General features: G+C 36.0%; 1 long non-coding RNA gene across 1 annotated transcript; it reads left to right on the top strand.

Annotated features, from left to right (window-relative positions):
• Positions 1-11,777: 11,777 nt before the first annotated feature.
• Positions 11,778-62,324, top strand: LOC107311446 (uncharacterized). The gene is made up of 6 exons (XR_014942980.1): positions 11,778-11,891; positions 51,320-51,496; positions 56,197-56,315; positions 58,776-58,919; positions 61,357-61,551; positions 61,874-62,324. It is a non-coding gene; the product is annotated as an uncharacterized LOC107311446 (long non-coding RNA).
• Positions 62,325-72,089: the final 9,765 nt, after the last annotated feature.

Raw genomic sequence — 72,089 nt, 5'->3', positions numbered from 1 at the left:
TAGCCAATCACAGAAGGAAATATTTAGAACTATTTTGACTCAGGCAAAAATGGGAAATTTACTTTGAATTCCAGACAGTCTGGAGCCTGGGCCAACCCTACCTGAAGTCAGTCAGGAATGGATCTGGGTGTAAATTCTTGCGTAGTAGCATTAGAAATGCACAACAGTTGAAGATAAAATGGCCTCCAAAGTCAACCATAAATATTTTCTGGATGATTGGCATTCATTTTCTCCTCAGAAGGCAGTAGAGGAGCTGAAGGCTTACTACTTACTTCCATGTGGCTAAGATCTTATTTATTGTCTCTGTCATCAGTCTAGTATTCGATACTGCCACATTCGAACTGTAAAATTGGAGTCATGTAGTGACTGAGCAATCCTTTAAACTTTCTTCCCATTTCAGGGATGTCTTTGCTTTTGTTGAAAACAACCAATCATTTTTAACAACCAAGATTAGTACAACACTTTGAGAATGCTTTTTAATCACTGTACCGTGAAATCTGTGAGTTCATTTGTTTGTACAAGCCAAATTCCAGCTAAGTTTGTGAAGGGATGTAATTACATTTTAAACTGCCAGTCTGGTTTTCTGTGAAGTTCAGCCAGCCAATAATGTCTAAGGTAATCAGAAAGGCTGCACTTGATCAGTATCAACAGAACTTGAAGCATGTTGTTATATGAAGCTGAAAGCTCTCTGAACTTGTTTTTTTAGCCTATGCTCATTAACTTTTCTAGCATCACAATTTAGAATACACTAAGCAAGGTAAAGAGAATGAAATCCCACTTTCTTTATATAGAATCTGCTATAAGAGAGATTAATATAACAATTATTTCCCCACAATTTTTTGAAGCTGTATTTTTTTATAACTACTTGAAAACTGAAGAACCATTTTCCTCTGACCTTCTAAACAAGCCTTAGGAAAATCTCTTTTCTCATTTCCTGTCAGAGAACTGCAAATTTGAGCATTGCATTTTAACTGGTCATTCTTGATTTGTTTTTGAGACAGTTGATCAGCATTCTCTGTGCTACCATTGTTTCAACCATGAGAATCTCTTGCCTAGACAAGAGGCACTGACTGAATTGGTGCTGATGGTGACTGTGAAGTAGTGTGCCATTGTGTGCAAGCCATGAAATCATAACACAGGTGCATGGCTCAAACTGGACACTAGTCTGCACTCAGGCCCTCTGTTCAGACAGAACTTTGAGGAAGATCAGCACTGCAACAAATCCAGCAAGTCTTTCACTGGTAATGATGTTCTTCTGATCCTCTCCATCTTTTCCAGACAGATTGACCCAAAACTCCCACGTGCAGTTGTTAATTGCTACCCCACCATCACCACCATTTGTATGTTCAAATGATACGGTGATCCCCAGATTAATCCTCTGAACTCTGCAGAACAGTGAGTGACTCCTGAAAATAGCTTCATCTTGTGAAGGATATAATTTGTTCTTTAACAGTCAATGTAATAAAGTATTTGACTGATAGTGGAGTATCTGATTACATGGCAGCAGAAGCTGCTCCCTGAGTAAAGGATATATTGCTACCTTTACCTTCACTGTCTTTGATGAATTAAATGTCTCTGTATCTCCGTAGTTTGCTTTGATTTATGCAGCCACTACAAGGTGTTTACCTTTTGTCATGCTTTTATGATTCTTGTTATCGATATTCCACATCATAACATCATGTAAAGCAGGAGTAATTAAAGCATAAATACTCCAGTTCCATGGACTGAAAACTTTCCAGAAACCTGGTTCTCAGAAGAGGAGAAAAACTACATATCCCAGAGAACTTTATGTTCAGAGGGGATGATAAGTCACAGGAGGAAGTCACGGGATCACTCTCTCACTCACTGCCTCACTCTCTCACTCACCCCCTTCCCCCATCTCCCTCCCCCACACACACTCACACACTTTCCCCTTTCCTTTTTTGGGGGGCTGGCAGGCCTGCCGGCCTGTTGCCCCCTGTCACGGACACAGATTGATCTACATAATTTCACTTTTCTGTGACTGTGATTGAGACATTTGCATCATAACTTATTGGCAGGCAAAACTGGTAACCTAAGGTTCTGACTATACCCATGGGTAGGTGAACTTTGCAAAGCTTCCCTGTAATACATATATCTCTGTATTGCCCAGAGAGCACTACTGTTTTCTTTCCTCCATCTTCTGACTTCTTTTATTTCAAAATAAATCATTTTTTTCCAGTTGATCACATACATGTAGTACTCACCTTCACAAGAAATTGGCATGCAGCTGGGGTGTGTGCTGCTTAAGGGCTGTGGGGACCACTCTGCAGCATATCTACACACCATAGTATTACTTCCAAAGATATCTTTTCTGGTTCATATAATTTAATTATAAACATATTTGTTGCCTTTTGCAGATGGACGTGTAATGGCTACATCATCTGATTTTCTGAGAGCAGCACATCACATGTCTTGCTAGTGTAAATTTTCTACAGAAGTATAGAAGATAACACTTGTTAATAAATCCTCCTCTTCAATTTGTGTCCCAGGCCCCCCTAAGTCAGACAAAGAGCAGTGATCTAAGTACACGGAGAAAAGTTCACCTAAGCTGACTGAAATTACTGGTGATATCAGGTCTTACACAGTACTTCTCAGTTTGCCTCATTTTCTGCTCTGAGGAATGCCAGAAGTAACACCAGTGCACTCTTACGATGGTCTCAGCTAGCTGACTTTTCAGCAGGCCATATATGCCTTGCCATGAGTTTTGACATATAGATGAGCAAAATTATTTATCCTTCCTCTTGCATATGCCACACACAATCAGGCCCTCTTACAATTCACTTGTCATAAGTAATTCCGTTTAGGCTGCACATACCAAGGTTTGCCACTCAGGGTTATGTGTTGCCTTTACCTTCTTCACTTGTTTAGAGCAAACTTCAGGTATACTTGCCAATTTTTACATTGGCATTTTTATCCCTACATAGGCAAGAAATGATTGATGCAGGTATAATGCTACCATATCACTGACAGGAGTCCCTGGTCATCATTGGTCTACCAGGTTTCCCTGTTATGCTTGCAGCTGTACAAAGCAGTCTTAAGCTTGTGTGTGCTGACAGAAATGACCAGAGGATCACTGAATGGTTCAGGTGGGAAGGGCCCTCTGGATCCATCTGGCCCAACTCCTGATCAAGCAGGGACACCTACAGAATCTTGCCCAGGATCACATCCAGACAATTCTTGAAGGTCTGCAAGGAGTGTGACTCCACATTGGTGTGCAACCTGTGCCAGTGCTTAGTCGTTTGAACAGTACAGAAGTACTTCTTGGAGTTCAGGAGAAACCTCCTGTGTTTCAGTTCATATCCATAGTCCTTTGTCCTGGCAGTGGGTACCACTGATCGTGCTGATTAGAGTGTTAGTGATCAAAGCAAGCTCAGGACCGAAACCTAATTCTGCAATAGTTAAGGGTGCAAAAGCTGTTAGGGAAAACACAAATTTGATGTTTCTTTTAGATCTTTCTGCCAAACCTCCTATAGGAGTTAGACCTGGCACTGGGCTGCAAGCAGTTCAGAAAGCTAAGGCTAACTTTCATGTGATTTAGCTGAGACAGATATGTATAATTCAGAACCTTTCATGCCGTACTTCTTGTACTTTGCCTAACTTTTAGTAAGCATACTGTCTCAGCCTCTTAATTAAATGTAAATTAAAACATCTATCTCTGGAGAAGCATAATTTTCTCCCCAGTTTTCATCTATTAAAAACAATTGTTAATGCTAACCTTAGTTTTCAACAGCATTAGTGAGAGACTTTGTTAGTGGAGGCTAAGGTATTTATCTGAGATATTAAGCACTGAGAAGGTGCTTTGCAGTGGGAGCAATGTAATTCATTGAACATCTGCAATGCCAGCTGTGTCAGGACACTACCTCTCCCTGTGCACCTCTTTGAATCTCCTGGTGTTCTCCCCAGAAGCTCTTTATTGGCACCCAAAACCTTCTGTTAGCTTCACCTGATGAATTCTCACAAGAAAAGTCACAGAAACAAATCTCACTGTGAAATGGCTATGTTATAAATAGCCCAAGGATTATCTTTGGTGAAATTTTATTCTATCACTGAAGATAAGGCAGGCATTCTTGACACATATAACTCAGCTGTTATCACCGAGCTGAGAATGTGGTGATTAGCAGATTGGAACTACCAAATGTCATTTATTATCACTAGTGGTTTTATTTGATTCTCATTCAGAACAAAATGACAGATATGCACATATTTTTCTTAGTCATATAGTCAAGGAACTGCAAGAGGATTAATCAAAGTTCAGGAAGAAATATGACTTGAAAAATTCTGAGGGTTGTGTAACTTGCAGTGCTTCAGTGAAATGCAAAATAAAAGAAAATGTTTGGCATTATGAATTATTAACATGTACAAGTTCTGAATGAGCAATATTAGAAGAAAACAAATAAAATTTCTGTATAAAAGTGAACTTTTCTCAGCTGTCAATCTGTGTTATTCATTATTTAATGTTCTCTCTCCTTACTCCTTTTGTGAGGATGCTTCTCTTTCCTCTCTGTCTGCTAGAGCAATTTTGTGTATAATAGATTTCATATTTAACCCAGCTTCTAAGACTGTTGTTTAAGGGAATTTGACTAAGTATTTCCACTACAGAAATAGAATAAAATTAAATTGCTCATTATTGATCTTTGCGTTCCTACTAAGAGAAATACTGTGAATGTACTCTGTAGCATTAAGTCATGATCTAAGGCATTCTTTCAAAATGGAAATTGAATGTATCTGGCAGATAGTGCATTCACGAGAGCATTGCAGGCTCTGCTGTTGTGGAGATTTTATAGTCTATATCATGACAGTTTGATATTGCTCATAACCTCTATTTCAGCTTGTCTAACCGTCCCCTGTTAATTCTGCTCCCACAGTAAAGAAGGAACAGATTATTGGCACATGGAATAAAGAAAACTGAATAAGAATCACCTTTCTAGAGATCCAAATACCCCTGCACTCCATCCTTAACCCTGACATCTGCTACTGGCTTGGCAAAACTAGGGAGACATAAACCAAGCCCGTGTACATCTTGTCACAGCAGGTGGCATAGAGAGCTGAAAGAAAAAATAACAGTTTTTCCTTTTTTGTACTAATGCTTTTAGCAGAATTAATCTCTGGAGCTCTATCAGGAGCCCACACACACAGACAGAGCTGACATGCTGACAGGGACATTGATTAGAGTCTAATTGTGTCCATTTTACTGGAAAATTGCTAAATTCTTTAATAATTATGAAGAGAAAAAAAAAAATCTCAACCTATCTATCTTCTCTCTTCTTTTGAAGAGATGGAAAATAGTCTATGAGTACACTGGAAAGAGCAGCAGCAACCATTGTAATGGATTGCCATTTATCCCAGTGCCTGGAGCTGCTTTGCTGAACGTGCTTATGTACACTGTGGATTCCAGGTGTGTTTTTTGGGTGACATACAGGAATAATTGCAGCAGTTATAACATTCTCAAGTTACCTTGGATTTATTTAGAAGTTTCCATGTAGCAAAACACTGGAAAAGTGGCATGGTTCATGGTGACATTGAGTCTGGAATGTGCCATTCCACCTTTTAAAAGTTTTTATTCTCTAGAATAGAACAACATGCTGTGGTAACTGACTCATTTTATTTTAAGATATAGTCAAAAAAAAAAAAAAAAAAAAGTTCAAATATACTATGTATTAATGTTAATTAATTCAATATGTTTCAATTTAGGCATTTGTTTAGATGTACTAGGAGCCCTACGCGTGGTGTAATTTATCATTGATTAATATGTACTCAATTAAAAAAAAAAACAAACAAATCTACAAATAATGATATGCGCTTGGAAAAGTCCTTATTTCTTGTATCCAGACACTTCCAACCAAATAAAAGTATTTAACTTAATTATTGTGTAACTCTAATTAAAGCATTTATTTTTTCTTGCATATTCTTTGTAAGACATTAATAAAATATGGCACAGAAACATGGCATCAGGAAACTGTTATGTAAAAATATCAAATAATCATACAACTAGGTACGTGTTTAAATCATAGATCCTGATCCAGTTACCACTACTGGTAATTAGAGTGATTAGATCACTTGATCTAACACTTGGGGTTTTTTAGGTGTTTTTTTGTTTTGTTTTCCAAACTAAAGTCAATATGACTAGCAGAGTGTATCATAGTACTGCTAGATTTAGAATTATATTTTGGCTGTCCCAAGGCTCTTTGATGGTTGAAGTCAGGCTATCCATGCAGACTAACCACCTGGAAATTTGGAACACCTAAGTGTGGGTGTCACAGACACAAATACAGACAGGGGATGACTAAATGATTCACTGCAGTGACTCCTTAGAAACCATTTCAGAAAGTGATGCATTGTTGTAAGCATGCTATTAATCAGTATGATGTGAATGTGTAGAAAACATTCTCAAAAAAAATCTGATAATTGATAGCTATTCCCATTCATTTCTAAGAGGACCATTGACTTCTGTACCATGAAAAAAATACAGATAGAGAAGTGTGATAGACAGTGTGAAGACTGCATTTGGAGCTTACCTGGCTGATTTTACCAAAGCATAATTTTACTACATAATTCACACTGCAGAATTTGAAAGCTCAAATTTGGAGATCTATGTGGGAAAAACAGTCTTGTGGACACTGTGTCTGAGACAAATCAGCACTGTAAGTAAAATATTCCACAGGCAGCATAATAGTTGACAGTCATAAAATAAGATCCACCTGTTGCACTTGCATCTAATTAGGTTGGTCATCTATTTTGCCCAATCCCTGGAAGTGTTCAAGATCAGGCTGTATGGGGCTCTGGGCAATCTGGTCTAGTACCAGATCTGGAGTATCTGGAGGTTGGTGGCCCTGCTGTGGCAGTGGGGTTGGAACTTGATGATCCTTAGGATCCCTTCCAACCCAAGCCATTCTATGATCTAGCCACTTGTAAAATCTCCTCTTTTCTCTATCATATCTACATTTCCTGCCTTATTGAAAAATACTTCTTTTCCATAATAGGGTGCTGGAGTCATGACAAATTAAGGACACAAACATAAATACAGTTGTATCTTCTGCTATACAAACTTAAAAAAATCAGTCAGGCTTTCAGAGCAAGAACCTTTAATCAGATTCTCTGTGCACAAATGTTTATCAAATTTTCCAGCTTCTCTCTCTACCTCCATGGTTACCTTTATATATTGTGATATCTGCTTAAAATATTGGGATATTATTCTCGCTAAAGAACTGCATAGGAAACTGGTACAGCCTGAACCTATGATTAATCAGCTGAGGCAAGTGTCAGATCAGCTGTGGGAGCACAGGTGAAGGTAATTCAGCTGTGTTCCCGGAAGTGATGGAGCTTGACTCCGCCTCTCCTAGACTTCATTTAAGGGCTGACCACCACTAAGGCAGTGTCTCTTTGAGATTGTTTCTCTGTGGAGACTGGATAGCCAGCCTCAGCATTTTTCAGCCAGGCTGAAGGCATCTATTTTGGTGAGTTTTTCCTTTATATAACCTTTTGGGTATCTATCACCATCCTTCTTGTGTTTTTACCATCTTTAGTATTATTCCACCTTTCAAGAACTCACTGAAGCTTGTGCCTTCTGTCATACAGATTAAAAAACATCCACACAACTTCAATTGGCTGTTTGGTTTCATCTTCTGCTTCAACATCACCATTTGAGAGGAAGAAAAATAAAGTTTTGCATAGTTCCGTGAAACCACAAAAAAAGAAAAAAAAATGTATTTCACAATGTATTTGTACCACTGTTCTTCTCTGCCTGTAAAAAATTACCACCTTCACTACAAGTGCTAAGAATTATGCCTTTGTTTGGACAGCCATTACATGTAAGGCTGTGACTCAGAGACATTCCAAAACTAGCAGCACATAAGAATGAGTTCTGTGAAGTCTTCCAGAGGTAAACACTTTTTTTGTTGTTGTCACTGTTAAGAAAAAACATGTTAAGAAATTATAAGATGTGTTTTCCAAAAATATTGGTAAGTATAGAGTTGAAATTCCCCTGAATTTTGAAGAAAAAATGGTAAAAATGAATAACAGTCATAATTCCTGGACATTTGGGGAATTATTATTTTCAGATATTCTTAAAAATGCTAAACTCAATACAAGCAGTAGGGAAAAACAAGCAGCCCTTAAGTGCTATGTATATAAAAGCAAACAAACAAAAAAAAAGAAAGGTTTTAAAACAAAGAGCTGACTGCAGTTTAGTAGATACAAGACCCTCAGATTTAAATAAGGAACAGAAACTCAAGGGCAGGAGCTCACTGTAAAAGAGAACACTTCAGTGAATAATTTGAATGAGCTATTCCTGAAGGGGCTATAAAAGTAACTGAAAACACAGGCATATTCAATTTGCTTCCGAAGGGAGGGAAAAAAAAAACAACAACAACAACAACAAAAACTGATTATCTACTGAAATATTCATTGGGGTCCATACATTATAAAAGCTTAACATCAGCTGCTTCCGAGGCAGAATTCTTTGGGGTTGTTACCTTAAAACTCAGCTGCAAAAGATGCCAACGTAACCCTGAACAACTGCTGGAGGAAATAATTGATTTTATAACTTTGTTTGCTCTTTCTTATTTATTTTTTTTCAAATACTATTCTTTCACAGTGTTTTCTTCTTTCTAAGCCCAGAATGGTTACCTTATTATTTGATAAGGATAAAACTTGCTGTTCACTTTTTAAGCGTGGCTATTACTTAAAATGAACTCATGTATAATAGAATCTCCTTTTTTCTCTTTCAGAGCCAACACATACAAAGAAGCCTCAGCTACCGAAAAGAATTTCAAGAGTCCAAAGAGCTGTGGTGATTTTGGTCAGTACAAGTACAACTGTGTCAATCTCATGAAAAGCAAAAAATTGCCCTGTTGAAGTATTCTCTGATGCAGCCCTGAATAGGGCCACACCATGGAAAAAGAAGGGCTATAAGTAAGCCTGTTAAATTTTGTTAGTGTCTGTCCAAAAACCTGGATGATTGCTTTAAGAAAACACCCAAAGTCTGACATGTTTCTGAGCCAGATTCCTTGTGCTGTTTTTTTTTTTTCTTGTTTTTTCCTCCACCAAATAAATATTTTACATTTATTATGCTGATGAAGATTTTCTCTATTTACATTTTACAAAATAAGCATCCATTAATACCAATAATTAAAACATTTGCCTATCTTATTTCAAAGTAAAGTTTTCTTTGGCTTAAATTGTTCCTGTGTCTGCTTTATGCCCTGTATGGTACCGTTTGTCCTTTTGATAAGGCTGAGGTAATGTTGAACACTCTCTAAAATGAGTTATCTTCATTTGAATTCACTGAAATCAAAACAATAAATGCCTTTCATCATGAAGCCATTAATTACTAATTCAAAGGAGTCTAACGCAAAAGTGCACACCACCTCCTAGCAATTAAAATAATAGGTTTTCCATTAAGATAGATTTTTGCCAATTTATGTATTTACTCAGAAAATTTCCTACAGTTTGCAAATAGAGAATGCATTGCACTCCTGCAGTGCTTTCGAGAACAAATATAGATAAAGCGTTGACATTCAGTTTAAAGTGAAAGGCTTGGCAGGCTGGGAAACTTGCTGCTGGAGATTATAAATGGCTGTGACTGGCATTCTAAATTCATTATGATATTTACCAGTTTAATTTCTGCATCTTATGGTTTGACTATAGCTGCACATTGTACCATTAAATATACCAAAAGCATATACAAGCTGTTCAAGCAATAGGCTGGAGTGTTGTACAAGGCTTTCATCTGTAAATCTAGGTAGCTCACTTCATCAAAATACAAAGTCTGCTTCCCTTTCCATCTTTTCAAAAGTATGCTGTAATTTGCCATCATATAATTTGTCTGGAAAATTAAAGTCAAAAAACCTCAGTTTGATGCTTGTCTAAATGGTAGCTGTGGCTGTCTCAGTAGGGTGCTGTGCATGCTGGGGAAAATATATGTGTATGTATTTTTAGATTTTTTTTTTTTTTTTTTCTTGTATGAATATAGTCTCCTTTTGGCTGCAACAGTCAAAACTTAAAAGTTAGTGAATGCCATTTTAAATTATGTAATATGAAAAATAATTGTGGCATCTTGTACACAGTGATGTGTTAAATGCAAGTTTGTGGCGGCTGCCTCTATTATCTATGAGATATACCAGCTTATATGAGCTTCTAAAATCTCCCTTGAGTGAGGCAAAGCTACTGGATGCAGATTTAGCATATCACACACCTAAACCATCCATAGAATTATAGGAAAATAAAAAACAACTGAGTTTGAAGGCATCCACAAGGATCATCCAGTCTGGCTCCCACCTCTATACGGAAACACCCAGAAACAAAACCAGATTTCCAAAAGTGTTGTCCAGTCACTTTATTCGATGTCCTGAGGAACCTGTGCAAGCTCCTGACCCTGCTCCCCTCCCCCTACTACTACTTCTTACTACTAGAAACTACGCTCTTCAGTAGTTTCCTGTCCTTATATTGTGTCACCCAAATTTGCACCCAGCGCTCAAGGTGGGTCTGCACAGTACAGAACTGAGTGGGACAACCCCTTCCCTCAACAGTTGGTAGTGTTGGGCCTGATACACACAGGACATGGTTTGCCCCTCTGGCTACCAGGACACACCGCTGGCTCATATTGAACTTATGGTCAACCAGAACCCTCAGATCCTTTTCACACAAGTGTTTTCCAGCCTGTGTATTTATTATGTGCTGCTCCATCCCAAGGGGCAGAATATTACAATTAAAAAGAGACAGAAATGTTTTGCTGGTTGTTTTGTTCTTTTTGTTGTTGTTTTGTTTTTAGGTGAATTTCTGTATTTGCAGCATAATAACCCTAAAGAAGGTAAGTGCTAATATGAAGTCATAGCTAAAAACTGGGGCAAAGAACAGTTTCCCTCTGACAATCCACACACTGTCATGAGTAGAGTGCCTACAGACTCACTGTGATCAGAGAAGGGATCTAGTCTGGATCTCTTCCTTCTTATGTGCCTGGCCCAGGACATAACCTCACTGCAGCAAAAGAGAAGAGACTATACTAAGAAAATAAATGCAGGTTGAGAACAGTTCATATGTTATTTGGGACAAATAACCCCACAAATCACAACTGTCCAGCCTACATTCTCTTCTTTTACAGATCTATTGCTCTAATGAGTCCTATTAATATAAGGCTTTGCAGCCTAATTAATTTTCCTCCAGGTCACAAGCAGGATAATATTGGGAGCAGAAGCCTCATTGTTCCCTTTGCACTTTACAATTCTTAGATACCTAGTTGATGGGATTTTAATGAGAAGAAATAATCCTTGTCTTTCAAAATGCTATAGGATATACACATATAGGTTTTTGGGTTTTTTTTAATGACTTTTTATTTATTTATCTATTTAAGACAGATGATGTTTATTTCTCCTCCTTAAGATGTTAATGAGATGCTGACAAGTATTTGGTATTTTTAGCACAATTAACTCTAGGGCTATGTTTGCTCTTTTCAAGCTATTTTTCAATGTGCTTTATTTCTTAAGTAGCTCATGATATAATTAGGAATAGTTATACAGTTCAGGCAAAAACCACAGAAACAACGAAGCCCAGCCCTTCTGGATTCTACTGAAAGAAAAAAAAAAAAAAAGAAAGAAAGAAAAAAAAAAGAAAAAAGGGGGAAAAAAAAAAGAGAGAAGATTTTTGAGTAAGGTTTTAATAAATGTTACACAGATTACATCCAGGCAATTAAAGTCGAACCCATCCTGGTGTATGATATTAAGGATTCTGTTTTGAAAAAATGAGCTTTTCTCTACTTATTCCTTGAAGTGAACAGCCACTCAGTGAAAACAAAAGCTCGTGCTGAAGACTGGAGAAGATAGAGGATGGAGTAACCTATCCAGAAAGAAGAACTGCAGAAACTTGCTGTTTTCAAGGTTAGCAAATGGTAAATAAATACATTATTTGGGAATAGTGAAATGTAGTTGGAGTCGGTTTATATTTAATTTCAGCAATGGATAAGAAATGGGAGGCAGGGTGGGGGAATGACTGTGTATTTGATTCTGGAAATAATATTTGCTTAGAAGAGACTGCAAGAGGCTGGGAATCACTGCCCTTGTTCTGCTGCTGGTTATCTCTGGAATGTGTTGGGTCACCTGTGATGTTGTCATGGTTTTATGGCAGATGATGTCCATTCTTCTTCATGGCAAACCTTTTACCTAGCTGTCCTTTTTACATCTTAATAAATGCTTTCAGTCCTGACCAGGTGTCCAACTCCCTGCATCTTGTATAACTTGGGCTCATTCTGAATAATTCAGGGGACCATATCTTAAGAAAACAAATAGTCATCTAGCTCTGTATAACTGCAGAGCAACTGGCACAGAAAGCAGCTGAACTTAAGCCTCAGTTAAAATGTTGCAGCTTTCTCTAGCAATGAAGACGGTAAATTCAACTGCAATTCAGAAATATTGTTATCAAAGGCATTTCAAAGCCCTCTAGTCATAATTAAAAACTCAAAAGTATGTTTTCTCAAAAACACATGAAAAAGAGGATATTTACCTCTTCACATGGCTTTCTTCCATATCATTGGTTAGTACAGAAAGGATTCAAACAGTACATACAAATCTGCACCTGCACTTAATCAAAACAAACTACTTCTCAGCAGCCTGCTTATCAGGCAATGAGGAAATTGCTTATGTATGTTCACAAATATAGTGAAAAAAAATTAAATCATTAAACCAGCCTGACTGGAGCATGTAGCAATAACCTCCATTCTTTTAGAGCCACATGATAACTACTACTAAGAATCATATTATCTATAAAAATAAATCAGCAATAATAATAACATGGTATGGGAAAATAGAGGAATTATAAACTTACTTCCCTCTTCATATGTATGTGTGCTCATTTTGTGTTTTTATATTAACTCATCTGGTATCACACTGCTGTGAATAAAATGTTCTGTGACAAGTGTATTCAAAAAAAAATTAACTAAACTATGATGGAAAACTTTCCTGGATAATATATGAAGCTGTGATTTTAGGTACATTAACTTTCTCAAATAGATATTTTCATTCTAATTTTAACATAAAATTCCTATTTTGATTGTTATTTTTCGTTTGTGAAAGCTTTGGCAAAGCTATATCTGAGTATTTATTGATTCTTGTAAAAACATTACACAGTACAGACATATTTCTGTGCATCTATTTTTTTAAAGTTTGTTTTTTCTTATCACATTCAAGATCAGTTCTTTAAAGTTAGATACAGGCATGCTGGTGCAGAGATACATGGAAAAACTGTTAAAAGTATCGAGGCAACTATTTTTTATATCGGTGTGCATGGAATATATAACTACATCAGAATAAAAACTTACAGGCACGTGGTTATATGTGCTTACTAAGTCATATATCTTTAATTTTGTTAAATGTTCTTAATTTTTGTGTGTCATGATCAAAGGATGAGATTTTGAACTAAACTGTGTCAAACTAACTGTCAGGTGCTCTGAAGTAAATTGATAATCTTGCTCTGTCTTCACTGAGTCTTGGTATGAACAGATCCTCAGAGACTATATGAGTAATCATATCTAATCTCTAGACAATACTGTACAACTTTAAATTACTTCTTGAGCCAGATGGATAGATGTGCTGTTAGTACTTGTGTAAGGCTACTGAAATTTAGGGGGAAAAAAAAAATTAAATTTGATTATGAACATTTATTTGCATTCCCTTTATTGCCAGCAGATTGTTAAAATTTTGGAATTTTGAGGAACTGAGAAAACATTTCCTCAAAAAAGAATATACAACATTATGCCATAGCTAAGAAAGATTCATCTTCCTGACTTTAAATTTCTGTCTTAATTGTGTTCATTACTAAATAGCAGTAATGCCTGGAAAAGTGTTATTGCTCTGCAGACTGAATGACACCCACCATTAATGTATTGGCTGATGTTTTCTTTCCTGCCATTTAAAGTAGTTCTCTGTCCCTGAAACTGATTAAATAAGTGGTTATGATATTTATCAAATGATACAAAAATCAATTGGATGTCAAATAAATTATTCCCTGTTGATATATTTTACTGTTCAGAGCACTCCAGTCATAGCTGAAGTTCTTCATGGAGTGTTTATCATTAATTACTTCCTACAAGCATAGAAAAGCATAATATCTCCTTTCTCTTGCTCAGTGTACTGCATACATTCTCACACACAGGCATATACACACTATGATTTCTTTTTTACTTTATATAAATATATTTAAGTTCTGAGAAATGGAAAAGATATTCAGTGTTTCTCAGCAGATGGTACTTCATGGTGGGAGTTGCTTAATAGCAGAAAAAGAAAAAAAGCCATTTTAGCATTGCAGTAAAAATTGTTGAAATGCTAAAATAGGGTCTTAAAAAAATGGTTGCCTTGGTAAAGACAAGACATCTGGTATCTCTAGCCTAATAATTTTAAAGCAAAGTTCCATATAAAAGAAACAAATTGTGAGACAGCATCATGCTTGCTTTCATTCTATTTGCTCCAAAATAAATTATGTGGCTTGAGCTGTAACATATCCCTGTGATCATGTGCCTCTTTGCCACAGAGGAAACACTTATATATGAAATAACTCCTCAGTGACAGAAAAACATCCCCCAGACTTAAATCACTGATTAAAAGGAAACAACCCACCCACAGCCATTCATCACTTATCTTGGACACCATTTCTTAAGCAGCATAGGCATCTGTCTATGCTCCAGAACTTACGCCTAAGGGTGCTGAGTCTTGGAGGCAGGAATCCTCCTGAGGGCAGGACCTCACCATAAGGCTAGAAAGGACATCTTCAGCCTCACCAGTGCTGAGAAGATCATATTTTATATATCTTTGGCAGGATTTTAACGTATGCCATTCTCCTATCATATGTCCAGAGACACAAGGCAGGGGGTAGGAAGCACCCCTTACAAATAAGATGGAATAGTAAAAGGGCTTTCTCCTTCCTTATCTCAGTGGTGTTCAGACATATGGAAATCTGTATGTCTTTCATACAGGAAATTTGTATAAATCTTCTCACCTGTTAGGAGGTTACTTAACCGCTGCGTTTAAGTGATCCTAGAATTTAGCTTTTGGAACATTTTGGAGATAATTTTCTTTGTGGGAACCCTTAAATGTTCCTTAAATGTGGAAGAACTCTGTATAACTGACTATCAAAATCTGTTTCACCAAAGAGACCTGGTTCTAATTCTTGCTGTTGTTGGTAGCACTCAGTTATCTTGTGTTGTGTGAAACATCTTCAGTGAAACTTTTCTGAGCTTTTTTTCTGAACTGAAAGCTGAAACTCTACTGTGCAGCTCTCAGAGTTCCATGGAGCCCTCATGGACTTGAAAAGTAGAATACATATTGAATGTGAGCACCTTATTCAGTCAGCAAGCTTGTGAACCCACAACACAAGGAGAGTTCCCTTCTCATTATCTTTGCTGTAGCCACACATAAGCTGCTCCATGTAGTAGCACCCCGTTTATACAACAATCACACCTATGTTTTATAGTACCAATTTCACCCTATAGCACCACATTATACAATGGACACTGAAAGTTAAATGAAAGTTTATGAGGAAAAGGCATGAAAGATTAATATTGATGTGCTATATCAATGTTTTAAATCTGAATCTAACTCCTCTTGAATTTGTTTTATGCAGTTACATGCTTTGTAGAAGAACTTTGACAAATTTATGGATTTTTTTGTCTAATTTCATTTTCTTGGAAAGAATGTTTGGATAAGGTGTTTCACTTAAAAAAGTGATTCAGCCAGATCCTTCAAATGCAAAACAGCTGAAAGTCACAATTCACCATGACATATTTATAACAGGAAACATCAATAGCACCATTAATTTGAATTAGGCATAAATCATATGAAAGAAATGTGAGGAATAAAGATGTGCAATTTTTACAGATAAGCTTTATTTGTGATTTTCAATGTATTTGGTAATTTATAGGCCTAATAAAAAAACAAAAAAGGTTTAGAAAATATTAATTAATCCCACTCGTACATCTTGAAAAATACTGATCATAATTGTTCTAGATGGATTTGATATTTTTCATCATTTCTTTGTTTAAAGGTAAACATTTACATTGCTCTTTTCCATTGGAATGTTCTTATCTGAATAATTTGGATGTCTAGCAAATATTGTGGTGTTAATTTCTGCAAATATGGTAAAGAAGATGAAGTATTCTGAAAAGCAAATAGAAGCATGATGGATTAATAGATTGTGTTTCTTAATGCACAGTAAACATTCATTTTGCAATCTCATGTGCTTTTTCTTTGCCTTCTTAAGGAAATTATTGTGAACGTGTGTATATTCATACAACTACCTACAACCTTCTATTATGTATGCTGTGGTGATCTTATAATAAAAATAAACATAATTATGCATTCAAATCAGTTGAATCATTTTTTAAATGCTACCTAAACATTTTATGGAAACTAAGTTTGACATTAAATATTGGATTTCCTTGTTTTAATCTTGTTTTGACATTCACTTCAGTGACACAAGACATTCTCTTGCAGGGCAAGGTCATATGCAAAACCTAACCTAAATAACTGCAGGTGATTGCTTTGGAAAGAAGAAGGAGAAGTTCAATCTTGTTAAAAATAATGAAAGCATTTTGTAGGGATTTCATTAATAATCATTGTCAAAATACTTGCTCACTTTCTGCCAATAGAATGATCCTTTCCTCTAATAATTTTTCATCACAAACTTTACTGCCAAACACATCTCAAATATTTTCTAATTGACAACAGCTTTACACACAAACACAAAGGTGAACAGCAACCTGGCATGTTAAAATAGAATGAGTGTAAAGCATCCTGCAAGTAGGTGGAAGTGCACCCCCTTTCTCCACTGTTTGATTGCACTGCACATTATTGCAGCTCAATAGGTAGCCCAAACCTGTCTTCAATCACAAAACAAAGTGAGAACTCTGAAGTCACCTTAAAAAGTGACTCCAACTTTTATTCTAAATCCAGCATTTTGCAAGATTTTTGCTACAACATTCACTCTGCCTCTGCAAGAGATATGTATTGCTTACTTCTCTCTTCTACCCCCCTCCAGTGTTTCTAGCTGTTGGACTGAAACAGTCAGAGAGCAAGAAATGACAGGAAGACAATTTCATTCCTGAGCTCTTGGGGAAAGCCACTTGTTTTCTTGATGAGAAGGTCTCAGTGACAGTTGCCTGGTGCTCACTGGTGAATAGGAATCATGTTCCTATGGACTGCTGCACCCACCATACAAACTGCATGACAGCTACAAAACCTTATTGCTCCAACACCACTTAAGGGGCTCTGAATGTGACTACTGACTTTACTATCTTTCCATCATTCTTCTCCATAGAACCAAAATTTTTCACCTGTGTTGTTTCTAAGGTATCTTTACTGTCACTTGAAAGTACATTTAACACCTTTCAGTCTCACTGAAATGTTTTCATTTCATGCAGAAGAAAGATCATCTCAAGTCAGTTGAGCTACCAGAGTGAGGTTTGCATAGCAAGGCTGGCATTGTTCTGGAAGTACGTGTAGATGTTTTCCATTAAGCCAGAGCTTTAACACCAAGCTGCAGTGCACATGCTAATAGAAACATGTTCTCATTTTACACAGCTTCTGAACAGATTTGAGAGACTGTTTAAAGAACTTTATGCATGAGTGACTGGGAGATCCCAAATTCCTAGTCAGCCATCAAACCCTTCTGAAGTGACCTAGCAAACTGGCTTATCTTTGCAGCTATGACTCTCACAAGACAAATCATTCAGCTTTCATTAATAAAATGCTTCAAAGTTAACATCAAATAAGTATGCTGTGATTGGGTCACAATTTTAATGTACCTCTTGGTAGACTGCAAAAAAATTAAAACCTATCTAAAGGAAAAACAGAATGAGACTTCACAGATACTCATAACATGAACATATATAGTAGCTGTACCACATAATATCTTTTGGTATCCCTTATTGCAGGATCCTGGAGACCCTTTATATTGCATATTGTATTAAATATGCATGAACACTTGTGCATGAGGATAGACAGAGTCAGTTAGGGGTAAATGATCCACTTAATGTTTGGAAATCCCAGGTGTGAGTCCTCAACCTGAGTCAGGAAGAATGCCTTTAAGGCTGGATTACAGCCATTCTCTGTGGAAAGATTCATCAGCTAGCCAGCTGGTTCATAGTACAGTTAAATTTCAGGAGTCCCAATTATATGTTTGCACTGTGACTAATTTGGTGGCACAATAAAAAATGTATTAAAGTGAATACACTCCCTGGACTTATTTTAAAGTGTCCTCGAGTTGGCCTAAACTGCATAGAAAGAATCCCAAATGCGGTTCTGGCAAGAAGACAGTTATTTCTAGATGGATCGCTCACACCATTTTAATTTCTCTAGTTAATCTCATTCCTGCTAAAATAGTATGCTGTGGTTATATACAAGAGATCAATATGCCATTTAATAGCTGAAGAGTGGAAAGATACCTCAGAATATATGTCAGGTTTGAAGTTCATTAAAGTATAGAAAATGCAAATACCTTTCTCTGATTTACTCATATAAATAAATAAATAAAAAGAAAAGGAAGAGGTTTCATGAGGTAAATAAATCATAGAACCACTTGAGACAGAAGGGACCTTTAACAGTCATCTAGTCCAACTCCTCCTGTAATAAGTGGAGATGCTTGCAGACAAATCAGGCTGCTAAGAACCTTGAATGTCTTCAGGGACAGGGCACTCACCACCTCTGTGGACAATCTGTTCCAGTGCCTCACTACCCTCACTGTAAAAAACTTCTTCCTTATATCCATTCTAAATTTCCCCTCTTTTAGATTGAAACCATTTTCCCTTGTCTTATCATTACAGGCCCTGCTAAAGAGTCTGTCCCCTTCTTTCTAATAAGCCTTCTTTAGATACTGAAAGGCCATTAACATCTTCCCACAGACTTCTCCATAAAAATATTAAAAATTACTTAGGAACCCATATATGCTCTGATTTAGATATTTTTATAGTATATCCAGAAAAGTTTACATTAATAAAAACACTGTGAAGAACATTCATTTTGTGTAGCATTTTAAAGTTCCTATAATCTCATCTTTCTCCTTAACTGCAACAGTTACAGCTACTCTTCATCTTCTTGATGCCTGAAGAAAGCTGTTACTCACAAAGTAATTTTGTTGGTTACCAGTTTCATTAACTTAAATGTTTAGGTTAATTAAGTAATCTTCTAAGCAGTCATTCATTATAAATGGCAGATGTGAGGGGTGACAGGAAGAATGTTTATGCCTTAGTTACATCTCTTCACTAATCCTGAGGATCTGTTTGCAAAGAAAGAAAAATAAGACTTTTAACATTTCCATTTTATTTTAATTGGGTATGAAGCTCAATTGTATGCTTTATTAATTTTAACTACAGTAATGTTTTTCTGCAGCTATTGCTAGAGTCAATAGTAGACACAGGCACCTAGAAGCTATATAACTCAGTTTAAGTTGTTGGTTTTTTACCTGAACCTATGTGGAGGTCTCTGTGTCAGTTCTAGAAAGAGCAGAGGGGAACTGCAAAGTCTCGTGTGATGAATATGCAGACAGACATAAAACATGCTAGAGGGCATTGGTCCTCAGTGCAGCCCCTTTTCTGGAGAGCACCCTCGCCTTGAGTCAAATGATTAAATGGCTTTATTGCAGCCAATGACTAGACATACATGAGAGTTCTTTCAGCTTGTTGAGAGCATGATAGATGAGAGGAAGAAATAAGCTCAGAGCACGCAGGAAGGGATAGACAAGCCTAAGTCTAGGTGAGGTTGAATTGTCTCAAACATCCTGATTTTCAGCTCTGTACCATATGAAGATTCTTCATGCTTCTGATCTCTCTTATTTTCTTTTTTTTCCCTCACAGTAGAGATTGAGGTATTTTTGTACTTGGGATGTATTTTTACTGAGTTTTTTCAGGATTATTTATTTTGATTGATTGAAAAACTGTAGAGCTCTTCAGTAGGAATGCTTGGTATTTGGCTGAGCACTTCTCATGTTTTCCTTAGAGTGACTGTTCAAAATGAGTCACATAATTCACTTGCTCACTCTTACTCTTGTAACAGGGAAATATATCACCACTTTCTGCGCTAAAATGCAATTGTGTCCAGATTATCTGAAATGTCTGACAACCTCTCTAATATCCAATAACCTCTTAAAGCTGGGAGTGGAACCATAATGTTGCATTTTATATTAGTGACAAAGTGAAATATTTTAATTGTTTTAGTGTTAGTCTAACAGAAATTTAAGTCACAGGTAAAATGTAAAGAATGCAAAGCAGAGGGGTAGGTCGGCAGGTCTTGATAGACTTGGCAGATTAGGAAAGTATGGACATCTAAGATGGGCCTGCTTTTTCTGGCTTGTGCTGTTTTAGCTATGATGGTAAAATAAGCAAAAACAGCTTGAAGAGTGAACTCTTATTAAACCATTTACTATGGATAAGCTTGTCAACGTATAAGAATAATTATTTTGGGGCTTGAAATAAAGGAACAAGCATCAAGAAAAGCATGACCAGCATACTGAGGGAGGTGATTCTGCCCTTCTGCTCTACTCTTGTGAGATCCCACCTGGAGGACTGCTTCCAGTTCTGGGTCCCCAGCACAAGAAGGACATGGAATTGTTGGAGCAAGTCCAGAGAAGGACCATGAAGGTGATCAGAGGGCTGGAGCACCTCCCCTATGGGGACAGGCTGACAGTGAAGGCTGACTCTTCTTCCATCTGGAGAAGGCTCCAGAACAACCATATAGAGGCCTTCCAGTACCTGAAGGGACGCTACATGAAAGCTGTGGAGCCACTTTTTATAAAGGCATGTAGTGGCAGGATGAGAGGAAATGGCATTAAACTGGAAAAGGGTGGAACTAGGCTAGATAATAGGAAGAAGTTCTTTACTGTGAGTGTGGTGAGACACTGGAACAGGTTGCCCAGAGAGCTGTCCCCCCTCCCTGGAAGCATACAGTGCAAGTCTGGATGGGGGGTTGGAACTACATGATCTTAAATGTCCTTTCCAACCCAAACCATTCTATGATATGATTCTGTTAAATTGTTCTCAGATGGAGGACAACCTACTCTGCCACTGTGACAGTTACTTGGGTGTACAGATTCCTTCCCAGGCAGTAGAAGTGGCACCCCTGAGCCTTATCCTCAGTAACCAGGTCTTGTATCACACAGGTTAGAGAAAATGATTTCAACCATCTGTAAGTCCTTCTGTGTCTATGACATCAATGGATTTGTGGGATGAAGTGTCCTTTGACAAGTTTTGATTTATCACTGAGCAAAACAGTGATTTAAAAAATACATTTGCAGGTAAGTCAAATAGGAAAATATGTTTTAATATGAACCAAAATGAGTTTGCTCCCAGTTTTGTAGAAAGATGCCAAGCAAACAAAAAATAAATAAAATAAAATAAAATAAAATAAAATAAAATAAAATAAAATAAAATAAAATAAAATAAAATAAAATAAAATTACTTTGGGTCAAACAAAACATGCTGATTTTTTTATTTTTTATCATTTTTTATTATTTTTTAACTTTAGAGAAAAAAGAAAAAAAAATCTGTAATACATTGAAATACAAACTGTTGACAGAAATGTCAAGCTTGCTATTTGCTTTTCTCTTTAGTGGACTATAATCTTTTAATGGAAAGTACAATAAAACAAGTTTGAACAGGAAAATAAAAATGCTTTATTAGAAGTATTCTAGCCACAGGACACACTGGCAGTACATAAGATAACTTAGGTTGGCAACATCCATATAGTGAATCTTTGCATTACTGCAGGGGATTCTTTGGTCCAACTTAAAAAAGTCACTTTTTGTATGAATACGAAGAGCCAGAGCTGACATGAGTGGTTTTGCATGTATTTATCAATATTTTATTAACATTGTCAACATATTAAATAAACATCTAAGCTTTGCCATCTGACTGCAGATTTTGGCATGTCTTTACTCTTGTATAAAGACAGAACCACTGGCTGCAGAATGCAAATTGCAACTCCCAGTTAATTGTGCTCCCAATTTTGTTCACTGCTCAAATGAATGAGCCATATATCTTTAGCCATTTTCAGTGAACTATTTACACTCGATATCTTTCTGATATGCTTCATTTGTATTGAAGTATTCAGTTTCAAATACTCTTCAAGGAGTTCTTCAAGGGGGAGATGCCCAAGAAATATTCCACACAGTACATCTCCTGCCACATGCTTTTTCCTACAGGGAAAATTTCAGCCTGTGCCTTGGAGATGACTCCTTCTCTTGGGACCCTAAGAGACTTCTGCTCTAAAGGAAATTCTCATCATCCTTCTAGCTTCACTGTTTCTTACTCCTGGTCTCTGCTTGCTACTTCTGAAACATAATTAACTGTTCACTCTGCAGTCCCTCTCTGCCACCCCAACTTCATTAGCACTCTATACCTTTCCCCTTCTTGGCCCTTTGCCACCTCTTGGCCATCTGGGACTCCTGTTCATCCCAGCAACCCAAAAGAAAGTTTCCAGCCACTGCAGAAATACTTGGCTATATCTAATGTTTGAGTTTTACCTTCATTCTGGCGCTAATCTGAATTTCACTCTTTCATTCGTTCAGCTGTGACTTTTCACAACATTTTCAGGAACTTTACACATTTTAGAGGAATATCTTGCCACATAAAATAGGCCAGTTGTTCAGAAATTATAGGCTGAGATTGACAGCCAGCCAGCCAGCCATTTTGGCTGAAAAAGTTTATTTCCTCAAGCATTTAGCTTTAAATCAAGATTAGAGAACCTCAAGAGATCACATAGCTCATACTACATCTGTTCTTGCTGTTATAATAAATTTACTTGGACAAGGTGAAGTTCAGCTATCTCTGCCTTTCCAAGTGCATCAATGTTCAAAAAGTTATGAACTCCAGAATGCCTGGAACATTGCCATTAACTTTCTCATTCTACATATAAAATCTGGTAATTTCTTTTTATAAATGTAGAAATCTGGTATTCTGCATTTCCCACACCAATTCAGAATGTAATGAAAGTTTAAAATGTATATTGCACCCTGGTAAATTGGACTCCACAAAGAATTTTCTTGGGAAACACTACATCAGCAAATTTACTGGTATGTTGCTTTCTCCGTACCTTCTCAGCATACAGTCATTAGTTTGATTCCTTTGGCTGATGGGAATTTCATAAAGAAGAAGGAAAGAAAAAAATACATTTTTACATAGGAACATTCTTGATAAAATTTTCCTCTGTTATATTAGCTGTGAACAACAGAACCACGTTATCTACCCATATCAAAAATTTCCACCAGGTTTCCCAGAAACAACTCCAAAAGCTCTGAGGTTTCTGTCATGCTTTCTTTCATCTTTGACTGTCCCAGCAAAAGCATCCTACATTTTCCTTTTATTTCTCCATAGATTTGCAAATTAATGTTATCAGTGTGAAAGAGTGAAGAATAAGTTCTCATTTTCCAATTTTTATCCATGCTGTATCAGGCCTAAAATTTCACTTCTATCATTTAATTCTTGTCTTAGAACAGTATAATTTGAATTGGTGTTTTTGTTTATGTATCATTATGTTTTTAAATATTATCATTCATCTATAATTTTCACTCAAAACTCTCCTAAATTTTAAGATGGGAAATGTTTCTGAAGAGAAAATCAAAGATTCCCAACTAACTTACATTGTTAAAGGTTTGAATTTCACCAAATTGATATGTATTTTGATTTTGTCAAGGAAGAATTTTCAAAATTTAACTAATTACATCTGTAAAGAAGAAAGAGAATTCATTTAAGTAATATGTTGATCTAAATTTACTTGCTAAAGTACTTATACCCCTAAGTGCATTCTAATATTTGCTGTGATTAATTATGCAGCTCCACATCTTCCAGGGGGAGAACAGGATGTGTTATGAAATTTGGAATAATTTTCAAGTGCTGGTAATTGTATGACATTAATTGTCCATGAGGAATTGCTAAGCCATGTAATTATTTTTAAATCTATTATTTTTCACTTTAATTCCTAGTAATAAAAGATTGAATGATATTGCATATTCATCCTAACAAGCTCAAACTTCAATTTAGGTAAACTTTTCATCTGTACTGACTTCAGTGGGATTTAAGCAGAATGGTAACTGCTATCTAAAACTGTCCTGCATGATTCTGAGCAATGAACAACAGCCAGAGGCAAAGACTACTCAAGTCTTCCATGCAGGAATGTAGGCAACACTGAACGCTGCTGTCCTGAAGATATGGATAAAATTAGTCAGCCCTGGGGAAACAAGCTAACTGGGTTTGATTCTCTATGGGATGGAGCCAGAGACTGCTGCTTCTGTTTAGTCACCTGCTCTGCTTAGAGATGGCCACTTTCCTGTAGAGTGACCCAACCATCACTGATGGTAATAAAAAACACACTCTAGAGATCTGGAGCTGGTAAAGCCGGCAGTAGGCAGCCCCTGAACGGCTTTAACTTCCAGCCTCACCTAAATGTAAAGCTTACAATTCCATAATGTGTGGAATGGTGAAGAAAAAAAATAAAGAAAATAAAAAGAATAAGATGCAAGTGGTGGTGGTAGCTATCATTTGCTTTTGGAATGTAGGAGACTTAAACTGACTGAAAAATTAGTCAGAGCTTTGGCAGTGAGCTCAAATGGAGACAAAATTTAACATCTGAGCTTATAAACACATGCAGCCTGTTTCAGCCTTTGGGTGGAACACTGAACAAGAGGATAGGCGAGTAAGCATTTTCTTTTTCTGTTTATTATCACTTTGGAAAAGTGATGCAGAAAGAGGTTAAAGCCTGTGGTTTGACCCGTGGCAGTTAACTGACAGAACAAAGATTAAAATGAGGTAACCTTTGAGTGAAACCCCTGCTTTAGCATAGGGTCACATTTGTCAATTTTCATGTTTATCATTTTTACTTTTGCTTTTTTGCTTTGTACATGCAAATCTTGAAGTGATCCTTATTAGTGTGACTTGAGCTATTAATCTTCACTTCCACATTCTTCACATTTTTATTAATTCTTCTACAGAAATATATATTTAAATATGGAACAATTTCTAGTTCTTTGCAACTCTTAGGAAGTTTTAAAAAGTTATCTGGAATGCATTTGTCTGGAAAATATTATATTAGATATATGTCATGCTTCTCTACCCTTCAGTTTCAAGAAGTCAGTATCTGAAGTTGAAAGAACTTACTTACAATGTAAGTACCTTATGCACACTACCTCTCCCCTCAGTGGAATACAATGAAATCTTATGAGTCTGCTAAGCCAACTTGGATTGTGTCCAAAGATGCAAACCAATCACAGTCCTTTACAGTCTTCTCCTCTTCCCTTAGTTCAGAAAAGGAATGGGGACAATATTTCTTTGCACCAGGCTACTGAGGGAAATCTTTGACCAGTAGCAGAGGCTTAGAATAAACTCATCTATAAATGTGGCTGACATTTGCTGAAAAAGTAAACAAAGATTACCATCTCATAGAGGCAGGAGATTGAGAAAGAGTTGAAATACATTTTTTTTTTTCCACCAAAAACTGTTTTTCTCTTCCAGTAAGTTTTGGCAATCATGATTTTTGTGTTTAAATGTAATAACTTTTTTGGCTTTGTTTTTGTTGTTTTGGTTCGTGAACAAACAAAGCTAGCTGGACTGAAGCATTTAGAAAGATATTAGAATCTTCTGCTATTCTCATCTAAGAGGACAGAAATTTAAAATATTATCTTTATTGGCATCACATTTATTAACTTTTCATGTTCAGAGTTGGTGATTCTTAAAAATAGCTTCAGAACCCCTGATTGTTCTTGAGAAATAAATCTGCTGTATCTAGAATGTGTAAATTGAATTTCAATAATGTAAATCTCCAAGGCCAGTGCACACAACTACCAATTTTCTACATTCCCCTTGTCCATTCACAGAGTCAGAATGACTTACAGTCTAATCATCTCTCAGCAGTGGGCCAGTAATTATAGCCATGGGGACCAGCTTCTTCTCTTTTAAGCAGAGCCATAAAAACAGAACGAAATGGCATGAAGGAAAAATGGCACTTCTTTGTACAACTTACTCTGTTTTGGACTGAAGCCTGCTTCTGGGTAAACTTGCTATTCTTTGCTTCCCTTCCTAACCCCTCTCCCCACCAAAAAAAAAAGACTTTGTGAAGCACAGAATAGTTTCTTCTCTGCATGAGAAAGCACTAAGCATTTGAAGGATCCCACCTCAAAAGGACTTTATGATTACAGTTTCTAATTGCATTTGTAAAAAAAATCTGGAAGACCTGTTTCCCAGCTTAGCAGCCTATTTTGTAGAGAGACTATCATTGTGTTTGAAACATTTAATATAATTATTGGTATTTTCTGCAGACAATGACGTTAAAAGCTTCTGGTTCCCAGCTAACAAGAACAAAAGCTATCACCTTTGTGTTGCTTAAAAGATCAATACAGTTACCAGGTTGCAACACACTGAAGCTTTGTTGTTCTCACTAGAGTAAAAAACCACCAGATAAGATTGATGTCTGTTATTATTTTGTTGGGATAACATGAAAAATTTAAACATTCACTGCATTTATTTTGAACTAGGTTAAAAAAAAAAAAAAAAAAGAAAGAGATGTTTCTTACAATATCTGCTTAAACTGAGTGGGATTTTCCTCTCTTGACCTCTCAGGACACAGAAAAATTTAGGACTATAATTTAGAGAAGCAAATTGTTTTCTTACATCATAAATACCAAAACTCTTTTAGAAACCAGAGTTATATACATTTAACATGCCAGTCCATGGTAATGTGAACTTGCACAAAAATTTGACTGCCTGGATACTCCAGGGTAAGTTAATGTAATCCTTGTAAACTTGCTTTCCAGAGTAGAGAGAAAGACTACATGAAGGAGAGAAAAATGTCAGAATTCAAGTATCTTCAAGAGCCTAGTGTTTGTCAGCGTAATGTGTAATTAAGTTACGGCCTTATTCCCTGATTTCCCTTACTCATGCAACATTGACCTCAGTGACGAAATTGCTTGTTTGTACTAAAACAGGGGAAGAAAACTTTGTCAATATTGATCTACAAGAGAGCAATATTTTTTATTATGTTACTTCTTTCCAAGGAAGTCAATTCCATATCAACTGTTGTAAGCTAAGAAATAGCTATAAGGGCCAGAGGACAGTCACTTCCCACAGCTCATATCTTACCCAAACCAGAATAATTCTTACTGTTTATAAAGTCATTATGAACTTAAAACAAACTTTAAGAAGGCAAATGAGACGTTTATGCCAGCTCTGAAATATTTGCAAGACCAAAAAAGATATCTTTGCTAGTAAAAATAAATGAAAAATGTGGTTAAAATCTTCATCTGTATTATTAAATGTAAGGAACAAGAAACAAGAAACACGCAGCGATAAGGCAGTGTGTGGGTTCACTTAGAAACACTGAGTTATATCTCACAGATATTCTCATACAGCATGTTTGTTCTCCTCTTATATTTTGACAGATGTTTGCTATTTCCAGGCTGTATGTCTTGGATAACTGTCCAAATCATTTTACTTTTCACAGTTCATTGCTGAGTGCCTAAAACAACAGTCAGCTTCTTGCAGTGAATGGAGTGGAACAGGGCTATGTGCGTATCAATCATAGTTTGTTTCAGGCTTTGTTAGCTTCTCTAAGATCACATCTCAGTTTGATTGTAAGCTTTGTTAGTTTCACTAAGATTATATCTTAGATTCATTGTGCACATACAATCCTGTAGACATAAAATATTGACCAGTCCTGGGGCTAGGGGTGGATTCAGCTGCACGTAGTCTCCTTATCTCTATGCTTCAAGGAGTTAGAAAGCAAAAGAGTCAATTCTGAATCTGTGACTCAACAGGATGACCTTCTGTATGCATGTGTTCAACCCTACTCTCAATGCATTAAATAATCAAGTATATCCAGACATCTCAAATCTTGTTAAGTAGCTGCCCTAGTTACAATTAAGTTTAATTAAATCACTACATTGTATCTACATTATGTCAGTAAATATATTCTAACTAACCTCTCTCCTCTGAGTGCTGTGTAGCGAAGTTTCCCATTCACAAAGCTGGGATGTTACTCTAATCTTCAGCTCCTGGCTTCCTCCCAAGGGGTAATTATCCATTGCAGCACCCTGGTGTCTGCGGAGGTGCCTTGACACAGCACTTTGTGATACCAGGGTTCATTTCACTCTTCTGTCATTGGAGTACTTTGCACTTTTGTGAAGAAGAAATGTAAGCTTGATAAGAGGAATTAGAGAGCTCGATTCTCTACTTCTCTCTCTACGTCTCTCTACCTCTCTCTACTACTCTCTACTATCTCTATTGTGATAACCTCTGTATTAGGAAATAAATCATATTTCCAGTACTGCAGGGCATGCCAATGCAAAGCATAAGCAGGGAAATGATTTGTGAGATTACCTAGTCTGTTTCCCTACCACTGTGAAATCATTCCCATGAACATGTTTTAATCACTCTGTCTCCATATCCAGACAATAACCTATATTTACATATACTGATATTTTAAACAATGGGAGTTTTGCACCTGCAGGGAATAATTGAGCTTAAATAGCCTTCTATATGAATTTTGAACTACTAAACTAAGTTTTATTTTACCCACACTACTATTAAAAATGAAAAAGGCCATTTTGTATGGAAAAACATTTTAAAGGAGCTATAAAAGTGCTTGGCTTTTATTTCTGCAATTTTTGGGCAAAATTCTGAAGAGAAAAAAACTGAAGATTTCAATATTAGAAAGATCTTGGAATGGTTTTTATGACCAGTCTTGTTTATCCGAAATTCAATACACAATTGCCATGTACAATTTTTCAGGTATATTTTTTCAAAACATTTACTTCTATATTCCAGTGCCAAAACTTTTTTGGTGCTTTAAGTGGTGAAGTCTGTAAGTCTGCAAGGGTATCGTTGAGCCAAAGAGAGACAGGTTAATATTTATTTTTGCAGCTCATTAGAAGAAATAAAAATTGAGTTCTAATGTACACATGGAGTTTGTTATTGTGCTAAAAATCTATTAGGAAAAAAAGGCTTTTTACTTCTAACTCAAGAAAATTTAATATGGCATCACTGAAGTACAGTAAAAAACTCAGTGCACTGTAAAGTCACTTTTTTAGAACAGAACCACATGTTAAGCATTTACATGACAGTATGCAACAGTTCCTGGATTGAATGTGTTTATTAGGTACAACTGGCTTGATTCTGCTCTCCTTGCATCTTGTGTAGTCATTTACACCTGACGCATTTCACTTCACATTACGTGCTTCTTTACGAGATTTTAGCAGCATAAAAGGGTCAGAAAGTCAGTATTATGACTAAGGAATAATTCCATTCTTTTCATGGAGAGGTCTTTTATCTTTCCTCTTCATAAACATGTAAAGACAGACCATACAAGCTATAATTACAGAAAGGAGTGCTCAACTGCAGTACTGAAGTATATGAGGCAAGTGAAAACTAGATCCATTGAATTATGTGACAGATCTAGCATAGATCTTCTGATTGTATTTTCCTACTGCTTTCACGTCCTGCAAGATGGCAGGATTCCGTTCAGTTTGGGAAGATTAGCATGTAAGACGACAACTTGTCTTGACTCCTACAATGCAGCTGAGGTGCATCATTCCTGTATGTGAACATTTCATATAATACTTCTGTATTAAGTCAGTGAAGTTTTACCCTCTTCAAATTCATACCAATATATATTTATCTTTATTTTTTCCATTTTTACTTTTTTTAATTTTATTTTTTCCTTTCTTGCTATTTTTAAACTTCTCATGGTATTTAAAAACAATAATAATAATAAAAAATAAAAACTTTCTCAGCTTAATTTGCAAGCCCAGAGGTATAAACCAGAATCACTTTTAATACTTTACACATGTTAAAATTTCTGTCTTTAAAATTACCTTATTTCTGATATTTTTTCTGATATTACTGAGATTACTGAATGCACCTGATACTGTATAAGATCCAATAAAAGGGAATCTTACTACTGATAAATGAATTTTTTTTATCTCAAGGAATTATGTATTTTTCAAAGCAGAATACTTCAGCTTGGCAAAAACTCAATAGTCAGGCTTTTAAAACTGCTGAATGTGCAAGCCACTTTGCCTTTCCTAAATTAACCTGAACCTAAACAAACTTGTCTCTATAATAATAATAATAATAATAATAATAATAATAATAATAATAATAATAATAATAATAATAATATGATAAAAGCAACAAACAGCTGCTTTCATGAATGAACAGAAGAAAAAATAAGAGAAACAAAAATTTTAAAACTCTCATTGAATCATTTTATTCCTGTTAGTAGACACACTATTTATGGATGAATGCTAAAATAATTTAGCATCTTACTAGGGATTCACTGGTAGAAGTACTTAGTAAAAAGGTATGTTTTAATACAGTATAGTTGTCACTCTTTCCTCCTTATATATGAGTATCTCTTCTGAATAGGAGTACGTCTTCCTTCTACATAAGATTATACATATATGACATATCTCTTAAGCTTGTCTTATTTCTGATGACAATTATATATGATGAGAATTACACCACTAGCCATCTCATGTCCTTTCACCTATGTTGAATTTTATCCATTCACACAAAAGACCTTATATTGAGCCAGAAACTACTGGGTTGAAATGTTCTTTGTTTTAGAATGAAGTCTATCACTAGCAATATTGAGGTTCCTGAAAAAAGACCACAGAACTGAAGACCTAACAAGTAATGATGAAAAATTTCTGAAAATCAATGGAGGAAATCCACAGAACTAGATTTAGGCTACACTGGCAGACAGTAAAAGAGAGTTTTATTCTGATTTTTACTAAATTAAAAATATGTGGAAAAAGTCATGGCTTCTCCAAAAATGAAGGAATTCAGTGCCTACTATAAGTGAGTAATTCATCTACTGGAAAATTGGTTTTATTTGTACTCATTTTATTCTGAGACATTCATGAATGAATTACAGATACCTTCATGGTCAACATTTCTCCCATTTCCCCTTCACTTTTTCTCATGGCATGGATCCATGGGTTCCCACACTCCATTAGTCACAGAACCAGCCTGTAAACTGTTGACACAGAGGCAAGTGTGTGAGGTGCTGGAGGTCCTCTTTGACATCCTTGAATTCAAAACAGAGACAGCAAACTCAGTTCTTTATATGCCACAGGGAATCTTAACCACAAAATTAGTTATTGGACATAGCTAGCTCTTCAAATTTCTGTTAAGGGCAGAATGGTACAACTTCTTTAGAGGAGGAAGATTCAACATAATGAGAAAATAAACTGAATAAAACACAGAATAAAATATGTGACAATTATGTAAAAGAAAAAGCTTACAGGAAGTCCAGGCTTCTTTAATTCCAGTTTTATAACCAAAGGGAATGGGGAAGGAATATTTATATGACAGGTGACTGAATTTACTGTAATGTCAAATTCCTAATAAATGTAAACAAAACTCAGTCTGTGGTGACAGAAAAATGTTGATCAATAAATCACAAAACAGAAGCATGATGGCTCTTACAGCTCCCTCCCTGCAATTTTCCCACTGGTGTTGTAAAAAGCTGAAGTTTTTCATTTTTAGCAATTTTAATCAAGAAAAAGAAATCATCTTTTAGAGGAGTGCTGATATTTAATATAAAATCTGCTCTATAGACTCATACTGTCAAATATTTTTCTTGCAAAATTCAAGCAAATAAAATCCTTCATTCTCATTTACTTGGCTATAGCACAAGAAGGAGGGGAACAACTTATTTTATTTGTTTTGTTTTGTTTCTTTAGTTCATTTTTAATTTAAGCTACATATGAGTTTCCAAAGACAATATGGAAGTACCACCCACTGTAGGAGGAGATGAGGTTCAAGAATCTGAAAGTCCAGAAAGTAGAATAGGTAAAACATCTCTGCTTTGCACATGTAGATTTGTCTCCATCATATTCTGAGTCTTTCTATAATATTGAGCTATGAGGGAAAAATTCAAGATGTCTATGAAGAGCAAAGAGAAATGCCTTTATAAGCTAATTAGTTGCTGATGCAATCTTCTTAGCATGCAGTGAGATTAAGCAATGGTTACACACTGACAGTCTTGTGAGTTGAGGGTTCAGATATGAGTTCTAAAGGAAGGCTTCTAAGGAAAACAGAAAGAAAAAAAAGAAACAACTCAGGAACAGAGAAAATTTTGTATGTGGAAAAAATGTTACGAAGCCTCTATTCTTTTTTGTTTCTATGCTGTGGTAGCAAACTTGCAATGAGCTTGCTATTGTTTTTGAAATAAAAACTCCAACCAAACTTTTATTGTTGTGTTACCCAATCAAATAATAGCAATATGAACAGCTGTTGATTCTAATGACACTGAACAAACTCATTTGACTGGAGATTATATGGCAGGTTATGAGCTCTAGAAATAAACTGTCAGGACTTTGACTTCAATCTATCCAAAGGGAAAATCATCAGTGCAGTTGAGGATTTAGCTAACATTTCAAGCCAAGCATCTGAGTAGCTTGATGGAACTTTTCCCAGAAATAGGGGGAATAAATGGTGACTGGGAATTACACCTTGTTAACTAGTAATATTTTACTGTAAGGAATAAGCATTTATTTCACTTTATTCATATTTGTCTGTTATTCACTTAGATTGCAGACTTTGCAGCATGAGTCATAAGCTCAGGAACGGTTTTCATATGTATGTGTAAATCAGTATCACATAAAAGGGGAGAAGAAAGTCACTTCTGAAAGTGTAGTTAAATGCCAGATAGTAAAACTGAAAATTGAGAAAATGTGTACTTTTAAATGAAAGGAAGGTCAAGCAGGGGGATGAAATTATATCTTGGTAAAATCTAACAAAAAAGATGAGAGCTTTGATTGGAAACAATTTGCCATAATAGAAAGAGACATATTGCAAAAGTTGCAATTTGTTGTTGTTTCTTTATAGAGATAATAACAATTTACTTATTTAATTGACATCCGTGTTGTCCAATGTAGATGCCCCAGCATTATGTTAATAAGGATGTGGCAGTTCAATGGAATTCAATTTGGGAATGCCATAAAAAGACTGAAAGAAGTTGAAGTTGTGTTATTTTCTCTGGAATTTCAACAAGAACAAAAAACCTTCTGCTATACAACTGTCTTTGTTGAGCTTTGTCATTGTTTAAAAAAAAAAAAAAAAAAAAAAAAAAGATAATACAGAGGTAGTACAAACTATGATTCTACTCAAGTTGTTCTATCCAGAGACCCCACAGAAATATCAGCCCAACCTCCAGAGGCCTCTCCAAAAGGTAGATTTATTCTACACTCATTGCAATTGTAGCTAGCATAGACAAAGTCAAATTCTGCTCATGAAGCTGTTTGTAGTGGGACTGTACTGGTCAAGAGCTCACCAAAATGAAGTGTTTCTGTTGGAGTAGAAGGTCATGAGGTCTCCTGAGTGCCAACCTCCATCTCCCACACCAACCCACTAGCCACATTCCATGTCTAGCCAGAATACTACAGAGTCAACAGCACAGGTTTTCTGTCGTTTCTGTTGAGTGCATGCTTGAAGAAAAACATTGTGCCTTACACAGTGTTGCTGCACTTCCCATTTCTTTTCTGAAAGTACTCTGGTGCTCATTACACGCTGCCTAAGAACTGGGTAGCTAATCTCAGCTCTCATCCCATATACTTCAATAAAGAAAGGCTGATAATTCAAGAAGGCAATTTATGTTCCCTAAGAACAAGGACCAGTTGCAATATCATTGTGTCTCAGTGCTCACTATAGAATTCACTTCTGCAAACAAGTGAGACTGTACCAAGGAATAGTCTCAAGCCATATCAGCTTATTTCATCTGCAATATCTCTTATTTTGGGTATGCAGGCTACCAGGTTTTATGGACGCACAGGCTCAGGATGATTGATATGATGATCTGACAGTAATGGTTTGGCAAAAAATTTATTTTGTAAAGAGTTGATGGAACATGCAGAGATGATTGCACTGCAACTTTGGGACCATGCTTCAGGATGGAATAAACCTTAGTTATTTATCAGGAGCTCCTCCTAGAAGGATCCATCAATAAAGACTTAAATTGACACAAGAAAAGAAAAAACAAACAGTAGTTCAAAGTCAAGCAGCATAAATGTAACCTGAAGACCACCAAGGCTGAGATTCATCTCAACTGGCCTGAGTTGTCAATGCAGTAGACACTGGAGGAGGCAGGTGTGTGCTTAGAACAACAGGACAAGGTTACTTTCTCTCTATGCTTCTTGGAGGTATTGGCTGAATCACTATTGACCATAATGGCAGTTTATATCTGTGAAATCCCTCCTTTTTGCAGTTTTAGATATTTTGTAGTTATGGAAATTGTTTATAGCCTATTTTTTCCACTAACAAAATGTAGCAAAATAAAAGGTGCCAGATTCCTAATGTTCTAGTAAATTCCTCTACATTTGTATGCTAAAATCATTTAATTTGATCCACACGCTGAATGCTCGGATATCCATTAGCTTGTTGATTTTGTCTTTCCTTAAATCTGCTTGATACACAAAATAATATCATTAATTATATAATTCTGCTAGTAAACTTTGAACATCCTCCTAGAAATATAAGTGTGCGTCTCATCAGTAACCACTAACTTGTGAATTACCCTAAGATTCCTTACAGCCATCATAAGACTGAAATCAGTGCAAAAGTTTCAAGGGGTGTGATATATATGTATATATATGTACGTGTGCTGCTCTGATTTCTTTCTCTTTTAAAATCAAGATTTTTACATTGTGAAAGTACAGCTGTATTTGCAGGTATGTAGTTATAACCTTTTTAGTGCTTTGGGAGACTTGTTTGAAGACTGCAACAACTTTACTAATTCAGATGAATGAAGTCAATGCCAAATTTTCCTATTTTTCGTCTCCCTAAGCCAGATGTGCATTATTTTAACTCATGAAAAACAACTAGTGTCTTTATTCTCTTTCTTTTTCTTCAAATTTAATGTTTATATATGTTTAGAAAAGCGGCCTACTTTTATATTATGATTTAACTAGGGTGATGAGTTGCTAACTGACAGAAAGTTCAACCTTTCCTCACCTTCCTCACCTGTTAAAACTAAATGATATTTAGAAGAACTATTAACATGTGTAAGAACTTCTTTATGGTAAGAGTTATGGGGCAATGGAGTGGCTGTGGAGCACTGAGTAGTTGTGGAGTTTCCTTCTCTGGAAATATTCAAAACCAGCAGTGCGACCTGTTGTAGGGTTTCTGTTTTAGCAGGAAGGTTAGACTCAATGGTCTCTTGAGGTCCTTTCCAACCCCTGAAATTGCATGGTTGTTCCATATTCAAAGTGAAGAAAAAAAACAATCCATCAAAAAAACACACAAACTTCTTTGTAAGATGAACATATTTTAAAGTAAAACTTTTAGAAGTATACTCTATGCAACAATCAAACATTTTCATTTTGTAAATTCACCTTGGTGTTTTCAGAGTTCTTGGTTTCATAGTAAAGAGTGAGTGTCAACAGGACAGAACCAGGCTTCTCTCAGTGACATCCAATGGCAGGACAAGAGGTCATGGGTGCAAGCTGGAACATAGGAGATTCCATACAAATATGAGAAAAAAACTTCTTCACAATAGGAGTAACAGAACACTGAAACAGGCTACCCAAAGAGACTGTTGGATCTCCTTCTCTGGAAACATTCATAACCCTCTTGGACATGTTCCTGGGTAACCTGATCTAGGTGCCCCTGCTCCTGCAGAGAGATTGGACTAGATGACATTTCAAGGTCCCTTCCAATCCCTGACATTCTGTGATGTCCATCCAGTTGTTAAGAAGTGGCAGCCACCAAGCCTAGAAAAACTTCCCTCCGTTTTATTGTTCAGTGTGACATTACGTGGAATATCCCTTTAGCTAATTTGGGTCAGATGCCTTGATCTTGTGGCAGTCAGCTTTTTTCAGTGTATTTGTATTTAGAGAAATCAGTTTAAGAAGTTTAGACTCTTTAAATGTACTGTGCATTTTAATGATTTATGTAGAAAAGGCATTAAAATTTAAGGCAAAAATTCTTCCTTGCATAAGTTATATCTTGCACATTGTCTACTTCTTTCCAACCTGTCATTTCTGGACATACAGGCATCATGAAAGAATACAACTGAGATCTGTCATGAATCTGTGACAGAGCTTTTCATGGAAGTTGCTGCTTTACTCTTTTATTAAATATATTGTAAACTCTTGTTCTAAAATCCTAAAGTAGACACTGTTTCCAAAGCATTAACCATAAAAATGAAGTTAACATATATAACTGTTGAATTGGCCTCCACTGTGTTGAAAACAAAATATTCCATCTTCTCTTGGCAGATTTTGTGATTATCTAGGCATGGTCCCAGAAGCACATTTTGCTGGGATTGCTTCTTCCTGTTTTTGTTTTTAAACTTGTTAATTCAGTAGCTATAATAATTGTAATTAGTTATGATGAGCACAGAAAAAGGATTATGCTCTACTATTTATTATAATTTCTTCTTATTATTAACTTTATGTTAGAAAAATATATACAGCATTACATCTTCTTCCAATGGAAGACAAACGTAATGGAGAATCTGTAAGTCCAGATACAAAAGAACAAAATTTTTCAATATTTATCTACACAGCTCTGAAGTTCACAGAAACTCAGACTCCAATTCAAATGTTAATGAATGCTCAAAACTTTAGGCAATAAATATGATTAAATCTCTGTTAGTTTTGAGTCACTTTTATGGATCCATATGAAGTCAGAAAGTATCATTAATATCTCATTAAATATTAATCATTAAATATTAGCCTTTCCATATTTAAGGGGAGTCTATAAATGTGAGGGAAATCCACTTTTGACATGGGTAGATAGTAACATGACAAGGGAGAATGGTTTTAAACTAGAGGAAAGGAGATTTAGATTAGATGTCCAGGGATCTGTGGATGTTTGTTTGTGGTTTGTTTTTTGTGTTTTTTGTTTGTTTGTTTGTTTTAAGAAATAAATAAATGTTTTCTTGTGTTGCTTTGTTTTTACAGGAAGATAAGCTAATAATTATTATTAACTCAATTACATAATAATAATTTCCGAGTTAGGCTGTAGGGAACAACAGGCAAAGGAGACTGAGAGAGATGAAAACCAAAAAGAAGCATGAAACTACATTAACAGATGAACCTCTAAGTGTGGGAAAGCAATCCAAAGTGCAGTGGGGATTATACAGCTTTAGTAGGGAATCAAAAAATACTCACAAGACACAATGGTACTTTAACACACACCTGTTCAGAACTGCTAGTCTTATTACCAATTTCATGGACATGGATAATGCAACTGGTCGCTGTCTCAAATAAAAACATAACAAGCTCCATAATGTTCCTCTTCTAGTGTTTGCTTTAGTGAGATAAACCCTTGCCTATGAAGACAAGGCTAACTGGCTAACTTCAGAGTTAACTGATGGGTATTTTTTTTCCACATATGAAATCCCAGCTATGAGATCTCTCTTTTTCCCCCGAATGTGGCATATTTCCCAACAGATTTCCAAGCATATGTTTCCATTTGCTTCTGTGACATCTGATGTCTGGCTGCAGATGCAGAGGATCAACTCTGGTTGCTGATTCCCAAAACTGTCTCAGCAACAGGATTCCTCCTGGAAATAGCTCACGGAAAACCAGTGAATCAACATGCACTTCCCAACTCTTCTTCCCCATGTCTTTTTACCCTTTGCCTTAAGAAGCATTATGTTGCAGGACAGATCTGCTGCAGCAACAACAGAGCTTCCCAATACATAGGGAGAAAATTTGTGGAATAATATTCAGCTGCTCTTTACCCATAGTGCAATATAATAAATATATTAGTGCATACCTGTGCATAATAGATTACCCTGTGCTAAAAGAGGGCAATGAATTCCAAGAATTGGAGGAGTCAAACCAATATTTTCTCATAGTAATAATGACAGTAACATACCATATGCTTTATTGCTATGCTTCATTATCCTCCCTGTCTTTTCATTTTTGTCACACTTACCAAAAAGCTAAAATGGTGGGCTTAATGCTATCATTAGTGTACTTCCTACTACCCTTTTGTCAGCAGTAACTCTCACATGTGACAGGCAGAAGACTTTAGCTTTTTAGACTTTTCTTAATTCTTCAAGCCTTGTGTTTCCTCACTTTCCTTCATCAACTGCATCTGTTTTCTTCTTCCTTAATTCCAAAGTCAAAGAATGTTTAGTGTCCCATCAAGGAAAACAAAAAAAACCCATGCAGAGTTTACTCATGTTAAGCTCCCCAATTCATTTACATTTGCTTTGGGGAAAAAAAAAAAAAAAAAAAAAAAAAAGAAAAGAAAAGAAAAGAAAAGAAAAGAAAAGAAAAGAAAAGAAAAGAAAAGAAAAGAAAACAGAAATCAAACCTGTGCAAGCCCACAGCTGTCAGCAGGCAGCAGCTGTCAGCGAACCAAATTCAATCACTCTTCAGTAAGTCACAACTTTCAGCTGAAGAAACTTTCTCTTTTTCTTTTTTCTTTTTTTCTTTTTTTTTCCTTTCTTTTATTCTTTTTCCTTCCTGCTAAGAATTACACAAAATAAAACCTTCTACTCTGAAATGCAAACAATCAGTGTAACTTTTCAAGAAGGACTCGTGTTTTATTCTCATCTTTTTTGCTAATACAAATACAGATTTTATTTTTTCCCGCTCTTTCTGAGGCTGACCTGCCCACTGAGATTTATGGCATTAGAAGTCATAAGTGGATCACTGCTAGTTCTGCTGTTATCTCACTCCTTGCTATAGTAAATGTAGAGATATGTTTGGGTGAAACACTGCAAGTGAAGCAAGGTGAGCTGCTTGGGTCGAAAAAATCTTCTCACTGCATAAAATTGTAACTTCTCCTGGAACAGTTAATGTTGAAGTAATGATAGAACCATGAATTTTTGTGTCTCATTCTTGCCATAGAACGCTAACCTGAACTTATTATTTAGGGATTTCACCTTAACTTTCATTTGAACACTAAATACCAGAGGTGCTTCTTTTGAAAGAAAAAGGTTGGATAACTGTCTTATTTTTGACTTCTCTATACTTTTTGGAATGTTTTATTCATCATCTTTAGCAAAATTTCCTAACATGAAATTGTAGATTGAAAACTCCTGTATGAAAACATTCAAAAGCTAATAATCCCCTTGCCCTTTAGAGTGATGTTAGCCAGAATTCCCAAATCTTTTATCTAATCCAAAGACTCTTTCAGTCATGCCACAGGCAATAAGAATGATGCCATTGTCTTCTACTTTTTGTGAATATATCACAAATTATAATAGTGTGTTGGTATGTGCATATTTCCTCCAGACTGTTAGTTCTAATGAAATCTCCCTTACTAAAGGAGAGATGTTCATCCTGGGCTCTCTTGAATGTAAACACCTGAGGTTTGTGATGATGTGCATTATTAGAGACTTATTAGAACACTAAATACCAGAGGTGCTTCTTTTGAAAGAAAAAGGTTGGATAACTGTCTTATTTTTGACTTCTCTATACTTTTTGGAATGTTTTATTCATCATCTTTAGCAAAATTTCCTAACATGAAATTGTAGATTGAAAACTCCTGTATGAAAATATTCAAAAGCTAATAATCCCCTTGCCCTTTAGAGTGATGTTAGCCAGAATTCCCAAATCTTTTATCTAATCCAAAGACTCTTTCAGTCATGCCACAGGCAATAAGAATGATGTCATTGTCTTCTACTTTTTGTGAATATATCACAAATTATAATAGTGTGTTGGTATGTGCATATTTCCTCCAGACTGTTAGTTCTAATGAAATCTCCCTTACTAAAGGAGAGATGTTCATCCTGGGCTCTCTTGAATGTAAACACCTGAGGTTTGTGATGATGTGCATTATTAGAGGTTGAAAATTACACATATTTGAGTTTGGCATATCTTCATCCGTGGAGCAATTTGCTCCTAAGATTAAGTCCATCTTCAAAACACTTCAGTCATTGTAGTGATCCTTATATCAAGTGATCATAGATCTTCTGAGCACCCAAAAATTTTGTGTAGCTTCTTGGGTCTGCAGCTTCATGGAAAGGAGAGCAACTCTCCGTGGAAACCGTATTGTTTTCCTTGTAAGAGGCTTCTCCTCTATCTTGCTCTTGTGCAACACAATATAAAATGCAGAGAATGAGGACGGGTACTGTGGGGTTATTGTCTTCCTGAGAATGGTTTTAAATGCTGACTTTTTCTGCATATCATTTCTATTACTTAAAAAAGGGGACAAAATGTATGTGACAAAATAGCAATTTCTGACCCAATGAACTTTTCCAGTAAATATTCAGGCACTGAAATGTTGCAAGTATGCTATCAGGAGTATTATATTAATTTTACATTTGAACTATAATTTATCATCTCAATTTCTTATTGTAACAGACGGCTTATGAAAATTGCTTATTTGCATGTTTGTAATATTGAAATTAACATCCTTTTCTGATATTTTGTTAATAATAGCATATTCATTTAATATAACATGAAAAACATGACTGAAGCTCAAGCTATTCTTCCATTTTAGTGCTTCAGTGGCATATTACTACATCTTCCTTTCTACTTATAAAAAAAGCATCATTCCTCAGCTGTGTTCTAGTAAACTGTTTAGGAGTACGGGACTGCAAAACAAATTGGGATCATTGTACAGAAACTAGCACAAAAGAAACAAGAACAAATGTTAAAAGTGTTTGACTCTTGGAAACAGTGATCCAAACAAGTGAGTAACATAGACAAAACATCAAGAAACTGTCATGAGACTTTTTTACACAAAAGCATACTGTGGCTTCTCTTGCAGTACGGCGTTACATAATATCGTTCAGGACTTCTGAGAGCAAAATCTAGTAAATATGGTTTACTGGTGGCCTTTATGTTTTCCTGGGAAATGGTGTTCTTTATGTGTTAACTCACTCATAGATGAAAGGTAGACCACATAACATCATCACATTCAAGGAAGAATGTTCTATATAGATATATTTCTCTCACCATAAACTAGTACTGACAGTTTCCCATCAGCCATACTTTAATAAACTAGAAAAAGGTAGTGAGTCTTGCTTGTCAAAAATAGGCTCTCTCTCTGAGCCTGCTTCCCTGCTGCTGTTTTGACAGTAGCTTCACATACTGATGTGCAGCTCTTGAGGGACTTGATGCTTGATGCCCCAGTTGCCCCTCAGTGACCATTTCAATGAGCATGACATCAACACAACTGCCTCCAATCAAAATCCAGTTTCTCTTCCTAATCTCCTATTTCTCTTTAATAACATCAATTAAAAGAAAAAAAATGTTGCTAGTTGGTAGGACACAAAAATGTTTCCCTTTATTGTTTCCCTGTCCTTTTTCTCTTCAAAATAGAAAAGAGTGGGGGAAAAAAAATAACAATCATTTACTTCAAAACTTCCAGACATTAGCTACCTCTCTCTCTTTCTCTTTCACTCTCTTTCTGGCAAAGCTATGAAAAGAGAAATGCAGTGCCATGAAAATCAATTCAGGTTTTGCTGCTGACTTCAATAAAACAAGGATTTAAATATTGACTTTATTCTGTTTTCTGCATTTCCTTGGAATGAAATAAAAGCTAATTCACATGTTGGGATGAAGTATAGATCAAAACTAATTGTGAAGCCTATCAAAAAACTTCAGTCACTAAGAAATGTAATATACAAAACTTAACAGTAAGAAAAAATTACTTCAGCTGTTTTTACCAATCTGATTTTCCAAGATACATTCATGTATGGATTTTACTGAACTGTTAAGAGTTAACTGTATAACTGTGGCACTGCCAAGAGCACCCAGACAGAGTCTGAGAATTCAGCTTTCTTATTTTCATTATTACTGAAAGCTTTATACTGCATATTTTCATTCCATGCTCTTGGTATCTTTCATTAAAACTGTTTTCTTTTTTTTTTTTTTTTTGAATATTATATGTTCTAGTACTAGATGTGCTTAGTAAGTAAAATCAGCTAGTGAAATTCCCCAGTATAAAATGAGCAAATAAAGTACCTTGCTTTTTATTGAGAAAATATGATCTGCATGGAAGGTTCAAAATGAAGATTTTAATTTTAATACAAAAGAAATGAAAAACCCACCAGTGCTGGCTCAAACTCTTTCGTTACATCATCTTACTGAACAGTGATCCCTATTGTTTATATAAGAATGGTCACATAAACAGTGTCATCATGATTTATTTTATAACAAATACAAATGTTGAGTGGATATTGTAAAGCTTCAAATCAGATATGTGTACTTTGCATTTACCTCTGTACTTTGGAATTAAGGCATTCCTTAAAGTAACATTACATTGCCTACATGACTTTTCTCATTGTAGAGTAAAAGAAAATTCCAAGGCTTTCCCTGCTGACACAACTGAAGTATAGATCTTCTAAACAATCTGTTACATACATGCTATATTAATAAACTCTAATAAGCCTAGATTGCAAAAATGCATTACAGTGTTATTCCCTTAATGTTTCTTTTGGCAACCCTTACTGATTTAATCTAATTCAGTAAACACCCACAGGAATGTATTGTTCTGATGACAGAAGACAACACCTCTACTAGCTGGAAGTGCTTCAGCATAGCATTAACATTTTATATTGATTTATATAATATTTGTTACAGTCTTTAATTAAATCAAAGATCTACAGGAAAATGAAGAATCACACACTATTTTGTTAGTTGTCATGAAAGAAATTCAAAAGGAAGTGGAAGTAAAGACACGTTCATTGAGGTGGTTTCTTGAAGCATTCAAATGTACGCTATTGAAAGCATGTGTTGCAGTTACTGGTGGGATGTCCTAAGACTTTTCACAGAGACAGAATTCTACGCATTTGAGCAAGCCTGAACTCTGCAAGTGCTTGGCAGGCAGTGTTTTGCTGCCTATGAATTGGTAAATGAAGTTTTTCGGATGACCTTTTACCAGCAAATTCCTCAGGCACACAATGGCTCCTCCAGGCAGTGATCCAAGCACTTTGCCAAGTGGAGACCAGGCGTCCTGAAACCATAGGAGGAATTACGATACGTAGACATCATCAAATCATCACCATAAACTCTTCATTTACATTGAGATAATAGACAGGGGTTTTCCCTGACTTACTCTGGCCAGAAGGTGGCTTAAATGCAGCAGACTCCATCTCTGATTGGATGGAGGAAGCCAACAGCCAAGGGCCATTTCAGTGAGTGCACTGGCAGTGGCAGTTTATAGACAGTTTTCTGGGAAAATAATGAAAATAAGCAGTAAATATCATCAAAGCAGCCTACAAGTAGAAGTATGAGGGTGGGAGTAAAGGTTTGGGGTTTTCTTGAAGGTACCAGGTAGTAATTCCCATACTGGGACATCAGAGTATAATTTTTAGAAGTGATTGCCAACAGACACTCTAAGTATTATTGACTTTTTGTTGTTGTTGTTGTTGTTGTTGTTGTTAGGAATATGAAGAAAGACTCATAGTTACAAAGTTAATGATAACATAGCTAAGAATCTTAATATTCTTTTCTGTTTATCTATTTCTTTACTTATTCATTTATTTATTTATTTTTACAATGATATAGGCATTGAGTCTCAATGTCACCTTCTATCAAGTAGGCACAGAAGCTTCTATCTCTCCCTTCTCCTAACCGCACTTCTTGCTCTCTTCATGTTTGTTCTTTCCCAAGACACATTTTTCATGACTCATTTCATTTTACTGAAACTTTAGAAGGTTCCTGTCTTCATAATCTTTGTTCTTATTCACCCTCATTTCCTCTCCTTGAGAGCACATGCCTCAGAACAAAAGGCAAAATAAACTGAATAAATATAAGTCAACATAAGAAATTATTTAAGTTACTGTTTTTATTAGAAAAACTGACAATTTTGAAATCTATCACCCTGAGATCCTCTAGCACTCAGACATATTGGGAATCAGGAAAGACTTCTGTCAGCACAGAAAAACTTTTCTTCTTCACTTTGTGTAATTGAGAAGGAAAATATTAAACTCAGCCACATTTTAATGTATAAAGAAAACTGTCATTGATCCAGAACTGAATGTTGTTCATTCTGGGCATTAATCCAGAATAATTCATTGGGGAGGGAGGGATAAAGAGAGAGAGCCTACATTTGGAGAGAGAATGAGGATGTTTCTCTGGCAGGTTGATTTAAAGCGTGGCAGCTATCTGAAACTGTTCAGGGAGATGGCATCATACAGTGACACTTAAGGCAGAGTGGTTGCACAGGATCCAATGGACATGGTAATTGGAAAAATGTGAAAGCATGTGAAATATGTATTTGCACACACTCCTGAAGCTGTAGAAGCCTGAGTACTTAGGTGGATGACCATTCTCCTCCATAGTTTTACGTGTTGAATGACATGGAACAAGCTAATCCTTGTAGTCTTTAGTGAAGCTGCACACAGAAGTTCTCCAGTGCTTCCCTCTGGTATATCTCAAGGTAAAGGAGATTCACTGTTAGAATTTCTAAATTTGTTTGAATTTCAATAACATGACCTGTGGTTAACGAGTATAACAAATGCAAACCTGAGTTACACAGGGTTTGAGTACAGTATTTTGAGTAGCTCAGTAGATGATTCATGAAAAGGTTAATGCATAAAACTGCAAGGCATTGTTTCTTCTGCCATCAAGCCTCTCCAACAGATGGTGCTAATACAACGCAAGGTCTTCTGGTGACAGTATTTTCATGTGCTGGAGTGCAGCATTATTAAGTACACTAGGACTGGTGTTGTCTGGTGTCACAACACATTTCCACTCAGGCTGCATTAACAAAGAGTAGCAGCTTCTGGAAGAGCTGCAGGGGTTAATGTGGACAGCCCGGTGTTAAGATTTTTTAGATGTAGAGCACAAGGAGGATTTTGGGTACACTGTTGGATGTATAGGTAAATGAAAGAATAAAACCAGAGGTCAGACCAAAGGAGATCCTTGGTCTGACTCCAACCTGTGTCCACCATCTTTGAATAAGGGCTTATTGGTGCTTGGTCAGGATTGCTGATGGACACATCGGGTTGGTGCCTTCCTGACCGTTCTTTTATTTATTACCCCTGCTTACCTAGAAGGCATATAAAGACCTGTAACTCAACTACCTGGTTCAAGAGCCATGACTTTTCTCAGTGCTGTTTCTGTTTCTGAGGAGTGTCTGTGTATTGATCTCTGTTGTCTCTGCTGCACAGATTTTCCAGAAGGCTCAAGTCACTTTCTGATGAACTGGTTTGGATGTTTTTGTTTGTTTGTTTGTTTGTTGTTGTTTTGTTTTGTTTTCTGTTTATTTTTTCTGGAATTTTTTGTGCTTCCATTCTGTCAAGGGGTCAAGGATATCTGTGCCACTTACCTCACTTAATCCTAGACACTGGTGAAAAAGTTGTTAAAAACATATTTTTCTGCATGACTGAACACTGCTGTACACAGAGTATATGATACTTTAAACACACTGAATTTGATTATCCTGATGCGCATTATAATATCTAGATATATACATATATATTTCCTGTAAACATTATTATATACAGTCAGTGCAATAAGAATGGAAGGACATGATCTTACGTAGCTTTGGGAAAGATATGAGTCATTGCTATTTTATATCCCTATAAGTGCATGGAAGTCTCTAACCCAACTGTAACTAGGTTAGCAACATTTTTCCCTTCCACAGTCCTCTTTTGATTTAGTTGATGTGACATTCCCTATTTCTTGTCTTAAATCATTGCATAATGCTACAACATGTTGTTAAAGGCTTTCTTTTTTTCTAGATACTGATGTGTAAAGGAAGGATGTAGACATTTTTCATAGGAACAATTCACATGAAATTAATTTGTACATAATCTGAAATATAAAGATACAATAGAAAAAAAGAATAAACAAAAGCTGCAGGATGGAAGGTCACATTTGGAGAAGACAGCAGAAGCCCTGAGTCATGCAGAAAGATTTATAAGTCCATAAAAAAGAAAGCTGGGAGAATCTGTAAGACATGTAAGTCATTAGAGATAACTGCTGCAGATACTGAAGATGGTGCAGAGACAAACACACTTCAGCAAAGCAGGCTGTTTAAACAGTCAGAGAACCGAGCTGTGAAATGAAGAAGCACATTTTTAAAGAAAGAAATGAAAGACCTGGGAGTACAGACCACGGCTGATTGTAAACTTACAGGTTAAATCCCTGTGAGACTTGAAGTAATTCTGATGTCTTCATATGGGATCACTTGATTTATATCTTATGTTTTCCAGAGACAGAGAGGAATAAAGGAGATGAAGAGATGTGGAGAAAAAAACTGAATGTGAACCAAAGGAACGATGTGGGCCACTTTCCATAGTACACTTTCATTTGTACTTCATATATAACTTTTAATATAGCCAAATATTAGACCTTCTTGTTATAAAGTATTATATGAGGCAAAACAAACAAACAAACAAACAACAACAACAAAAACAACAAAAACAATGCAAATGAAATGCTGGCAATTTTACTGTGGGTCCATTAGCATCATGATTTCAGTTAGAAAGACATTCCCATTTTATAGCTGGTATATCGTGAATGTCATTCTGAGGGCACGTACAACTACATGGGTTAATAGAACCTAGCACTTCTATAACCTTTGTTCCACCTCTACTGTAAAATTTATATCCACCTTTAGTTACTAAAGATTTGTCCAGAACTGATATATTTTATCTTTAATCCAATTAAAAGCTAATTGAGGTAAAGTTTGTCATTAATCTTACAAATTTGATAAAGGCGTGCATTTTTTTGTATTAAAATTTGGCAACATTTGCACTTAATACACATATTCATACTGACTAAATTCTAAAAGTATCTTGTGGTTTCTGTGAGGAACAATATTGAAATTAATTTTGTAATTGTTCTACTTTAATTTAATATGTAAATCAAATCACCAACAGCATAGTAATTTTAGATTGCAATATTGTTCTGGGAGTGATGTAAAATGACAGACAACATTAAATGAAATAGTTTGGAAAACAGTGATCTGTATCTGGTTGTAGTTAAATAAAGCTGGGAACATCTTGACCTCCCATACAGCCAGATGTAGAAAATGTACTTCAAAGTACATTACCAAAGTAATACAGAACTAATGGCTTGCAAATTTAATGAATGCTGTTCCTGAAAGAAATCTGAGGCCTCATAGTCTTGGAACCCATGAAAACAAAGCCTGTGTGCAAAGTACAACCTGATATTCTCTAAATAATCTGGAAGAAGTGACCTGCCGTCTACAGATGGGTAATTGCTTCAAAAGCAGTTATTACCTGCTTGGTTAGTGTTTTGATTTATTTCACTTAGCAATATGTAACATCAGCTGCATCTTTTACTGAGATCATTATATATTTAAAATATGTAAATATAAAATATTTAAAAATAATTAATTACACAGAAGTATTTTTTAAAAGATGTAAGCAGAAATATTTCTAGAATTTTCAGAATTTGCAGTTAGCGCATGGAAACATTCATTTCAATTTACTTGCGTACTAATAAGACAATAAAATCATTGTATATGCCATTAGAGAAGAATAAATAATATTTATTTTTCCAGCTATAGCAAATTGATGTTTCAGGTTTTAACTACTAGTACAAAAAGCCAGTCTGTCATTTAAAGAAGAATGCGTTAATGTCTTTGTGCTGTTGTTGTTGTTGTTTGTTTGTTTGTTTGTTTGTTTTGAGGGGTGGAGGGTTGGGGGGGTGGAAATCATGTTTCATTTTATATTGCTTCCAAATAGAAAAATCAAATTTATTAAAATTACTAGGAACTCCTTTGCTCTTTTCAGTTGTTACTTTTTTTGAAGGTGTTGGCCTTTAGTTGCATATTCTCCTTAATATTATAGAACATTGTATTTTGTATTTTACGCAAAACTGCTTCTTTCTGTTAGATCATATGTTCAGGGTCTTTTTTTCATTGACTATGTTGCATAGCACAGTCCGTAAATGACTATACATACAGATGCACATCACACCCAGTCTGCAAAGAGAGGTTGTTGACATCAGCCTTTTTACTTGTGCTCCATTTCTCTCTGTTCACCTGCACTTTTGAGAAGGAAAGCAAAAAAACGAAACACCCACCACACATCCAGTTGGTTCTGCCTCAACAAAATGGAGGAGTAGATGCCTTGAAGAACTGATGGCAAGATATGAAATCGTTTACCTCCTTGTCAATCACTTAAACATGTTTTGGGTTAATAGCCACTGAAATCTTTTTCCAGCAGTCTGCTGCCTAAGTAAAAATTCTGTAGGTCATTTCAGTACAATGTCAGTACACTGTATAGGTGTATCTCAGCAACAAGTATCAAAACTGTCATATCTGACAGGGAAGCCAGGAAATGCTATTGAGAAATAAAATATTGTCTCTGATAAACCATTCCCTTAGGACTACCGGGACATGCTGAGAGAAAAATGAAGGTGAATCTTTCCCTGCAGCCTTTCTTTAGTGTGTACAATTCACACAGGACATGTGTATATACATAATGTGTTTGTGTGACAAAGTTGGGTTGTCCATACAGCACAGCACTAGGTGAACTTTGCTCAGAGCATTGCCTTCAATACTGACAGTCACCAGCACATAGATTTCCATTTGACTATTTATCTTGTCTGTATCAAGAAAAAAAATCACCCCTTGACTCCACCTTGCCTGTACTTAAATAAATGAATCACAAATAGAATTACTGTCAAACAACTCAGCAATTCTGTACTTCTGATGAAAGCTCTTTCCCCTTGGCCCCTCCTTGCAAACACTTAAGTAAATTAGCACAGGATAGACAAAGCGATATACGGATCAAAGGATCAAGTTGTACTAAATGGCACAGGACTATTAATGCCCTCCTTGGAGACAGAAAATTAACTTTTGCTTCTGTTTTCCAAAGGTGTGGCCCCACTGCAAAAGTTGCAAGTTAGAATCACTTAACTCTCTCCATCTCTTAGTGTATGCATCTATTTCAATCCACTTATCAGGCTTAGGCCACACGAAAATAAATTGCTTTAATCCAGTTTTTCAAATGCAAAAATTTGAGAATTCCTTAATTATGATGCCTGGTTCTATCTCCTTCATCATCCTACTTTCCCTCTATCTTCTGGAAAGCATCTAAATTCCCAATTTATAAGCTTCTGAAGAATGAGCCATTTCATTAGGTGCTCTGAGAAAGCTTTTCCAGGAGCAGCAGTGTAACAGGGATTGCCATCCTGTAAGAAATGTGATATGGCACTCAGGAAAATCTCGTATTTGGGGCCTCCAGTTATGAGACGAACAGATTCTTCAAAAAAGTACTGATTTTACTTCCCAGACTACCCACAGCACTAGCACAGGCCTCCCTGTTTGGGTCTCCTCACCCCTTTCTGAGCTCACTTAGAGTAAGAACACTTGAGAGTTCAGAGAGCAAACACATGAGAGAGGCTTTCATGGTTAGGCAAAAAACCTTTTTCTTCAGGAAAGTGTCAGTTTTTGTGAGGAAGGATCTGAAGGTAGGCTAAGAAATGGCTCCAAGATCATGTCCTGCACAGTGTAAGCCTACTACACTGCAAGCATCACATGTGCCTATGCAAATCTGCCCATTGCCCCTTGCCCTGTAAGACATTATTCAGGCTCTGTCTCTCAGATGCACACAGCAGTGCAATTGTGTCCCCTGCACAGCCAGCTACAGAACAAGTTAAGATGCCCCTCGTGACAGGAAGTCAGACTACCTAAAGAAACAGTTTTCAACTGTAAAATAGCCCTTCAGCTGGGATTCATGAAGGATCAGATATTAAGAAGATGATGGTTTGGGGATAAGTTTACATCCATCTGTCAGCTCTGCTCTGGAAGGGATGTCACTAGTTTCTGAAGGCAGCTGCCAACTGTAGCTGTGCCAGAAGAGCAAGTTCTCCCCCTAGGTCTAGTTGAACCAGTGCTGAGTAACATTTCCTCACCCAGGAGAGCTACTTAATCTACTTAATACAAATACCTTGAGTCAGGGACCTGATTGAGTTTCAAGACCTGTTAGGTCCTACTGGTTAGAGGAACAGATTGTATCCCGTTAGCAAAAGGCAAGGTCAAAGGTAGCTTTGAATGCATTACAATCCAGCGGCCATTTTAACCTTCCTGTGTGTGCCCTTTTTAATCTTGTAGTTCTTGCTGCTTTATGAGAAATGAGTCTAGGCAAAGAGAGGAATTGGCAGTTAGTCATAATCACATCAAGTAGCATTTTTAAAGGAACAGTACAGGTGCAAGCTTCTTTCTGGTTTATGTTTTGTTCCTCAGGCTTTTTAAGGTCTTAATGTTTCCCAAGTTAGTAAAACAATGCAACATCCTTCCAGATTGTATTTTTTCACAGAACAGTTTAAAGGTAAGATTCTCTAAAATCAGCATCTCTTATTGTAATTCATAATATTCCCCCCAAAAAAGACTTGCAGCTCAAAAAATAATCAAACCAGTCAGCCAAGACCACTGTGCTTGACTTTAACCTGGCCCTCAACATTGAGTCATCCCCATCCTAAATCAGTCAGGGCAACCTTCCTGCTTTCTCATTCCCCTTACTCTTTGCTATTCTTTATTTTAACATTCTGTCACTTAGCTTCTGTCATCATGTTTGTCTTCTGATTGTGTGGCTTGAACAAGAGATCTTTCTTCAAAATGACACAAAATGGTTGTTGTTCTCATTTTTTGAATGACATATTTCTTGTGACATATATGACACTTGTCAACACTCATGAGATACAAGAGAGCACTGAAAAGTTTTGAATGATTAAAACAAGTCAAAGTCAGAGAAGGACACACAAAACTCAGGTTTTCTTTCTTCCTTGAGACATTCAGGTATTGAACTGGAAGAGAAACAACATAGTTTGCAACTTCCACATTTCTGTATAGCTCTTCCTGTTCTTGTCGTATCAGAACACTTTTCAGGTGTTCATGAGTCCTCAGATTGCTTTGCTGGTTATGGTTTTGGCAGATAATTTATATTTCTTCCTTGAACTTATATTTTTTCATAGTACCAAGTCTATTATATAAGAAAAGTACTGTATTTCAGTGCATTCCAGACACTACAATGTAAACTTTTATCTCATATTCCTTTTCAGATGCATTAACATTTCTAGAGCTTGATGTGACCTCACTCGTTCTGATTTTACACTTATATAACTCTGCTGACTGCTAAGGAGTTGTTCTTAATTTGCACTAAATTGTTTTCATTGAATATTTGCAACTACACATACAAATGACTGGTTATTTACTGTATTTCTACTAATGCTCTTGTTTTGAGTAGAAGAGGGATGTTACCATTTATCTTGTGTTGTCATTGCATACATCACAGTAGATAAGGTATTTTTTAATAACTTCTATTACATTTTTATTTTTTAATAATTTTTTTAAAATTTTCTTTCCTCTTAATCATCTTTCTTAATCACTATTTCTCCATTTATTTGAAAAAATTGTTCTTTACTTTTGATATGCATCCCTTTGTAGATCTGGGAAAGCTTTCTCGTGCAAGGAGCATAAACATTCACTGGCTTGTTTCAGTCAATGTGAATGCCAGGAGCAGAATGGAGAAATCCTGGTTCCCACCTCTGAGGCAGAAGAACATATTCATCTGCACTTTTCACTTGGCTGTTTTGGATTCTCTGAACTTCTGAGCTGAAAAAGGTAATTTTCTAGCTACTAATGACTAAATCTAATGACTGCTCTGTGAAGAAATGTGTGTACTTTTTGCTTTCCTGAATTTATGTATTCCTAAGTGGAAGAAAATAGCTTGTACTTTACGCTTCTAAAGCAAATGGAAGGTCATTAATGGCCTTCTGCTTTTTACTACTGATGATTATTGAACGAGTGTGAAATTAACTTATAAACAGATCCCTAGACTGGTCAGCTCTGACTGACCTCCATTTTTCTACAGGAAAGTTGTTCTCAGGAAGGAAGAGCTATAGAAGTGAGTTTATTAGCATTGTTCAGACTTTTGTTGAAAGGGAATGTAACAGAGAGAGAAGGAAAAAAAAAAAAAAAAAAGAAACCAGAACTACTTTCAGGAATATTTTTATATATACTGAATATATATAAAGTTTCTAGTAATAAAATGTTGACAAGAGAATACTGAAAGGATATAACAACAAGAAACCTGAGACAAAAGCTAAGATAACTCTTGGGAGTAATTTCATCACAGTCAGGCAAGTTATCCCAAAATACATTTTATCTTGTTTATCCGTAGTAGGTTCTTAAAATAAAACTTTAATTATCCCCATGTAAATGCTATTTTAAGACAAGAATAATAATAAGAATAATAAGACAATATATTAAAGCACTATATTGTCTTGTAAGCTGCTAGCACTGTTCAGGATACCATTTCTCCCCATGCTCCTTCATGATTTGATTTAAGTATATTCAACTTTTTCCCATTGTTTTACAAAAACATGAATGATGATTAGTATGCGAATCATGAAATATGAATTATCTAGCCTGGAGAAAAACTATTCTTTTTAAGTCTGAATGAACCGATTGAATTTCCAGTGAACTAGCTCTCAACCGATCAAGTGATTAAACAGAACAGAAACAGTTCAACAGTTTTTAGTAACATGGTGATTTCATGACAGCTGTGGAAACCTGAAGATCTGATAGCTCCTAGGCTATCTTCAGGCCTACCTCAGTGATTATTGTCATACAGACTGCTTGCATTTGTTTTACCGGAATGGTCTAAATCACTCACTGTCCCACTGTCTTAAAATTTTCTTTTAAGAACTACATGCCATTTGGTGTATTTCCAGTTTCCCAATTTTCTTACAGGAGAGGAGAGGGGTGAAGAATGGGTGGGACACTACTTGCTCATTCCCACGTAGCTTCATCTGCTTGCTCCTAGAGATGAAGATTCAGAATAGATCTAGCTCTGCTGGCATCATTAGAATTAGGTTAATTTGCATCATTTATTGACTATAATGCTTTTTGATCTAATCCAAAACAATCCAAATCCAAACACTTGAAGAAGTAGATAATCTCCATCGGAAATGTCAGATGTGAATTAGAAGAGCTACTTTTGATTTTAAAAACCATGAAATAAATTAAAAGCTCTGTGCTATTATCTCTAAGAGTCAAATTGCTGTTCTTTTCATTATTATTATTGTTGTAGTTATTGCTGCTACTTCAGATAGTGTTATTCACTAATTTGTTCCAAAGATGTGCACAGATATTAGAAGAACTATTATTTCCTTTTTCTAGTCATTATTTCTAAGACTAACTTATTTCAGACAGTTGAATACCAAAGACACCTGTTTTCTTTTGAGAGTATATCAAATACAGTAAACTATGATTAGTGAATGCTTATCATTTGTATTCAGTGGAGGAATTGGTTTTTAAACAAGTTAATCTCATTGTCTGTAAACAGTCTTTGACATCTTTAAATGAAACAAATGTATCTGTTAGAGTGTTGATTCAGATTAGGAACAGTTTATCTTCAGTATTTTAACTCTGTGCTAACAGATCAAAACCAGCCTTGTCTCTGAAAGTTATTAATATTAAATTATGTGGCTTTAGTCTTTAAAACTTCGGTTTCTCCCTCCTCCCCCTCCCACCCTATTCCCGTTCTCTGTGCAGACCAAATATGGCTATCTGAACCATGTTCCAGGCCAAACATGGTTATTTGAAATACATCCTGAAGTTGATGGCAGATGAAGAGATGAGACGAGGAAAGAAAAGTGGAAAGCTTGAACCTGTGCTTTCATGTGTACTCTCACATAGTGGTTATTTATTTGCAATGCGGTTAGGCAGTCACCCTGTCCTTGGTAAAATCCCAGCTATCCCACCTGCTGTCGTAGAGGCAATATTCAGTTGTTTCTGTACAGCTTTCTGGTGTCATTCTAGTGTGATATCCTGCTGTCACTCCAAAAGGAAAGAGGTCTCCTTTATGTCCTATGCCATATGTTTTAACCTCATGAAAAAATCTTTGACACTTTAGTATTATACTAATGATGGTGTGTCATTATCTGATGTTTAAGCAGTGCCTCACAAGATGTTTCTAACCCCTCAAGTGTTGAAATTTCTAACCAATCTGATGGGTCACTGATCTGCAGTAGACAAAGACAGATCTGCCATGGACATCACATGTGAGTCTAGCTACCCAGGGTTACAACAAAACTCTCATTTGTTTTCACTGTCTTTTCAGAACACAGTTCCAAAAGAAAAATCAGCCATAACCTAGCAGGCAGAAGTTTGTTCTTTAACCTGAATACAAGTGTGAATGAATTGAAAATTCATTTTCCATGAATACTCACTTCTACAACTTTCTATAAAGATTTAATAAGGAAAAGATACTGTCAGGATTAGCTTGAATGATGAACTGAAGCACAGAGATACCAGTGTAATAAATAAATTCATATCCTCAGGCATATTTCCACAGGTCAATAAAAAGATGATATAGAAAACCATGGTCATATGTAGTATTTTATTTCAGTACTGTAGTCAATTGTTTCTTAATTAGTCAAACATTAGTTCCAATAAATCTTTCACCAACTAAAGTAATTAAAATAAGGTTACCTATTGTCAAGAAAAAAATGTTCAGGAGCATTCCTACAAGCACATATGTGCAACCCCGAGACAATAATTTATATCCCTCTGAATACTACAGGGCCAATTGTGTTATTATTGTCTTGATGAATGCTTGAAATAGGGGTTTATCATAGCATTTTCTCCTTCTGAAATGTTGACTTAAGGATTTGGCATCAATCATAGCAGGAAAGAAATCTAAACAAAAAACAAAAAACTAACTAAAAGTATTGCAGGCTTTTTCTTTGTGCTGCTAATCAGCCTTCCAGATACTTAACTGACACTTATTTATTTCATTCTCATCTTACATAGTTAGCTTGTTGGGATTGCTCAGTCCTTTCTGTTGTTCAGCCTGTTGTATAACAAGGCTAAGCAGCAGAAAGATGGTATATACACATATAATGCTAAATGATAAAACAACAAGCAGCATACTAGCTGACAAGCTTTACAAAATTTGGAAATGATTAACAAAATTAGATAAATTGCAGATTTATGAAAAATAAGACGAGTACAATAATAGTTACCCACACAAACTGAATAAATGTCTCCTATGGACAAGGTTAAGAAACATGGCTTTTCCATGCAAAATGCACATGCAGTGTTAGAATCTACTAGGAAAAAAAATCTATTTTTCTGTTTTTATCTATTCTAGATTTTATTTTCAGTGATGCATAAAACCTAGTCCAACAAACATGAGGGAAAAATCCACTGATCAGCATTTAATAGAGAGCCTGAGCTAAAGAAAACCATCACTCAGTGCAGGAAAAGTTAATGTGTTAATGAAGGGGGAAAAAGAAAAAAAAAAAATGAAAAAGAAAAAAAAAGTAAAGAAAATGAGCACTACAAAAAGGAAAAGAAACCTCTAAGCAACTTGTGTATGTTTAAAACTTTTTTTTTTTTTTTTTTTTTTGGCTAGATGACAGGGAAAACTCAAGAAGTACACCACAAGCAGGAAGCCAACAGCCAACAGCGATAACTGTGAAGGCAGCTTTCTGGTGGAGATGTTAGAATGGCACTGAGGTTTGATAGGGTCACAGGAGGAAAGCCCAAAGACCACTCTTCATTAATGGCAAATGTCTGTTCCATCCATAAATAGGGATCTACAGTGTGTCCTGAGAACTGTTGATTAGCAAGTCTGATTTCCAGTCCTAGTAAGGCAGTGTAGTCTGTGACGAAGAGAAAGAACATTGTGCTCTTATGCCCGTCAGCACACAGCAAACAGTGAGTTATATGTATTTTGCGGGGGAGCTAATGTATGAGAGGTGATCATCATGCAAGGCATTGCTTAGTAATTTTCTTCCATTTCCCCTCACAGTTTACCATAGAAACGAAGACATAAAGCCCAGCAAATCTAAAGAGAATAATCAACTGCAGCTTAATTTAGGATTAATAAGCATGTTATTTACTATTTTCCACGTTGTTTCCTCTGTCTTTAGGATTCCAAGAGAAAAATTGGCTCTTCTTTGTACTTCATTTTGATGTTTTTTAAACTGAGTTGCTAATGTCACGTTGTACCTAAAAACATACACAGTGAACAAATCCTTTCCTGTGAGTGATGGGCCTTCAGTTTCTAAAAATCAAACTAAATAAGCACTGCAGTGCTTAAAATATGCAGCAAGTCTTGTAGCCTGCTTTTTCTGCTGCTTTTATAAATTTGAGTTCCTCATTCTCAGTTTATGTAGGTTGAAACTTCCGGAATTTGATGCGACTTCCCTTCAGGAAAGGCAAATTCACATAATGCTCCATGAAGGTAGATTTACTTTGACTTGAAAATCGTAGGAAGTTCTCTGTGTACTTATGTGGGCACTTTCTTTCAGTGATGCACAGGGCACAGACTGAGTAGCTCCATGGAAATCAGCAGACATCACTGATCCCCTGAGGAGCTCAGCTGACTAATGTTGAGAGCTTGTTTCACCAACAGGCTGAGATGATTAAGGTAGGGAATCTTGGCCGTTGGTGATTTTTGCTCCAAGGACCCTTCTTCTTGGTTAACAGTGATGAAATCATGACCATTGTACACCTAGCTGATAAACAACATAAGAAACATCTAACTGAATACAGATGATACTTATTGTCTAGGGAATGTCATGATTAAATATTCCATGTTCTAGAGAACAAATACATCAACTGAATGAATTTATTTTAGATACAAGAATTTTGTGCACAATCTTTACAGCAGCCACCACAAACTGTAACAGCTCAGAACTGTGCCACTCAATCCATTTCACTTTCCATCAGAATTGTGGCATACCCCATGCAGAATTAGCTGAGGTGATTCTTTACTTTTGTGGCTACTATTATTGTCAACTATTACATTTTACAGCAAAATCTTACTGAAAAGCCATAGGAGAGGGAGAGAATGAAAAGAATCTGGAAGATTAAAAAATCCACCAGGCAAATAAGTAATCCACTGAAAGATTTACTTCTGTAGATAACAGAAAGGGTGAGATAATTCACTTTTTTTTAACATTAATTTAAATTATATTGCAACATGTCACTAAGCAGAAGTTGCATTATTATTACCACTCTTTCCTAAAATTAAACTTTGAAGAAATTAATTCCTGTCAGCAGAGAAACAAGTATTCTGTCATTGACTATATCTTTTGCTACTGTAAAAAAAAAAGATGCTACTAAATTGTATTTGTTATTTTATACATGTAGAGATGAGTACAACAGAAATCCATAAATAATCTTATTGTTTGGTATTTTTGGCATTTTAAGTATGTAATGTTGAAAATAAAATGCTTATTTTGAACTTATTGTAAAATTGGCAACTAAACGCCTCCAAATTTCACAGTACATTTAAGAACACCAAACTGTAATGAGGACAGGAAAGGCGATGGGCCAAAGGAGGCAAATTACTATGTACCAAGAATTTCTTTTATGACAAGGAGTCAGACTTCACTATTCTGAGGTCAATAAAGTCAATGGTATTTTGCACAGTGTGTGGCCTTTCTTGAACATGTGTATATTGAAATGAAGGGGAATGAAGTTAGATCCTGTCTTATTTTGCACCGGACTTGGTAATAACTTAAACCAAATAAATGTTTCTTTGCTTTCTGAGTTCTAATCTTCAGGAAATTTATTCAAGCTTTCACATTGCTTTTGCCTGGAAAGGCAATAAATCAAAGAAAGCCATTTGTAATATACTTCTGCACACACACACACACACACACACACACACACACAGTAGAAAAAGATGAAGAATCACCGTTGTCCAACTATATTCTGTTAGCCAATCTTTAGTGATGATCAGAGCTGGTTAGCATTTACAGGCATTTTTTAGGGACTAAAATGTAGGGCACAAAATCCATCTCCTTAGCACACGTTATTTAATCATATCAGCCTGAACTTTTTTGTTCAGTTCAATTGATTCTCCTATTAAAAAAGAAAATGGCTTTCCTCAGATCTTTAATGTTTTCAGACCAATTGAGAACCCATATAGCCATCAAACAAAGACTATTATGGCATTGAAAGTATTGAATAGCTATTGCAAGCCCACTGCAGTGTTCTTTAAATAAGTTTCCTATTTATTACTTGTGCTCTCAGTAGGCAAAAAAAAAAAAAAAAAAAAAAAAAGAAAAGAAAAAATTCAATTGATTCAGGATGAAGTGGACTGACCTGTTCTGCTGCTGAAAAAAACAAGAGTGTATGAGGGAGATAAATTGCACCTATGTTTTAAAATTCACAGCAGGGAAATGTAGTATTATTGTTTGAGAGAATGACATTTTTTCCTAGTATAGCAAGAGGGACACATGAAAAGAAAAGGCCCACTTCTCAATGACAGCTCTAGAAGAAGGGAACTAACCTTGTGCCCCAGAGTATCTGCATGAAGTTCCAGTATTAGGAGTCAGCAGACTTTTCCCTTCAGAAACTGGCCCTGAGTGCTTGATCACTCAGCAATTTTTTCAACTAAATCAAAACTGAAAGACCATTTACAAAGACTCTAACCCACAGTTACAAAGCATTAGGGTATCTAATTCAGTGGTGATTCCATAGGGATTAACCATGAAAAGCTGAACCTGCATGACAGTCCCAGATGCTCACCAAAGATGGGAAGAGCTCCAGGCTCCCCTCAGCTATCACATGAAGTCTCTTCTTCCTGAAGCCAGAGAGCCAACCTGAAGGCTATCAGGCTCTTCATTCTCAATAGAATATTAGGAAAGAGATGGAGAAAATGAAAAAATAAAATTTCCTCATGATGGGTAGATGTATGGATGAAGTTTTACCACAGCTTTACAAATAATATTGTATGCAGATTTACAGGATGAAGGCAAATGTATAAGCCTGTATGAGGTTGATAGGAACAACACAACTGGACATCTTTCACCAATTGCCATTCTCTAAGCAGTGAACAGTGAAAGGATCTGACATTTAAAGTTGTTTCTATTTTCAGATGTTGGGACATGGAGGATCTGTATCAAACAGACACAGGAACAAGCACACTGGGATTCAATTAAAGGAGATTCAGCTTCAATATTGACACTTCCCTTAAACTCAGAGACAGTCTAAACAGGTCTTTTCCTTCTCATTTCTCAAGGTATCTAGACAAATGGCAATAAATGTTCAAATCTTGAGTTTGACGTATGTCATTTCACCATGACTCAGACAGCGAATACAGATGAAGAAAAATAGGAGGGATGATTTTGTGATCAGTATCTTGACTTAAAGTTATTTAATTCCTTAAATCTTAAGTGTCTGTCGCTATTTTCTCAATAGCAACAAAGGTTTGAAAGTTAATATTCTTGAAAATATTTTCAGTAGTAGAGGTATTGTACTTTCTGTTCATGCGTATACATACTGCACCAACAGGAAACATGAACTATAGTGGTAAATATGTGTCTGATTATACTGGTTACTTTTTCAGTATACAAATCACTTGTCAATTTTGGAAGGCCGTGTTTTCAAAGATAGAAATTAAGTCATTATTTGTACTGGTTTGCTGTTGTAATTTGGACTGATTCTGATAACAAGTTCATTTTAAGCATTCTGCACCTGAAGAATTAAGAACATATCCTATGCACTTCCACTGTAAACATATCCACATGTATCTAAGCTTTTACTACTCGATCAACAGTAAGGCACAAAAGAATTGTTTCCACAGAAAGTTGAAAGTCTGTATTCTGTATCAATTCTGATAGCCACTAATCACAATAATCTTGTTCAGCATTCAGATTGCTAGAAGAATGCCACTGCCTGGAAATTCAATGCTTTATTCCAGGACTGAGTCACTTAAGGTGACTCAAAACCATTATTTTCATTGCAGTGTATTGCCTAATTAGCAACTCAATTAATAGTTTATAACTTAAGCCATTTGCTGGGTTTTCACTTTGGTTCATGTAAAAAGGTAGGTTTTTGCAAAACACGTTTTTTTCCTTATGAATATTTCACTCCAGTAGGAAAAGCACAGTGTTTTCAAAACAGAGCACATCAAATTACAATGAAGCAAAACTTGTGTTTTGTCAGAATATTCCAGCCAGAATACCCACTACATAATAGCAGACATTTTACCCAAATTAATTTCTGAAACATCTAGGATATATAGTTAAAAAGAAGAATTCTGAAGATAAGTCTCAGCCTTGAAAGTCTCTTGAAAGTGAAAAATGATGCAGGACAACAGCAAAAACAGGGTAGTATTTGAACCCCAATAAAATCTGTATCAAAATCCTTGGCTTTGGTGGAACATCAGTTCTTCCACAAGCTGTAGCAAATCAGTAAAGCTTACTGTGAACTTCATGCATTCTGCAGCTTTGCAGAACACTCCGAAGTATTTCATAAAATCTCCCAAAGCATCTGAAAAAAATTATTGAGAAATGACTGAAAAGGTTAAAAGTGAAAAGAGAGAGAAGAAAAAAAAAGTCATGCTGAACCAGGAAAGCAAATGTTAGGGTTGAAAGCAGGTGAGATGTACTGACAATTATAGGAGAGATCTTGCTTAGCCAGAGCTCGTTTTCCCTTCAGAAGAGCAACAAAGGTGAAATAAGTGAGTAGTCCATTTTCACTAATATCTACCTTGCTGTAGGGCTATAACAATATGTTTTAGCTGCTGCAAGTAACTGAAATTAGTAGGATATACCATGGAATTTGTTGTAATCTGAATGAAAATCACAAGTATTTAACTTTTTATGTTCCAAATGTCTAGAGGTTAAAATCACATAAGATGTCAGAAAATCTCCTGAGAAGCACAGAAAGACACATTCCTTTTAAGTCCCATCTAGGATGGACAAAATATACTAAGCAGAGCAGGACTGGACTGCTGAATGCATGCACTGGATGCTCTACTTGGACATTGCTGCTTTTAAATCACATTAATTCCCTCTAATGTTATGTTAATGTTTTGAGGCAAAGCCAAAGTCTCCTAAGAAAATTTGGCTGTCTTTTTAAGATAGAAAGCTAACTAAACCTTCAGAGATGTTCCCAGAAAATCTTCATGGCTGGTAGATGAGAGAGAGCTCCTGAAAGAAGGAATTTATTTTCCCTTCTTTTTTTCCTGGACATTCCTCCTGAAACACATCTAAAGCAATATTTTATAAATACGGTCTTTCTGTAGGATTTTGAAGTCTCTGCTGGAGTAAGGTCCATGACTACTATTTGGACATATATGAGCAGAGATGAGCTGAAGGGTATAAGCAGATGGCAGTGGTGACCTGGCAGTGGAGGCCAGGCATAGCAGCACAGATTTAGAGGAGCACAGCAAGATCTGTGCCAAAACTGTCAGATTCTCTCATCCAGACATCCACCATATTCTCACAGTACATGTAGTAAGATATTTAGTGTTCACCCACTCAAAATTATCTGAAAAATGAAATACCGTCTTACTCTAAAATGTCCCACTATCAATCTTTGTAAAGTTCTCTCTTCTCTATTGTATGTCACAATTGAATGGAAGACAATGGAATAGAAAAGCAAAGCTCCTACAGAGTACCATAAAAAAGAGGCATATTTTCATGAAGGTCTCTATACCTTACACTTCATAGGTCTTATTTCCAAGAATGTGGCCTGGCTATGTGTTAACAGCAACAGCAGAAATAATCTGAAGATACTGTGACCCATTCCAGAATGATGTTGCCCAAAAAGGGACATCTTGCTGGCTGCAGTAGTTGTGGTTGGACTCAGACAGAGACTTGCAACCTGCTTCCAGGCTGATGAGGGCTTTTTAGCCTCAGAAATGGGTAAGTGATTGGGTGAGGCCTGGATGCTGTATGAAAATCTCATGCTTGCAGTGTTTATGAAGATAGCATGTTTGTTGTGCCTTTGTCACAGCATGATGACAATCTCTCACTCATCTCTCACTCCTAACAAAGGGCTTACCTGGGCTGCCTGGCATATAGGTATGTCCTTTTGATATAAGACTGCCACAAGACACCAGAGTTTAATCAGTGATGAAAAGACCCTGAAAGTATGCAGATTTGCTGCATGGCTGACAAGTGTTCTGTATGGAGATCCATCCAAAGGGATGTGATAGGTGCAGCTCCTTCCTTTATTCTTTCACAGGTGGTACCTGTACTTGGGGCTGCTGGGTATGTGCCATGCTCCACCTGAGGAATATCTGCAGTGTGCTTAGAGATGTTCTGACATGCACCCAAATGACGGCTGCGCACTGCCATTTTCCTCCAGCCAAATTGTATTCCGAAGTCACCCCCCTTTCAATGACAAATGGAGCACTCAAGGGTACTATTGTTGCGCAAAATGGACAAAACCAGAAGCTCCTTTGATGCTGTTATATCTAAATATGCACTCTGTATAGATTCAGAGTATCTGTGACATGCAGAATTTCTCTAAAACCCCTGAGTCTTACACTGCTTTCAATTTGAGAAATACAGCATAAATAATAAATATCTTGAAATCAGGGGAATATATTTCAAGTGAGCTTTAATATATATTAATATGTATCACACTGATGTCTTAAAAAAAAAATAAAATAAAAAAAGGAATACTTAGAAAACTTTTTTTGTGTGTCTGCTGGGTTTTGTACAGTTTTCTCCTGAGAACGAGAAAATTGAAAGTAGGTCCTGGAATAAGGACAATTACTGGAAGAGGGGTAATATTTTATATTTTAACACATATAAATATATATTGTCTATGTAAATTTTGTTGCAGTAACATTACTCTCCATACCCTTACAACTGTTTGTATGTCAACCGAAGAAAGCATAATAAGTATTCCCTGCATGTGTTTCCAGCCAAGTTAGTGGTGATATCCCAAATACATACCTTGCAATCATTGTAATCTGTGCCTTCTTTGCTTCTATCTTTAATAGTCAGATAAATAATCCTTAGGGTACTCAGCCCCTTTAAGTGAAAGATAGTGATGGGGAGCAGAATAAACAGCCCCATAACTCAGGAGAAAACATTTACTGACACGCTACTCCACCCAGGCTATTAAAACCCTATGGGGACAAATGGGATTAACCTGAGGGAGCTGGCAGAAGGACTGCCAAGAAATTTAATTTATCAGCAGTCCTGGTCAACCAAGGAGGTTCCAGATGACTGGACACTTTCCAGTGTAATGCCCATCTACAAGAAGTGTTGGAAAAAGAATCCAGGGAACTAAAGGCCTGTCAGCCTCACCTCAGTTTTAGGGAAGGCTATGGAGCAGACCATCCTCAGTGCTGTCACACAGCATGCTCAGGACAACCAGGAAGCCATGCCCAGCCAGCATGAGTTAATTAAAGGAAGGTCCTGCTTGACAAACCTGATCTTCTTCTACAACTGGGTGACCCATCTAGTGGATGATAGAAAGGCTGTGGATTTTAGCAAAGGCTTTAATTCTGTCTCACACAGAATTCTGCTGGAGAAGCTGGAAGCTCATGCATGGCTTGGACAGGCGTACTCTTCACTATGTAAAAAACCATCTGGATGGTAGGCCCAGGGAGTGATGGTAAATGGAGTTAAATCTAGCTGGTGGCCAGTCACAAGTGGTGATCTGCAGGGGTCAGTAATGAAGCCTGCCCTGTTAATATCTTTATTGATGATCTGGATGAGGGAATTAAGTGCACCTTCAGTAAGTTCAAAGATGACATCTTATTGGGAGGAAGTGTTGATCTGCCTGAGGGTAGGAAGGCTCTGTAGAGAGATCTGGATATGCTAGATTAATGGGCTGAGACAAACTGTGTGAGCTTTAATAAGACTGAGTGCCATGTCCTGCACTTTGGTCACAGCAACTGCAGCACTGATACAGACATGGAGCAGAGTGACTGGCTGGTTGCACAGAGGACAATGATCTGGAGCTGTTAGCTGATAGACAGCTGAACACGAGCCAGCAGTGTGTCCAAGTGACCAAAAAGGCCAATGGTGTCCTGGCTTGTATCAGAAATAGTGTACCTATCAGTTATAGGGAAGAAATTGTCACCCTATATTCTTGGCATTGAAGAGACAGCGCATCAATTACTCTGTTCAGACTGTGGACTCTCACTACATGAAAGGCACTGGGGCACTGATACATGTCCAAAGAAGAGTAATGAAGGTGGAGAAAGGTCTGGAACACAGTTCTTATGAGGAGTGGATGTGGGATCTGGGATTGCTTAGTCCAGAAAAGAGGAGGCTCAAGGGAGACCTTATTCTCTGCAATGACCTGAAAGAAGGTTGTAGCAGTCAGTCTCTCCTCCTAGGTAATTAGCAATAGGATGAGAGGTACTGGCCTGAAGTTGTGCCAGAGGAGGTTCAGGTTGAATTTTAGTAAAAATTTCTTCTTTGAAAGAGTGGTTAGATGAGCAGGTTGGTTAGGGAAGTGGTGGAGTCACCATCCCTGGTGGTGTTCATGAAATGTGTGGGTGTGGCACTTATGGACACGCATTAGTGAGAATGATGGTGTTCAGTTGATGGTTGGACTTGTTTATCTTAGAGGTTTTATCCAACTGTAATGATGCTATGATTCTATGATTCATTAAAGGAACGTGCACAACTCTTCTACACTGTGTCTGTTTCATCATGGGCAGCAGACACATCTTTTTCTTTTGATCATACTGCTGAAAAATACTTACGTTTTTTCTCATTTATTACTCCACCCTTACATTCCTCTTGGCCACTATGCAAAATCCAACACTCAGGATTCTGTTGAATATAAAATGAAACTGGAGAAAATACAGTATGCCATCTCTGTGTCATTTCAATTAATAACAAGTAAGGGATGAACAAAAATTCTGATTCATTATGTATCCTACAACCATAAGAATAATTTATAAATTCCAAGTAAAGTTATTTCTTCTCTAATTGAAAAATGAATAATCAGTTTTTAATTTTCTGTCATAACCATTTAAATTCTTTTAATAAGATTTTTGTCTATCTCTGAAAAGCAGTATCTAATGGAAGTTCTTAAATTTTAGAGTTACGTCATTGATATGTCAGTTAAGAAATTTCACTGGAATAATTGTTTTCAATTTCAATTCACCTCTTAATTTTTTACACTTATTATATTATTCCCTGAAGTATTGTCTCAGATGTCACTGTATGTCTAATTGTGCTTCAGCTACTGGATCTAACAGAAACAGAAACAAGTAACAATAATATTTTCCTAGATGAAAATAAATAATAGCCACCTACATTGGAGTGTATTTGGAAATTTGGAGCCATGTTAAATCTTGTTACAAAGCAAACTGATAGCAATTATATTTCGGATTGCATGCTACTATGCATTCTGTATGACCTACTTATTTTTCAGTGATGCAGCTTTAATATGTGTTCAGTTCTTTTAGATGTCATTCACATTTTAAAAACTAGTTAATAGAGTACAGTTAATATAACACAATCCTTATAAGGAATGAACTGTAACAACTTTCTCTCAACTAGAATATTGCATACCCTCCCTGAGCAGACTAGGGACACCATTCTAGATGGTCTAGATGGTCTAGATAGTCTACAGGGTTTCTGTATATCACACAGAAAGAAGGTAAAAAAGTCAGCCAGAGATTTGGCTTTTCTTAAAAGAAAAAAAATACCTAATATTGAAGAGATCTTCTATGTTGTCATGAAGTTCTATATCGTCTGTGAAAGTCTGCAAAGTTATTGTATATACAACTTGAAGGAAAAAAAATACAAGCCATACACCAGTTGAGAAGTGTGACTGCTATACATACTCAGAAATCAATAAGATTTTATCAGATTTTAGCTCTGGATATTTAAACTAACTCTTCTAGAAAATGAGAAAGTGGGACATCATTGCCCACTTATAATGAGACAGAAGCCTTTATCTTATAACTTGATAAACATAAGATGGAGTCCAGATGGTTATGAATGCTTTTAGATTTTTAAAACATTCTCTTTTTTTAATATTTTCACTCATGATAGAAATTTAACCTTTTATTGTGAAAAAGCAAGTCAACCATTCTTAATCAACTGAGAAGACATCAGTGCAATGTATTAACATTTCTTCATGTCTAACTTGTTAGAAAGTTCATTATAGAATTATGACTGAGATCATAGTTTTGTAGCAGACCAGCGTGGGAAGATACACCAGCTCTGATAGAGTTATTAATAACTTTGACAGTGAGGAATGAATAAATTCTGTAAGGTATTATATGCTTTCTTGTTCTGTGTTTGTGCTTTACCTAGGAGTTCAGCTGAAGACCAAAGTGTCTCCAGTGCACCACTCTCATAAGCAATGCAGATAATTGTATTGTCTTCCAACTCACAGTCTTTTTTGTGATTCAGGTTTCATGGGGAAATGTTTAACGTAAGGTGAAATTTATCTTTCCTAATTTTAACAATCTAAATGTTAATAATGAGTACCAACTGATTGCTCAAGACAGCCTGCAGTCAGAGGAGAAAGACAGGTACCTCCAGAATGCAATTCTTCCCACCCTACCTTAGGAACCCGAGCTGCATTGTTGTGGAAATTTCCATCTCTCCTTCCCTCTCCTGAAATAGGAGACCAGATGCTTAAGTTTAAAGGGACTGCAATGCAATACATTGTGTATTCCCTAAAACTCTATATTTAAACTTTCTAAAGTTATGAAAGTATTGTATTCCTGTATCCTTATTATCCATTTCTATTGGCTTCAGAAATAAATTATTTGTCTTAAAATATTTCTATTTCTTTTTCCCTTTATATGGTTTTGTATTGCATAATGTAAGTACAATTGCATCTTCCATTTCTGGAATACAAGTTTTTCATTTGGAAACTTTCTTCTCTGTGTGATGACTAGGTTCATTAGGTTCATAATGTATGAATATGATACCAGTTTTTTTATCAATTTACCAGTGATTATCCCCTGAAATCTAATGCTAGGCCTTATAATCTTCTAGTTTTTATGAAAATGTAGTACATTATATTTTTCTGAAAGTATATTAGAGTTGACAGCTCTCGTAGTTTGGTGGTTTATCTAATATATCCTAGATTTCTTGCATCCCATTTCTTGTAATTGAAAGTTGGTTTTCATTAAACAACAGCAATAAAAACAACAGCTACAGCAACAGTTCTGTTTTCCCAACTTATTTTTTAATAAAAAGCTTGATTGATTTACCTAAATATGTGAAGTGTATAAAGAATAATTCAAAATCAAACATGCATTCAGATTATTACCATTAAAAGACAGTTTCATAACTGCTGTGTATTTTGTTAATGAGGGTGAATTAGAAGTCAGTACCAGTTTTGAAATCCTCTCCACAGCTATTGTCTGACTTTACTTCTCTCTCTTTTTTCTTTAATGTGGGTGCTTATATTGAAAGCTTACTTGCAGTTGTTAATTGCAAAATAAAAACTGTAAATACTAATGATAGCAACTCTGAAAGTCAGCTTGCATTAATCTTGATTTAATTATCTTTCCCCACAGCTCCCCAAAACAAACAAGCAAACCTGTCTCATGTTAGTGTCAATACTCAGATATTTCTGCAGGAATGCATTTCATAGAGAACAAAAACAATCATGGCAGCAAATCAAGATATCATATCAGAGTAGAAGACTTGGTTTTGCAATCATGTCTGTTATAGGAAAATGTGTTTGATTTTCTGGCTACATTACTAAAATGATTAAGCATCCTTGGCCAGAAGGATACATGAATGGCTTTCATTCTTCTTGCTTTCTTAAAAACTGAGGTGTCTTGTGATTTCCCTGAGCATTTGAATTTAGAAAATTTTCATCTGTGTGAACCACCTAAGCCAAACTGGAGGCCAAGTTTGTGCTACAAAACGTTATAATATTAAAATGTTTTTGATCTCCTAGTAAACTTCAAGTAAGCTTCAAGTAAACTTTCAAGTAAAAGCCACTTGAGAGTCCATTTGGAAACTGGCCCAAGTTTATATTTACTAAAAGTTTGTAGCATTGCTGGTTGAAAGAGAGAGTAATTTAAGCAATATAACTTTTTAAAGAAATATTTTATGGCACAGGCCACAAGAGGGAAGTAGTAAACAGACTTAGGAAACGCAGCATTTGAGCAAGTTTTCAGTCTTAAATGAAATAATTACTAGTGTTTTTTCTATTGGCTTTTCTCAGGAAGCTGTGAGAAGTGGCAAAGTTTATTTTTTCCTTTTTTTCCTTTTTTTTTTTTTTTTTTTTTTTTTGTGGACCCAATTCTTAAGGCAGACTTTTCTCTTAAACAAAATAATTTCAAAGTTTGTTTCCTAAGAAAGAGTTTGATTTTTATTTCTGAACATCTCTGCTGTTATTTAAATTATGCCTAGACTCTCCATAATTTCTCTCTAAATAAATAAGATAACAACCAGTTGGTCTAAATAATAGAACTGTAGACACATCAAATGGTTTGGGTTGCTAGTAACCTTTAAGATCAGGTAGTTCCAACCCCCCTTGCTATAGGCAGGGACACCTCCCTCTAGACCAGGTTGCTCGCAGCCCCATCCAGCCTGGCCTTGAATGCTTCCAGGGAGGGAGCATTCACAGCCTCACTTGACAACCTGTTCCAGTGTCTTCCTGAAATTTAAAACTGCACTTCATCTGCAAATTTGCATTTGAACCAGAATGCCTTTGAAGGACACGACTTTATTGATCCTAGAAATGTAACAGAAACACTGTTTAGTATTATGTGACAGCAGATGGCACTCTATAACAATTGGCATACATGTGCATCTGCACATATGTATACATAGAAATACACATACACATAATCACAAAAACATATTGCTTTTCATCTAATGAGACCTCAGAAAAGTATAGGGTCCAAGTCTTATAATGCTGTTTTCTGTCAAAATACATTTGAAATGCAAAATGTCTCTATGTAAGATTTTGGAAATTTTTTCAAAATGGAAGACCATGTACAATTCAAAAGCGAAATATATTGCTAGTATACTTTCCTTGTGTTTTGTAGTCGTTTCATCTCATAAAAGTCAGTCTCCTTGAAAAAAAGAAATGTATTGTTCTTTACAGATGCTGGCACAGTGAAGATTATACATACTGGGGATTTGTTTCATGGGGGGGGGGTTCTGATTGATTAGTTTGTTTTGTTCTTTGTTAAAAAACAAACAGACAAACAAACAACAACAACAAAAAAACACTGGCATATCTGCTCAATATTTACAAGGAATCTAAATGTACTTAAGTTGTTAACATTAAGAAGAGACAAGACAGGAACTATGACACTATCTACTTCACTCTTATTGACGTATACAAGAAATATGAAAACACTTATGTGAGTACTACTTCCTTCTCTTAGAGTTCTATGAAGTTTTACTCTGTCTTATTAAGAGGAAAAAGAAAGGGAATGAATGAATAAAGCTGGAGAAAGCTGAGAGGAGAACGATTATTCAAGACATGAAGCAACATTGATGATAGGAGAATAAGGTCACTTGAAAAGAAATTGTTAGTAGACACTGAATTACACAATTATTTTTTAATGTAGTGGGTATTTTTCCTTGAATAAGGACTGCATTCTTAAATGTACAAACAACACATATGTTTGAGCAAAAAGACCGTAGAGATAGATAGTTTAGAGCAAGGTCTGTAATCTGAGGATCAGTGCTAGCTTTCTTTCCGATATAAATAGTCCTGCATTCCTACTGACCAAGAGAACAGTCCAGTTCTCAGAGTAGCTATGTTAATAACAAATAATAAGAAGAATAACATCAGTGGTGACTAAGAGAATTTTTTTTCTGGTTATCACTATTTTCAGAAATCTATTAACCAAAGAGTCTGGAACAGCCAGTCATGAAGTACTGAAGACCACATTCACCAACACCATATTTGAGGATAGAACTCAGACCAGTTTTGACTCGAAATTGGAAGTGTAAGGACACATTCTTGAATTCAGGTACAGGTTTATCTGTTCCGTGTTAAATACTCAATTGTGATCCCACTGAGGGTATAACTCAAACCACTATATATGTCAACTTCCTTTGGAGTGATATTTCTAGACTAGAAATGATTAAAAACTATTTGAGTTGTATAGAATCATCTGTTAGGTTGGGAGTTACCCACAGTCATATTTTAATCTAACTTTTTGCAATTAAATAGTCCTGGGAATGGTAGTTGTGAAGGCTCTACGCTTTGCTTCATCTGACTGTCGTAACCGTATTTATAAGGCTTTATGCATCTAAAATCTGAGATGAGTAAATTCTTTTCAGTCTCAGACCTCAGAAACCTGTTTGGTTGCCCTCTTATCCCAGTATGTGCACAGTTGATAGATGTGTAGCTCTCCTTTAACTGATAAATTTGATGCATGAAGCACTCAAACATCTGCATATCTAGATGAGTATTCCTAGTAAGCACACTCAAGCATATTCCAATTGTGCACACCAAAACTAAACAAGTGTAATTATTGCTAGTTTCTTTGAAAATGCATTTCTTATACCCCTTTTATCACTACAGAATGCTAGAATACTCATAAAAATGTGAGACTTCTTTTCTGGAGTACAAACACACACAAGGATAAGGTTGTAACCATCAATCCACATGTAACCTAGAAAAAAGCTTGGATTTATCTTAAAAATAAAGAGATTCTTAGCTTGATTCTAAAGAAAACAGGAAAAAAAAAAAAAAAATCAGGATAAACCGAACTGGGAAAAGAAGAAAAAAAATGCCTAAAGTGTACAGATATGCTTCATAGTTGCTACATAGATACTAACAATGGGAGATATGGATTATAATCCTTCGCCAAACAGCCTTTACTCAATTTTACACATTGCTTGTTTCTTAAATCCTTGTAAAGCCTCTGGTGGGGACAATAAGCCTACACAGCTGCCTCCAATCTAGAATATAGAAAGCACTGCCGTGACATGTTTTGGCTGGCTATCTTTATAGAACAATACATCTTAAATTCTTTTTGCACAAGAACACTTTATAATAGAAGGGGTTAGAGATGTTCATTCTCTATCTTGTACTACACTGAAGAGCCTATAAAGGTTAGGAAGCAATAGAAAATACAGGTGTGCATCCTGCTGGATAGACAAGAGCATGATATAAGCCTTTCTCTGCTTCCAGGATGAGTGTTTGAACTGTATCCCTAGCATAAATTTCTCATCTAGATGTCTTAAGTCAACTTCTTTATACGTTTTCAGCACTGTTTTACATATGTGTGTCATCCAAATAATAAACTCCAAAAGCTATTATAAGTGTGTACTCCTAAAGAAGAAGAATACTGCTGAATTTTACTCTGAGAAGTGGGCTAGCACAGACATGTGTGCTCTTCTGGACAAGTAAAAATTATCAGGGATACAAGCTTCTTAGAGTATGATGTCCTGTGAAATAGCCATTGAGCTGCTAAGCCCTGAAGAAACAGTGCTTTGCAGGGAGGAAGCAAGAGAAACATTCATGGATTGTCAGGGACGTGCTTGTGTTCATACTGTCTGAGTTTGGATGGGGCAGGTGCCTCAGCTTCAGTTTTTGACGTATGCACCAAACTGTGTTCTATTTATGTGCACTCTTTGAGTCTTTTACCAGTCTGTAAGGCTTTGAGTGTCAGATGCTGGGACATTAAAATACTCTTTTTTTGCTTGATCCAAACATTCACTATTGAAAAAACATTGATATAAATGAGCTTTTGATTCAGCTCATGACACCACCTCTTCTCTAGCATATTTTCCATAACACATGAAACATTTGGAAAAGGGTTTAAGTGCAGACCACAGTGGAGAAAACCATGCTTGTTTTTCTATTTTTCTATCTCGCAATTATTCCCAAGTCCTATTTTCAAACTGCATTCTGCTTATTTTCAGTAATACTCCCCAGTGAACCATTCATCTGGCTTGGCAGCTGCTCTGTGTGCAGTACATTTCAAGAAGGAAGGGGACAGAAGCACAGGCATGTTTCCAAGAAAACAGATAAACTGCTTTGGTGTCACTGACTTAGAAAGTGGGTTAGTCATACTCTCGAAGGCTGGTATCCCTGATTACTTTTACTCATCCAGAAGAACACATGTGCCTTCACTAGCCCACCTCTCAGCACATAATTTAGCAATCATCTTCTCCTCTGAGCGTACACAAATTAGCTTAAAATATGATTTAGAGTTTACTATTTAAATAATACAAAGTATTCCCCTGTTTTAAGACATCATGTAAAGCTGATTTAGAGATTACTGTTATGTTGCTTCTCTTTTTTTAGATACACTAAGTATTTGTCTATTCCTTTATCCCAACAGAGAATAGGTAGGCAGGTTAAATGTTAGTTAACTAAAAATTTTCACTGAAAAAGTAGCATTAATCAGATGACAGATTAGAAATAAGATAGCAAGACTGTAGCATGAAAAGTTTAAATGGAAATTATTATACATGTATAATTAACATTTGATTAAAAATAGCATTATATAATAAAAGAAAAAGAAGGCAAA

Source organism: Coturnix japonica, chromosome 1 (assembly GCF_054131305.1).
Source record: "Coturnix japonica strain WE chromosome 1, WE-NBRP24, whole genome shotgun sequence".
In the NCBI taxonomy this organism is placed as follows: Eukaryota; Metazoa; Chordata; class Aves; order Galliformes; family Phasianidae; genus Coturnix; species Coturnix japonica.
This window is presented reverse-complemented; position numbering and strand designations above follow the sequence as displayed.